At 42.5% G+C, this 72,089-nt stretch overlaps 3 protein-coding genes and 1 long non-coding RNA gene across 12 annotated transcripts in view; 2 read left to right on the forward strand and 2 right to left on the reverse strand.

The window, feature by feature from the left end:
• LOC133561108 (uncharacterized) overlaps positions 1-3,020 on the reverse strand; it is a 5,625-nt gene extending 2,605 nt beyond the window's left edge. Inside the window, exons 1-4 of one of the 2 annotated variants that reach the window (XM_061914339.1) lie at positions 2,865-3,020; positions 2,054-2,245; positions 1,410-1,704; positions 1-735 (exon numbers count right to left, since the gene is read on the reverse strand). The exon at positions 1-735 is cut by the window's left edge and continues 2,605 nt beyond it. In XM_061914339.1, coding sequence (XP_061770323.1) covers positions 1-735; positions 1,410-1,704; positions 2,054-2,164 — 1,141 coding nt within the window. In that variant the 5' untranslated portion in view covers positions 2,165-2,245; positions 2,865-3,020. Of the gene's footprint in view, positions 736-1,409; positions 1,705-2,053; positions 2,841-2,864 lie in introns of those variants that run through there. The other variant, XM_061914340.1, reaches the window with a different exon arrangement.
• A 2,866-nt stretch (positions 3,021-5,886) lies between these two features.
• On the forward strand, positions 5,887-33,632 carry rab3ip (RAB3A interacting protein (rabin3)). 6 transcript variants are annotated; one of them, XM_061914343.1, is made up of 13 exons: positions 5,887-6,155; positions 14,539-14,655; positions 14,719-14,885; positions 14,966-15,140; positions 15,362-15,457; positions 21,119-21,196; positions 21,321-21,530; positions 21,596-21,724; positions 25,219-25,331; positions 25,425-25,448; positions 25,735-25,834; positions 31,341-31,410; positions 31,495-33,632. In XM_061914343.1, the coding sequence occupies exons 2-13, from the start codon at positions 14,566-14,568 to the stop codon at positions 31,575-31,577; spliced, it is 1,335 nt and encodes a 444-aa protein (XP_061770327.1). In that variant the 5' UTR covers positions 5,887-6,155; positions 14,539-14,565; the 3' UTR covers positions 31,578-33,632. The 6 variants fall into 6 exon arrangements, with proteins under 6 accessions (XP_061770327.1, XP_061770331.1, XP_061770325.1 ...); XM_061914344.1 differs by lacking the exon at positions 5,887-6,155 and adding an exon at positions 8,697-9,055; XM_061914347.1 differs by lacking the exon at positions 15,362-15,457.
• tmem19 (transmembrane protein 19) lies at positions 33,403-55,149 on the reverse strand. 3 transcript variants are annotated; one of them, XM_061914348.1, is made up of 8 exons: positions 54,995-55,149; positions 44,436-44,583; positions 37,274-37,387; positions 37,072-37,209; positions 36,897-36,973; positions 36,652-36,829; positions 34,094-34,303; positions 33,403-34,026 (listed from the first exon to the last, which is right to left on the reverse strand). In XM_061914348.1, the coding sequence occupies exons 1-8, from the start codon at positions 54,998-55,000 to the stop codon at positions 33,866-33,868; spliced, it is 1,032 nt and encodes a 343-aa protein (XP_061770332.1). In that variant the 5' UTR covers positions 55,001-55,149; the 3' UTR covers positions 33,403-33,865. The 3 variants fall into 3 exon arrangements, with proteins under 3 accessions (XP_061770332.1, XP_061770333.1, XP_061770334.1); XM_061914349.1 differs by lacking the exon at positions 54,995-55,149 and adding an exon at positions 48,169-48,338; XM_061914350.1 differs by lacking the exons at positions 44,436-44,583; positions 54,995-55,149 and adding an exon at positions 48,169-48,358.
• Positions 53,385-55,520, forward strand: LOC133561114 (uncharacterized). Its single transcript, XR_009808580.1, has 3 exons — positions 53,385-53,528; positions 55,075-55,145; positions 55,371-55,520. It is a non-coding gene; the product is annotated as an uncharacterized LOC133561114 (long non-coding RNA).
• The last annotated feature ends 16,569 nt before the right edge of the window (positions 55,521-72,089 follow it).

The raw sequence follows: 72,089 nt of genomic DNA on the forward strand, positions 1-72,089 counted from the left end.
CGCTGGGTTGTGCAGAAGAGACACTGGTACTTGGTGGTGCTGTGGTCTTGAAATCTGTCATACGGGGGCTGCTTTCTTTCGGGACACCACTTGGTTGCACAGAATTGAAAATGCTACTGGTCTCTGCCTTCGCAATAGGATTCTGTGTGGTACTGCTGGGAGAATCTAGCACTGACATTTTACCTGACACAGCTCCATTCCTGTCCAGGCCCAGTTTAGACAGTGCTTCCAGCCTGGACTTATCTGGTGTGGGGTCCCTGAAAGAAATGCTGCGGGTGGGCAAGTTGTAAGCCATCTTCTCTAGATTGGTTTTAGAATCTTCCTGCGCCGGTGCTCCAGTCAGATTTGCCAAGACCTGCGCTCGCCTATCGTGAAAGTTGACATTGGCGATGGACTGATTCTGGAGGGTTTTGCCAAGGATCATACTGATGTTAGCAGGGTATCTGTTTGGCTTGGCGGAGGTAGGAGGACCCATCTTTGTGGGGGAGTCTGGTGGTCTTTCACCCTCCAGGCCTCGGTGAATGTGGAGTGAAGAGGAATGGTCTGTGTCTCCTGCCTGGTTCTCAGCTATCTTCTTGGCTATGATGACAGGGGTGGGGACACAACCTGCTGGGTGGTACAAAGGGTTGTCTGCTGGCTCATAGCTCCCAATCCGTGTGCCAGAGTAGTCCAGTGGATCATGTCTTGGTTTTATCTCGAAGTGGCTTACTGGGTTCACCACCATTGTCTGGAAATCTGTGAGAAACATTTAACAATGAAAATGTTATAAAGATGTTAAAAGGTCATATTATGATTATTTTTTTCTACACTTAAAACACTTCTTTGTGGTTTACATAACATGTAATGGTGGTTCTTTGGTCAAAATTGTCCATATTTTATGTTTTACAGACAGTTTTCACGCCACTTTGACCGTCTCCTCAGGATGCACGGTCCTGTTAACGTCGTTCCACTACGACGGCGTCTTCTCCCCTCCATTTTTGTTGTAGTTTTTCACGTTTCCATGGCGAGTCCACAGATTAAATTCAAACTACTACTTTGTAGTACAAATTACAACAGCGTAGTATGCATATGCATGTACGAGTCGGTCTGCCCCAGAACAGGAGGAAAGAAAAAAAGGAGAAGCTGATTGACCACAGCGCGGACTTGTGCAAACCATTTGGGGGAAAATCATACCATACACGGACAATCCGCTGCCATCACCGGTCTAAAAACGTCACAGGACTGAGCAAATTCTAAATGTCTCGTTTGGAGGAAGTATGAAAATAGGTAAGATTGGTTTGATTTCAAATCTTCGGGACTTGCACAGATTCCAAATACACAACAGCAGGTACCAATAGGTAAGGAAAGATTGATTTGCATAATGGGACCCCTTTAAGACTTTGATTGTACACAAATACTACATGTAATACCTGGACTGGTAGGGGTGAAGACTGGTACTTTGTTGTGCATCTGGTGCGGGTCTTGGCGGACCAGATCTATAATGTCCGGGTCGTTTGCACTGAGACGCCGTGTTCCCGCAGTGAAGAAGTCCGCTGGTAGTCCATCCATCTCATCCACAGGAAGGCCGCGTCTTGTTAGCGACCTGTTCAATCCTGGTCTAAGCTCTTCCTCCTCCAGACTGTTTTCCAACGAGTCTATGGTCTCCTCGAAGAACTGAAGGCACTCCTGCTCCTCCTGACTCAGGAACCGCAGCGTGTCCTCCTCCTGGCCAGGTGAACAAGAAAGGACTTGAGTTCGACAAACAAGCACCGCTTTGGATCCTGTCAGCAAGACGTGTGGCCGGAGCAAACGTGAGCACGGTTGAACCAGTTAAGCGGTGTTGTGTTGCTAATGGATGTCCTCCCTTAGGTGTGTTGCGGTCGGGTCGTCACGCAGGTGTGGTCGCTGCGAGTGTGTGCTGACTGCATGCATTTTGCATTTTGTGTTTGGATGTTCAACATGAAAACTCTTGACATCAGCACACACTTGTTTGACAATCAACAATATTGTTTTCTGCAGAAAGAGTAAAAAAAAACGACACCTTAAAGAGTGCCACAGTGTCATGGGTACTCACGCCAGGCCTGGTGCTCCGTTCCAGTGCACCGTTGAATTTGGAACGGCGCTGAGCGTCGGCCAGCTTGATGTCCATGATCAGAGCGGACGGCGTCAGCCGGGGTTTGGACATCTTCTGTGTGGCACTAAGACAGAACCCGGATCCAATGTGGTCTCACTCGGAAGAATCTGGCGCTCATCTCTTCTCCTCGATCTGGAAACGAGACGGATAAAGGTTGTCTAGCAGCAGTCACGTGGAACAACTATTAGGGTTTTTGCAGGTGGATCTTATCGTCATCGGTGCTCCTGGCTCAACTAGACAACAGTGATTTATGCAACAAGTATGACTCCGCACCTGGCGGACCAGTTAGTCTGGAACAAGGGGAGCTGCAGAACCGGCTCTTGAGCCTGAAACTACAGCATACATTCCTGTGCAGGGCAGCTGCAGCTGACTGAGCGCCAGGAGAACCAGCCTTGACTTGATGACATGATCGTTTTGTCTTTTGGGTCTTCTAGTCTTTAGACCTGCATGATTGCAAAACTGCCAGTGTGACCCAGTTCTCTTGTGCAAATATGATGATGGCTTAGCTCGGAATGGCTCACGCTTCTTATCTTCACAACAGCAGTAACAGAAGACCTTTTCCTCTCTCTCTAGTAAACACCATCCAGTCCAGGACACAACGTGTTATCATCCTGCCCTTGCCAAATAGTCAAGGGCATAGTGGGTCATGTTAATGTAAAATAAGTTCTTCAACTCTGAAATGATGAACTTGCAGCGTAAATAAAAGTAAAAGAAGAATAACTTCATTGGATAAAAATGAAATAAGACTTACTTTAAAGTTTGGAAGCTCCATCCTCAGAAAGGTCTTACCTTAGAGGAATACTACATGAATCTTTCTACTCAAGTACACTTTGTGTTCAAGTCTAGCGACTCCGCCTTACGTGGTGACATCAACAAGCCCCGCCCACCAACATGGAGCGCGGACTTGTGGTTTAGGAAGCATCCAGGCGTCCTCCTTCCAGTCTGGGGTCGGAACACAAACACTTTCCGCGGCTCACTTTCGTTGTATTACAGATGAAACAAACAGGACATGTTAGACCATTTACGTGCTGAGGAACAAGCTTATGAGTTTGCTACTTTGGCGTCTTGCGACACCGCGTGGATCACTTGAGTATTTCACTGACAAGGAACCTCAGAGTTGTTGCTGGAACATGTATCACTTTTTTGTGTTTTTTATTCAAAATCATTCTGTGTATGATCGTGTGCATGGATGCAAAGAGGCGTCTAAGACTTAGTGGTTTCCCAGCGGTCCTTGAATGCACCCTCCTGAGCTCCAGGAGTGGGCAATATTGCACATTTAGATATCGGTCCAATACTGCCCAATCTGACAATGATACCGGTCCAATACTGCCCACTCTGACAATGATACCGGTCCAATACTGCCCAATCTGACAATGATACCGTTCCAATACTGCCCAATCTGACAATGATACCGGTCCAATACTGCCCAATCTGACAATGATACCGAAGTTTTCGCCTCCAAAAACATTTTATTAGATTGTTTTTACTAAAACAAACACAAATACCGACATTTTTCATTTTAATTAAATGATTTTGCCTTTCAGTTTTGGATCATGATTAGAATAAAAAATAAAAAACACTATGGATAGTTAGTTTTAGGCAAAAAAAGACACATTTAAAAAAAAACTGTTTATTTAACAACATCTAAACATAATAAGCACAAGATAATTATTTTTGCTCACTAATAATAATGACTATCCAATTTGTGTATTTTTATCTATGTTGTTATGTTTTTTATGTGTTATGAATTTGCACTAAATTAGTTCTGCATACAATTTTGTTGTACAATGACAATAAAGATATATTATATTCTATTGTAATTGTTTAAGCAAAATGATTGCTCAAAAATGATAATGAATCAATGTTTTTATGAATTATTGACTTATTCAAGGCCCCAATTACTTCACATCAAATATTCCACTTTCAAATATTCGTTGTGGAAAATATTACATTTTGTGCGTGTTTACCATATAAAAAAACGGTTTTCTTTGGGAAAGCATTTTTTAACACTGAGTGTTTTAGATCCCCAATCATTTTATTGAGATATTTTTTTTTCAAACTGCCATTGCTCAACAGATAATTGTGATTTAAAATCAATGTTTTTGTGAATTATGTTAAAGGCTTCAATTACTTCACATTAGATATTTTAATGCATTGACATTTTTGGGGGGTGATATTGCATTTTTTCTTCTTTCATTAAAAGACAAGGTTTCTTTGACAAAAAAGGCAAAAGAAACCTCCAAAAATTTGTTTATATAGAATGTTTCTGAATTACATTTTCTTGTATACATATATACACATATATATGTGTATATATACATATAAATGTATATATGTATGTGTATATGTACATATGTGTGTACATATATATGTATATACACACACATATATGTATATATATATATATACATATGTATATGTATATGTTTGTTACGTCTCGCCTCGACTACTGTAACGTATTATTTTCGGGTCTCCCCATGTCTAGCATTAAAAGATTACAGTTGGTACAAAATGCGGCTGCTAGACTTTTGACAAGAACAAGAAAGTTTGATCACATTACGCCTGTACTGGCTCACCTGCACTGGCTTCCTGTGCACTTAAGATGTGACTTTAAGGTTTTACTACTTACGTATAAAATACTACACGGTCTAGCTCCATCTTATCTTGCCGATTGTATTGTACCATATGTCCCGGCAAGAAATCTGCGTTCAAAGGACTCCGGCTTATTAGTGATTCCCAAAGCCCAAAAAAAGTCTGCGGGCTATAGAGCATTTTCCGTTCGGGCTCCAGTACTCTGGAATGAACTGGAAACAGTTCGCGATGCCACCTCAGTAGAAGCATTTAAGTCTCACCTTAAAACTCATTTGTATACTCTAGCCTTTAAATAGACTCCCTTTTTAGACCAGTTGATCTGCCGTTTCTTTTCTTTTTCTTCTATGTCCCTCTGTGTATCGGCTGGGGACATCTCTGCGCTGCTGGTCCGCTACCCTTGGGATGGTTTCCTGCTGGCTCCGCTGTGAACGGGACTCTCGCTGCTGTGTTTGGACTGGACTCTCGCGACTGTGTTGTATCCATTGTGGATTGAACTTTCACAGTATCATGTTAGACCTGCTCGACATCCATTGCTTTCCTCCTCTTTAAGGTTCTCATAGTCATCATTGTCACCGACGTCCCACTGGGTCATTATTGTCACCAATGTCCCACTGGGTGTGAGTTTTCCTTGCCCTTATGTGGGCCTACCGAGGATGTCGTGGTGGTTTGTGCAGCCCTTTGAGACACTAGTGATTTAGGGCTATATAAGTAAACATTGATTGATGATTGATTGATATATACATATAAAAAAGAATGTTTATTTCATATATATATACATATATACGGGGTGGACTGTAGAGAATTTTGCCAATTAATTCTTATTAGTGACGGAGCAGGAAGAGGCTAGGAAGCCAAGGGGCAATGATGACATCGTCACATATAAAGCGCTTAACAACAATGTACAGAAAAAAAACATTTTAATTATATTTTTTCAAACTTCAGCAGCTTCCCTGCTCTTGATTTATTTTTTTATTTGTCCTTTTATTTTTTTTTCTTGCCGCATTTAATTTTCTGTGTCATTTGTTGGCTGTACAAATTATACTCATGTATTGTGTGTACATCATACATACATCTAACAATACAAACAACAACACAAACAGATATTTGTGGACATAAACACAGAAGGGGAGCTGGAAAAAAAAATCGAGTTTATATTGATACTACCCTTGGTATCGACAGTGTCGACGTGTGTACCGCTGCGACCCAGCTCCAGGCTGCGTCAATAACCACCTCCGCCGCTGCTGACTCCTCTTTGTCGGCTTCCTACCCGGGACTCTAGCCCGGTGTCTGTGCCCGCACCTGCCCGGGAGAGTGCAGCTCCTACTCGGCCAGGCTGCTAACTGAATGACAGCAGCATGGAGAAGTAGCCTCCATGCGCCCAGTATCGGACGTCGGAACCTCCTTTTTGTTTTTGCAGCTTGACAGCTTTTCCTGCAGGTTTTGCATCCAAGTAAGTCATTTGTTTCATTTTATTTTCACAGTACGACGCTTACTTTGTGTCATTGAATCGTCCTGTTTTGCTGCTATAATGTCAGCAGGACACCAGAAGCGATTAACGGATATAATGCTAAGTGACTGCTTGACATATGTTGGAGTTGTGTGGTTTTTATGTAGTTATAACACCAACTTGACACCAGGACAAGTCTTTAGAATTATCTTAGTTTGGCCTAAATGGCCGTCGACTGAATGCTAAATAAGTGTGTGTTGTAGTAGCAGCAGTTAGCATGTGTCGTTAGCCACCTAGCAAATATTAGCATGTGTGTTGTGTTAGCAGCAGTTAGCATGTGTCGTTAGCCACCTAGCAAACATTAGCATGTGTGTTGTGTTAGCAGCAGTTAGCATGTGTATTGTGGTAGCAGCAGTTAGCATGTGTGTTGTGTTAGCAGCAGTTAACATGTTTGTTTTGTTAGCAGCGGTTAGCATATGTCGTTAGCCACCTAGCAAACATTAGCATGTGTGTTGTATTAGCATGTGTGTTGTGTTAGCATGTGTGTTGTGTTAGCATGTGTATTGTGGTAGCAGCAGTTAGCATCTGTGTTGTGGTAGTAGCAGTTAGCATCTGTGTTGTGTTAGCAGCAGTTAACATGTGTGTTGTGTTAGCAGCAGTTAGCATGTGTGTTGTGTTAGCAGCGGTTAGCATGTGTATTGTGTTAGCAGCAGTTAACGTGTGTGTTGTGTTAGCAGCAGTTAGCATGTGTGTTGTGTTAGCAGCAGTTAGCATGTGTCGTTAGCCACCTAGCAAACATTGGCATGCTAGCCGACCCCGTTACCTTCTTTACGTTAACCCTTATTTAGCTTGTTAGCTCGGGGGCTAACTACAGGGCTCCAATTTTACCTTTTTTAAAGGCCTACTGAAATGAGATTCCATCCATCCATCTTCCTCCGCTTATCCGAGGTCGGGTCGCGGGGGCAGCAGCCTAAGCAGGAAAGCCCAGACTTCCCTCTCCCCAGCTACTTCATCCAGCTCTTCCCGGGGAATCCCGTGGTGTTCCCAGGCCAGCTGGGAGACATAGTCTTCCCAACGTGTCCTGGGTCTTCCCCGTGGCCTCCAGCCGGTCGGACGTGCCCGTAACACCTCCCTAGGGAGGCGTTCGGGTGGCATCCTGACCAGATGCCCGAACCACCTCATCTGGCTCCTCTCCATGTGAAGGAGCAGCGGCTTTACTTTGAGTTCCTCCCGGATGACAGAGCTTCTCACCCTATCTCTAAGGGAGAGACCCGCCACCCGGCGGAGGAAACTCATTTGGGCCGCTTGTACCCGTGATCTTATCCTTTCGGTCATGACCCAAAGCTCATGACCATAGGTGAGGATGGGAACGTAGATCGACCGGTAAATTGAGAGCTTTGCCTTCCGGCTCAGCTCCTTCTTCACCACAACGGATCAATACAGCGTCCGCATTACTGAAGACGCCGCACCGATCCGCCTGTTGATCTCACGATCCACTCTTCCCTCACCCGTGAACAAGACTCCGAGGTACTTGAACTCCTCCACTTGGGGCAGGGTCTCCTCCCCAACCCGGAGATGGCACTCCACCCTTTTCCGGGCAAGAACCATGGACTCGGACTTGGAGGTGCTGATTCTCATCCCGGTCGCTTCACACTTTGCTGCGAACCGATCCAGTGAGAGCTGAAGATCCTGGCCAGATGAAACCATCAGGACCACATCATCTGCAAAAAGCAGAGACCTAATCCTGCAGCCACCAAACCAGATCCCCTCAACGCCTTGACTGCGCCTAGAAATTCTGTCCATAAAAGTTATGAACAGAATGGGTGACAAAGGGCAGCCTTGGTGGAGTCCAACCCTCACTGGAAACGTGTCCGACTTCCTGCCGGCAATGCGGACCAAGCTCTGACACTGATCATACAGGGAGCGGACCGCCACAATCAGACAGTCCCATACCCCATACTCTCTGAGCACTCCCCTCAGGACTTCCCGAGGGACACGGTCCAATGCCTTCTCCAAGTCCACAAAGCACATGTAGACTGGTTGGGCAAACTCCCATGCACACTCAAGGACCCTGCCCAGAGTCTAGAGCTGGTCCACAGTTCCACCACCAGGACCAAAACCACACTGTTCCTCCTGAATCCGAGGTTGGACTATCCGGCGTAGCCTCCTCTCCAGTACACCTGGATAAACCTTACCGGGAAGACTGAAATGAGATGTTCTTATTTAAACGGGGATAGCAGCTCCATTCTATGTGTCATACTTCATCATTTTGCGATATTGCCATATTTTTGCTGAAAGGATTTAGTAGAGAACATCCACGATAAAGTTCACAACTTTTGGTGGCTAATAAAAAAGCCTTGCCTGTACCGGAAGTAGCAGACGATGTGCGCGTGACATCACGGGTTGTGGAGCTCCTCACATCTGAACATTGTTTACAATCATGGCCACCAGCAGCGAGAACGATTCGGACCGAGAAAGCGATGATTTCCCCATTAATTTGAGCGAGGATGAAAGATTTGTGGATGAGGAAAGTGAGAGTGTAGGTCTAAGGAAAAAAAAAAATGACAGAGCAGTGGGAGCGATTCAGATGTTATTAGACACATTTACTAGGATAATTCTGCTTATTGTGTTACTGGTGTTTTAGTGAGATTATATGGTCGTACCTGAAAGTTGGAGAGGTGTGGCCACGGGTGTGGTGACCGCCAGTGTCTCTGAGGGAAGCCATGTTTCTCGACGGGGTGAAGTGAAGGCAGTCGGTCGGACCGGGCTGAGATTTATTTTCCCCTCCTCCACTATGGAAGCATTCCACGTTCAGGGGCAGCCGGTCGGAGGAGGCAAGACAGTCCGCAGCTGCCTCTTTGACAGGTGCACGATGAAGGACGCAAGCTCCGCTCATGTCTACGGTAAGAGCCAACTTATTACCACAATTTTCTCACCGAAACCTGCCAATTGACATGTGGTCGGGAACCATGTTCGCTTGACCGCTCTGTTCCATAGTAAAGCTTCACCTTCGGGAATGTAAACAAGGAAACACCGGCTGTGTTTGTGTTGCTAAAGTCAGCTGCAATACACCGCTTCCCACCTACGTCTTTCTTCTTTGACGTCTCCATCATTAATTGAACACATTGCAAAAGATTCAGCAACACAGATGTCCAGAATACTGTGGAATTATGCGATTAAAGCAGACTACGTATAGCTGGGATCGGGCTGGAAAAAAATGTCTGCTACAATCCATGACGTCACGCGCACGTGTCATCATACGTGTCATCATACATGTCATCATACGTGTCATCATACGTGTCATCATACACGTCATCATACGTGTCATCATACATGTCATCATACGTGTCATCACACACGTCATCATACGTGTCATCATACATGTCATCATACGTGTCATCATACTTGTCATCATACGTGTCATCATACTTGTCATCATACATGTCATCATACACGTCATCATACGTGTCATCATACATGTCATCATACGTGTCATCATACGTGTCATCATACGTGTTATCATACACGTCATCATACGTGTCATCATACACGTCATACGTGTCATCATACACGTCATCATACGTGTCATCATACATGTCATCATACATGTCATCATACATCTCATCATACATGTCATCATACGTGTCATCATACATGTCATCATACATGTCATCATACGTGTCATCATACATGTCATCCTACGTGTCATCATACATGTCATCATACGTGTCATCATACGTGTCATCATACGTGTCATCATACGTGTCATCATACGTGTCATCATACGTGTCATCATACGTGTCATCATACATGTCATCATACATGTCATCATACGTGTCATCATACGTGTCATCATACGTGTCATCATACATGTCATCATACGTGTCATCATACGTGTCATCATACATGTCATCATACGTGTCATCATACGTGTCATCATACTTGTCATCATACACGTCATCATACACGTCATCATACGTGTCATCATACGTGTCATCATACACGTCATCATACACGTCATCATACACGTCATCATACGCGTCATACGCGTCATCATACGCGTCATCATACGCGTCATCATACGTGTCATCATACACGTCATCATACACGTCATCATACATGTCATCATACGTGTCATCATACGTGTCATCATACGTGTCATCATACACGTCGTCATACACGTCATCATACACGTCATCATACGTGTCATCATACGTGTCATCATACGTGTCATCATACGTGTCATCATACATGTCATCATACACGTCATCATACATGTCATCATACGTGTCATCATACATGTCATCATACGTGTCATCATACATGTCATCATACATGTCATCATACGTGTCATCATACACGTCATCATACACGTCATCATACATGTCATCATACATGTCATCATACGTGTCATCATACATGTCATCATACGCATCATCATACATGTCATACACATCATCATACGTGTCATCATACACGTCATCATACGTTTCGTCATACGTGTCATCATACATGTCATCATACGTGTCATCATACATGTCATCATACATGTCATCATACGTGTCATCATACACGTCATCATACCGCGACGTTTTAGCATGATACTTCCGCGCAAAATTTAAAATTGTAATTTAGTAAACTAAAGCGGCCATATTGGCATGTGTTGCGATGTTAATATTTCATCACTGATATATAAACTATCAGACTGCGTGGTGGCTAGTAGTGGCTTTCAGTAGGACTTTAATGTTCGTGCAGCCCGTGATTTTTATATGAATGGCGCTTGACAGCGTTGTCTTATTTGGGTCCAAAATGGCTCTTTCAACATTCTGGGTTGCCTACCCCTGCATTAGTGGAAAAGCAGCAAATGAGTGAAAGCGACAGAGACGTTGCCATGGAGACGAGGGTTTTCTTACATGCCTGGCTACAGTCACGCCGTGACACCTGTCCGTCAGTAATAACAGTCCCCGATGACCTGGACCAATTCAAACCCTTATTTGTTTTTTTATTGTTTAATTTGCATTGCCTCACATGATGAACACTACTTATATTTCTATACAACGCTCCGGGAGCCCTCACTTCTTTGTGCTCGCTATCCCGGTATTTTCCCAGCTATTATCGGCCGACCCCCAGCTGTTGGGAGGAAAAGCGAAACCACACACATTGCAGAAATAACAATGTTCTCCATGCTTCGGCTAAATATAAATATGTTCCACAACCCCAAACATGTCTTTTTCAAAGCCTGCAGTGAAGAGAAGGGTTAGTGATGAGCAAAGACAATTCCAGGAAAAGTGGGAGATGCAATATTTCTTCATTGAGCACAGGGCAGCCCGACGTGTCTTATTTGCACAGAGAAAGTTGCGCTGCACAAGGAATACAATTTGAAAAGTCATTATACAACTAAACATGCTGATGAGTATGCAAAAAATTTAAAGAAAACTTTTCTTGTGGCCCAGCCTCACCCAGACTCTGCATCCAGTGGCCCCCAGGTAAATTGCGTTTGAGACCCCTGCTCTAAAGGCTTTGTTGGCCACATGTGTGGACAGCACATTTTAGCTCTTATATCCAAAATTGTGTACACTACTGAATTGGGGTCTTATGGCCACTTATGTGGACACTTATACTGCCATCTGGTGGTGTCTGAAGAGTATTACATACAATGGAATTTGGGGGGGAAAAAGAAGTGTAAAAATAAGAATTAGCATGTCACTAAACATGAAGTGCACGTTTGTTACTTATGGACTAAAAAAGATGATTCTTAGTTTTTATTCTAATTCAGGTCCAATAAGCCCAAATAGCAAAGAGAGGGAAAAAAAAGTGTGTAAACAAACAGCTTGGGCCTTAAGAGTTTAGAGTTTGAGTAGAAATATGTTGTCTGGGAATTAACTATACACAATAAAACATTAACAAAATGATGTGTCAGATGGTTTTTAGACTAGTGTTGTGTTGCAGTGCAAATATTCTCCCGAAATCTAATTGTGATTGTTGTTTATTGTGGTCTCACTATATGGCACAGCTTTATGACAGTGTTGGCGTTGTTTATACCAGTGTTGTTCAAATGGGTTGTACTTGTATAGCACTTTTCTACCTTTTTTTGAAGGGACTCAAAGTGCTTTGAGACTATTTCCACACACACATTCACACACTGATGGCAGGAGCTGCCATGCACAGTGCTCACCAGGACCCATCAGGAGCAAGGGTGAAGTGTCTTTCTCAAGGACACAACAGACGTGAGTAGGATGGTAGAAGGTGGGGATCGAACCAGGAACCCTCAGGTTGCTGGCGCGGCCAGTCTCCCAACTTCGCCACGCCAAATTTCAATTGCGTCTGGTGTGCCGTGGGAGATGATCTCATTTCACCTATTTGGCTTCAAAGTATTTTTTGCAAACCAGTAATCCATCAATCCATCCATTGTCTACGGCTTATCCCTTTCGGGGTCGCAGGGGGTGCTGGAGCCTATTTCAGCTACAATCGGGTGTAAGGCAGCATAGACCCTGCACACAGATAGACAGACAACGGCGTAGACCCTGGACAAGTCACCACCTTATCGCAGGGCCAACACAGACAGACAACATTCACACTCACATTCACATACTAGGGACCATTTAGTGCTGCCAATCAGGTGCATGTCTTTGGAGATGGGAGGGGCCTATCCCCAGGTGCATGTCTTTGGAGGTGGGAGGGGCCTATCCCCAGGTGCATGTCTTTGGAGGTGGGAGGGGCCTATCCCCAGGTGCATCCCCAGGGATAGGTTGATTGGCAACACTAAATGGTCCCTAGTGTCTGAATGTTGTCTGTCTATCTGTGTTGGCCCTGTGATGAGGTGGCGACTTGTCCAGGGTGTACCCCGCCTTCCTCCGGATTGTAGCTGAGATAGGCACCAGCCGCCCCGCAACCCAAAAAGGGAGTAAGCGGTAGAAAATGGATGGATGATGGATGCTTAAACCAAAAATAAGTGAAGGCAATGCAGAACACAACTAAAAGGGAATTGGCTACAAAGTAAACAAAAACAGAATGCTGGACAACAGCAAAGACTTTCTGTGGAGCAAAGACAATTTACATCCAAACAGGATATGACAATCAACAATGTCTCCACAAAGAAGTATAAAAACTACTGAAATATTCTTGATTGCTCAAACAAAGTAGTTGCAACCCGCCTGCGTCCAAAATCCGGCCCGCGGGAATTCCCACGTTAAAGGAAAAACTAATAATTATACATGTATATATATTTGGACCCAAATGGAATATATATATATATATATATATATATTTTTTTTTTTAAATCATTATTATATTTTAAAATCTGTCCTTTCTAATCCAGTTTGTCACTACCTCCTAGCCGCTCAGGCATATCGTCTAAAAATGCATTTTTTGTGATACAGTTTTCAGCATATCCTCCAGCCCTCAATGCAAATACATCATACTTAAATTAAGTATGGAGACTTTATTTTGTCCGCCAAAGAGATGATGTTTTTGCCAGTGTTTGTTTGTCCTCAATCTGTTATGGGTGAATTTTGATGAAATGTTGAGGTAATGTCCATAAGAAAACAAGTACTGTTATCTACTACGAACACACTTCTCCCGGTCGCTTGCTTCCTTCTTTCTTCCCCTTTACGGCACTGCTTGCTTCCTTCTTTCCTCCCCTTTACAGCGTTGCACGCCACTACCTTGCAGGTAGAGGATTATGGGGGATGTAGTTTGTTTTCAGACGGGCCAATGCAAAAGCACCGGACCAAAACTACACTCACCAAGATTTTGTTTGACACGTCACACATTATTGTGAGGAATTTGAAATTTTCACCTACAATATTGTTACATCCCTATTAGTGACAGATCAGTGTGTTTTTTTTTTAAACAATGCAGACTATTTGTGGTCAGTGAGAGCTGTCACGTGTGTAGTTTGCAGCGTGATTAGATTATCAATCATTTCAGCTGCGTGGAGACTTGGACAACAGGCCTTTGTTTGCCTGCAGACAGCTGATTTAAACCCCTTCTGTGTTTTAGGACCTACAGTCATGTGATGTTGTTTTAAAGTGGTCTTCAAGTGTGTAACAGGATCTGTACTGCATCCTTCTCTGTGTCATGTTACCATGGCTGGTCTCCATGGCGACAGAGTTGTCAGGTCCGTGAGGCTACAATACGGTTGAAGGTGTCGTCCACACGGTAACATCATGAACGCTACATTGTGGCCTTGGAACGGCAGCACGCCTTGTTTGTTCTGAGTTAGGTACACTCCCACTTAGCACACACAAAGTCTTGAGCGCGTGCAACAGTTGTGAACATACCCGGAATCTGGACCTGTTGGTCAAGCTGTCTTCACAACGCTGCAAAGTAATACGTGGGCAGAGTCCCAGTGCACCACTTTACTCAACTCTCCTCTCGCCTGCAGACTGAAGGATGAACCACGGCAGCTGCCATGGCCTGCAGCGGTGGTCCTGCTAACCCCGAAACTCTGGAAGGCTTCCATGAGGTCAACCTGACCTCGCCAACCACACCTGACCTGCAGGTGGGTGAAAAGTCGATCCCCGACTCGCATCCAAGCCAAATTCTTTTTTTCTGTTTCCTGCAGAACCAAGCAGAGCAGCGGCCCCCCGCACTCCACAGCACCCCGCCGTCCTCTCTGTACCGCACTCACGCCTTAGGACCGCCCCCAGCTGGCCTCCGCTCTTCCCTGCGGGCCGACCAGCTCCCCACGCAGCCCGTCTACTCCACGCCGCGACACGGCCACAATGGAAGGTAAGGTGCTTGACGTCATGGAGGAGCATGTCAGCTATGATGTAGCGGAACACTCTCCTTTCCGTGGCGACGCTTCACAGCGTGCAAGGCCAGGAGGCGGCGGCGGCGGCGGAGGCCAACTTCCTGTCTGGGGAGGATGGCGAGGAGTGCAGCGTACTGAGCAACAGCCTTTCACGCCTCCGCAGCCCGTCAGTCATGGAGGTGCGCGAGAAAGGATACGAGCGTCTGAAGGAGGAACTCGCCAAGGCCCAGAGGGTAAGACTTACGGCTGTCAGTCAACCTGCGTGTGTTTGTGTGTAAATGTGGAAGTGTGTGTGTGTGTTTTCTTGTCATCGATTATGATTTTGCTCACTGATTCTTTCATTTTCCATGTCTTTGTTGTCGTGTTATGATTTGACCATTGTTGGCTGCCTGTGTGTGTGTGTGTGTGTGTGTGTGTGTGTGTGTGTGTGTGTGTGTGTGTGTGTGCGTGCAAGGAGCTGCAGTTAAAGGATGAGGAGTGTGAGAGGTTGTCAAAAGTGCGAGATCAGCTCGGCCAGGAGCTGGAGGAACTCACCGCCAGCCTCTTCCAGGTCGGTGCGCTTCCTGCCATCCCCTGTACTTCCTTTTTCCTGTTTGCTCAGAGGCATCATGTCACTCTTTGACTGACTGGGGAAAGTCATATGGGATGGGGGCCAAATTTGGTACTTTTATAGTGGCAGACTAAATTAGGTACCAATTCGTATATAATCAAAGGGTAACATATTTCAAAAGTGTAACTAATAATCGATACATCGATTTATATTCCTCAGATTCAACTATATCAGGCGTGTCAAACTTGTTGTCATTGTAGGCCACATCGCAGTTATGATTGGGCCACTTTTAACAGTGAATAATATAGAGTATGAATATAAATGTGTATATATAAAACATGTGACTTTTTAACGTATGCCGCACAAAACCAAATCTTTATAAATCAGAATCAAACTGGCAGCTCAGTCGCCACAATTTTACCGTACTATTTGCAGGGTTTTTGTTTTTTTTACAGCATATGAAATAAAAAAATACATGAAATTATATTAAATGGAATCGAAAAATGGTAATACTGTTTTTGTTACGTAAACATTCATGCATTTTATACTGTAAGATCTACAGTTGTGTTTTAAGTGTATTATTAGGTTAAAGTAGCAATGATTGCCACACACACACACACACACTCACACACACACACACACACACACACACACAAACACTAGGTGTGGCGAAATTATTCTCTGCACCCCCTGGGAGGTGAGGGGAGCAGAGAGCAGCAGCGGTGGCCGCGCCCGGGAATAATTTTTGGTGATTTAACTCCCAATTCCAACCCTTGATGCTGATTACTTATATTCAAACTGTATTTTACTGTGAAAAAATGTTTACTGTAAATTTTTTGTATGATTGGATGACTAGCTTTGAAATTTCAACTCAAAACAGATATTTCAGTATTTATCTTAACATTGTTTTAAAATGTATGATGATATATTTTGTTTTGTTATTATAGATGATTAAAGTGTACATATATGTAATTGTATGCAGTACGTTTATCTTTGTAATACATTTACTAAAAAAAAGATACGGTACTTTATTTACACATTATTTCTTCACTTTAAATGGATGTGGCAGACCAGATCTGGCCCCCGGGCCTTAAGTTTGACATTTGTGAACTATATCAATCTGTGCTTGTCAAGTTTGCCTTTCGGAAGATAAGTATCAATCCAACATCAACACAGAAAACATTGGATTTCAGATTTTTAGACTTTTTCTGAAGTTTACCACTTAACGATAAGGGCGTTAAAGGTTGTTCAGGTCCTGTCTGCCCGTCTGTGGCGTCATCGCCATCAGTCATCAGTTTGGTCACATTAATTCTTACACCCCTAATATTTTGACACCTTTGTTGTACGTGACGTCAAGTCCGGTTGGAGATTTAAACAGCGAACCGGCGTATTCCTATTGTTGAGTTTTCCATGCTAGCAAAACAAGCATGCATGTTTGAAAACACTACACTTTTAAAAATGCTTTCGCTCAATCAAATGTATGAATGCTACTGATTAGCACTAGCTGGTATATGTGGCCATTTCAATGCGTCCAAATTTGGTTATTGGCTAACTGGTAATTGTTACATTGAAAATGATTTTATCATTGAACAATTACTTATCACCACATAAACACACACCAAAGTACAGAATTGAGTGCCGTTGAGAACCGGTACCTGGGAATCGGTGCTGTATCTGTTCTAATGTGAACAGTACACATTCCTAGTTCTCATACAAGTGTTTTCCCACAAGACTGCAATCTACTTGTGGCAGTAATGTTGTGTAACAATCATGGAGAAAACACTGGAACATCTTTTTATTCCTACTGTCCTTACTGAGCTCAGCAGATTGTAAAGAAACCATGACCTAATTTTTACCAACAACTGATTGGTAAGTGGGCACGTTTTTCATAAGTTGTGATCTCTTATTGGTTAGTTGGCGGATTAATCTTGTATTCCGGAAAAAAGCCTGCATGTTAGCCCTCGCACAATTGTTGACCTGCTTCATACTGTAGATCTGTACTTAATTCTTATAAAGCCAGTCCTGCTAGTAGTACTGCATATCTGTACCTAATGCTCTAATATATAATATATATCATATATAATATATATGTATGTATATTATATCATAATATATATGTGTGTGTGTGTGTATATATGTATATACATTACAATATCTATATTTATTATAATATAATAGAGATGTCGGACTGCCGATATTATTGGGCAATAAATGCTTTAAAATGTAATATCGGAAAATATCGGTTTCAAAAAGTAAAATGTATGACTTTTTAAAACGCCGCTGTACGTAGTGGTACAAGGACGTAGGAAGAAGTACGGCACAGTTGCGTCTCCCAGTCATACTTTCCAACCCTCCCGTTTTCCCACGAGACTCCCGAATTTCAGTCCCCCTCTCGAAAATCTCCCAGGGCAACCATTCTCCCGATTTCCACCCAGACAACAATATTGGGGGCGTGCCTCAAAGGCACTGCAACTGCGTGCCGGCCCAGTCACATAATATCTAAGGCTTTTCACACACACAAGTGAATGCAATGCATACTTGGTCAACAGCCATACAGGTCACACTGAGGGTGGCCGTGTAAACAACTTTAACACTGTTACAAATACGCGCCACACTTGGAACCCACACCAAACAAGAATGACAAACACATTTCCGGAGAACATCCGCACCGTACCACAACATAAACACAACAGAACAAAAACCCAGAACTCCTTGCAGCACTAACTCTTCCGGGATGCTACAATATACACCCCGTCCCTGCCCACCTCACCTCCTCATGCTCTCCCAGAGAGAGCATGTCCCAAATTCCAAGTTGCTGTTTTGAAGCATGTTAAAAAAAATAATGCACTTTGTGACTTCAATAATAAATATGGCAGTGCCATGTTGGCATTTGTTTCCATAACCTGAGTTGATTTATTTTGGAAAACCTTGTTACATAGTTTAATGCATCCAGAGGGGCATCACAACAAAATTAAGCATAATAATGCGTTAATTCCACCACTGTATATATCACTATCGGTTGATATCGGAATCGGTAGTTAAGAGTTGGACAATATCGGAATGTCAGATATCGGCAAAAAGCTATTATCGGACATCTCTATAAAATATAATTCATAATAATACTGTCCATAATGCTTAAATGATCCTGGCTAAACAAATCCTGCTTTGTGTTGAGGTATATCTGTATTTAATTCTCAAAGTATCCTGGATGAACACAAATCCTGGTAGTACTGCATATTTGTACTCAGTGCTCAACATATGGCGAGGAAATATCCTGCTTTGTAGTCCTGCATTAGGGATGTAACGATATGAACATTTCATATCACGGTTATTGTGACCAAAATTGTTGACTGTGCTTAAAGTACTTAAACACTAAAATCTTTTAAGCAGGTTTTATTTAAAACTATTTTTAAACACACAATATACTTTCATTGGCAAAATGAATATTAAATATTGTTCTGGCTACTTAAGAGACTTATTTGTTTTTATGTTAGAGTGTTTGATTATGATCTTCTTCTGTTTTATTTTTAAAGGTATTTTAAGTGTTTTTCAATTGTTAAAAAAAAATAAGCTAGCATGTTTCTTCAGAAAAATGAGCAATATCACCGTACCTGGAGTTTATCAAAGTGTTATCAATCATAGTTTTACAATCATTTAAATTTAAAACGCTTATACTAACCGTCGAGAGTTATACCGCGGTTTATCAATATACCGTTTTATTGTTACATTCTTAATTTATACTTCATTCTCAAACTACCCCGCATAAGCACACGTCTTGCTAGTAGTACTGACCTCAAGTACGTTAATATGTGTTTATAAGGGCCAACAGGTAGAGCCTGTATTTGTGCCTTATGAACTTGATGCTCTTCCTCCTTTAATACAAACCCCGTTTCCATATGAGTTGGGTAATTGTGTTAGATGTAAATATAAACGGAATACAATCATTTGTAAATCCTTTTCATCCCATATTCAGTTGAATATGCTACAAAGACAACATATTTGATGTTCAAACTCATAAACTTTATTATTTTTTTGCAAATAATAATTAACTTAGAATTTCATGGCTGCAACACGTGCCAAAGTAGTTGGGAAAGGGCATGTTCACCACTGTGTTACATCACCTTTTCTTTTAACAACACTCAATAAAGGTTTGGGAACTGAGGAAACTAAGTGTTGAAGCTTTGAAAGTGGAATTCTTTCCCATTCTTGTTTTATGTAGAGCTTCAGTCCTTCAACAGTCCGGGGTCTCCGCTGTCGTATTTTACGCTTCATAATGCACCACACATTTTCCATGGGAGACAGGCCTGGACTGCAGGCGGGCCAGGAAAGTACCCGCACTCTTTTTTTTACGAAGCCACACTGTTGTAACACGTGCTGAATGTGGCTTGGCATTGTCTTGCTGAAATAAGTAGGGGCGTCCATGAAAAAGACGACGCTTAGATGGCAGCATTTGTTGTTCCAAAACCTGTATGTACCTTTCAGCATTAATGGTGCCTTCACAGATGTGTAAGTTACCCATGCCTTGGGCACTAATGCACCCCCATACCATCACACATGCTGGCTTTTACACTTTGTGTCGATAACAGTCTGGATGGTTCGCTTCCCGTTTGGTCCGGATGACACCGTGTCGAGTATTTCCAAAAACAATTTGAAATGTGGACTTGTCAGACCACAGAACACTTTTCCACTTTGCATCAGTCCATCTTAGATGATCTCGGGCCCAGAGAAGCCGGCAGCGTTTCTGGATGTTGTTGATAAATGGCTTTCGCTTTGCATAGCAGAGCTTTAACTTGCACTTACAGATGAAGCGATGAACTGTATTTAGTGACAGTGGTTTTCTGAAGTGTTCCTGAGCCCATGTGGTGATATCCTTTAGAGATTGATGTCTGTTTTTGATACAGTGCTGTCTGAGGGATGGAAGGTCACGGTCATTCAATGTTGGTTTCCGGCCATGCCGCTTACGTGGAGTGATTTCTCCAGATTCTCTGAACCTTTTGATGATATTATGGAGCGTAGATGTTGAAATCTCTAAATTTCTTGCAATTGCACTTTGAGAAAGGTTGTTCTTAAACTGTTGTGGACAAAGGGGTGTACCTCACCCCATCCTTTCTTGTGAAAGACTGAGCATTTTTTGGGAAGCTGCTTTTATACCCAATCATGGCACCCACCTGTTCCCAATTAGCCTGCACACCTGTGGGATGTTCCAAATAAGTGTTTGATGAGGATTCCTCAACTTTATCAGTATTTATTGCCACCTTTCCCAACTTCTTTGTCCCTTGTTGCTGGCATCAAATTCTAAAGTTAATGATTATTTGCACAAAAAATAAAGTTTATGTGTTTGAACATCAAATATGTTGTCTTTGTAGCATATTCAACTGAATATGGCTTGAAAAGGATTTGCAAATCATTGTATTCTGTTTATATTTACATCTAACACAATTTCCCAACTCATATGGAAACAGGGTTTTTAGTTGTGTTCTAGTTTTATTGTTTTATGTGGAACATTTTTCACTGTTTGCTAATCAACTCTGTGTGTGTGTGTGTGTGTGTGTGTGTGTGTGTGTGTGTGTGTGTGTGTGTGTGTGTGTGTGTGTGTGTGTGTGTGTGTGTGTGTGTGTGTGTGTGTTTGTGTGTGTGTGTGTGTGTGTGTGTGTGTTTTAGGAGGCCCACAAGATGGTGAGAGAGGCCAACATCAAACAGGCCCATGCTGAGAAGCAGCTGAAAGAAGCTTTGGACAAGGTGAGCACATCCAATAAATATCAACTAATGAATGATTTTTTTGAAGATGAGAGCAAATCATGAAGTTTATTGGTGATTATTTGGTGCTATTAAATAAATGAGCGCTTCGTCTCCTTTTTCTCAGATCGATGTCCTCCAAGCAGAGGTGCAGGCCCTAAAGACTCTCGTTCTTTCCTCCCCGACGTCGCCTGTCGGCGAACTTCCTCTTGTGGGCGCAGGGGGGAAGACTCCATTCAGAAAGGGCCACAGCAGGAACAAGAGCACCTCTTCTGCCATCTTGGGAACGCAACCCGACCCTTCGGCCACGCAGCCCATTGTACGCGAGTGTCGAGAGGTCAGCGAGTGGATCCTGAGGTCTGGAAGTTACTGGAGGTCACATGACTGTCTCTGCACGTGCAGGCGGACCCTCAGCTCTTCACAGAGTTCAAGGCCTGGAAGGAGGAGCCCACGCTGGACCGCTGCTGCTGCTTCCTGGAGCGCGTTTACCGTGAGGACATCTACCCGTGCCTCACCTTCAGCAAGAGCGAGGTACTGATACACAAACTTCCTTCAGGGTAGAGCTGGGCGATATGGCCTTTTTTTAATATCTCCATATTTTTAGGCCATATCACGATACACCATATGTATCTTCATATTTTGCCATAGCCTTGAATGAACACTTGATGCATATAATCACAGCAGTAGGATGATTCTATGTATTTAAACATTCTTCTTCATACTGCATTAATATACAGTTGTGATCAATATTATTCATCCACACACAATTTTGGTGTTTTAGCAAATTGGACATTTATTCCGTATTTTGTTTATAATCATATCAAATAAAGATGTGTCAAATAGACAAATGCAGCTTGAATTACAGCATATTTTGTAACATACCAAACAGTGTCATTTCTCTTAATATCTCATTGACAAAATTATTCAACCCCTTGAAGATCATAACTCCTAAGAACATAATTTGAATAAGGTCTTTTCAATCAGGTGTTGAAAACACCTGTAGATGTGATTAGAACCATAACGAGCAACAATTAAACTGATTGAAAAAGACTGTGACGCTCAGCTTCTTGTAGATGGTCAGTGGTGTATTTGCAACATGGTGAAGTCCAGGGAGTGGTCAAAGAAGTCAAGAGAGGAGGTAATTTCTCTTCATAAGAAAGGATATGGATATAAGAAAATAGCAAAGACATTACACATTCCAAGAGACACAGTTGGGAGCATAATTTGCAAGTTTAAAGCTAAAGGCACAGTGGAAACACTACCTGGGCGTGGTAGAAAGAGGATGCTGTGTGCAACTGCTGTCCAGTATTTGAAGCGTACAGTGGTGAAAAACCCCCGGGTAACAGCTGAGGAACTACAACAGTACATTGCAGAGGGGGGAACGCAGGTTTCGTCCCAGACAATAAGGCGCGCACTACGAGATGAAGGCCTCCATGCCGGAACTCCAAGGCGCACCCCACTTCTGACTACCAGGCACAAGAAAATAGACTCCAGTATGCCAAAAATCATCTGGACAAACCCCAAAGGTTTTGGGAAACTGTTCTATGGAGTGATGAGACAAAAGTGGAACTCTTTGGGCCTATGAATCAACGTTATGTCTGGAGGAGAAAAAATTAAGCATACAAAGAGAAGAACACCTTGCCTACTGTTAAGCATGGTGGGGGTCAATCATGCTCTGGGGCTGTTTCTCTGCCTCAGGTACCGGGAATCTCCAGCACGTTCAAGGCATTATGAATTCTATTTCCTAGCAGGATATATTAGCTGCAAATGTCATGAAGTCAGTGAGGAAGCTGAGGCTTGGGAGACATTGGACCTTCCAACAGGACAAGGATCCCAAGCATACCTCCAAATCAACATCAGAGTGGTTGCAGAAGAAGGGCTGGAAGACTCTGGAGTGGCCAGACCTAAATCCTCTAGAAAAGCTGTGATGGGACTTGAAGAAGGCAGTTGCAGCACACAAGCCCAAGAATATGAATGAACTGGAGGCCTTTGCCCAAGAGGAATGGGCTAAAATACTGTAGATGCTTGCAAGAAGCTTATGTATCACCTTTGAAGGATGTCATTACTGTTCTACTAAGTACTAAAGATGCATGGAACTAGGGGGTTGAATCATTTTGTCAATGAGATATTAAGAAAAATGTCCTTTTTTGGTATTTTGTAAAATACAGTGTTACAATTTAAGTTGCATTTGTCTATTTGACACATCTTTATTTGACATGACTATAAACATAATACAAAATAAATGTCCAACTTGCTAAGACACCAAAATTGTGTGGGGGTTGAATAATTTTGATCGCAACTGTATGCTACTTTTAAACTTTCATGCAGAGAGGGAAATCACAACTAAGTCAATTGACCCAAACTGTATTTATTAAACATTTATTAAGCAGTGGCACAAACATTCATGTCATTTCCAAAACAGAAAGTGCAAGATTGTCAGAGACATTTTAAAACAAGCTATGAGTGCACTTTTGTGCATGATGTCACTAAGATGACATATCAAAACAACACTAAATTAAAGTGCACTTTTTGTACAGAACGCCACTACAATAGTTTAAAACAAATATAGTGCACTTTTGTGCATGATGTCACACAAGATATTTCAATAAGTGTCAAATAAAAATGAGCTGCATGATAGGATATCAAATCACTTTGTGGTAGTTTCCTGCTGACGTTATCTCCTTAAGTTGTTGACTATTTCTCTCATACGGTGTTGATGTGGAAATGGTTGCCTCGGCATTTTGTTGGTGTGGCACCGAATGGAGATGTTGACATGTGGAGTAAACACTCTTCATTCTCTAGCACAGTGGTTCTCAAATGGGGGTACGCCTACCCTTTGGGGTACTTGAAGGTATGCCAAGGGGTATGTGAGATTTTTTTTAAATATTCTAAAAATAGCAACAATTCAATAATCCTTTATAAATATATTTATTGAGTAATACTTCAACAAAATATGAATGTAAGTTCATAAAGTGTGAAAAGAAATGCAACAATGCAATATTCAGTGTTGACAGCTGGATTTTTTGTGGGCATGTTCCGTAAATATTGATGTTAAAAAGAAATGTGTAGGATTAAGTTGATGAATCCAGATGGATCTCTATTACAATCCTCAAAGAGGGCACTTTAAGTTGATGATTACTTCTATGTGGAGAAATCTACATTTATAATTAAATCACTTGTTTATTGTTCAACAAGTTTTTACTTATTTTCATATCTTTTTTTCCAAATAGTTGAAGAAAGACCACTACAAATGAGCAATATTTGTCACTGTTATACAATTTAATAAATCAGAAACTGATGACATAGTGCTGTATTTTACTTATTCTCTTTTTTTTCAAGAAAAAATGCTTTGCCCTGATTAGGGGGTACTTGAATTAAAAAAGCATTTTTTCAACCAAAAATGCTTTGCTCTGATTAGGGGCTACTTGAATTAAAAACATGTTCAGAGGGGGTACATCACTGAAAAAGGTTGAGAACCACTGCTCTAGCAGGTGAATTTTCAAATAATGCTACATATTAGCAGTAATGCTACTTTTTGTAGCAACACTTTTGTCCCACGCTTGACAAATTACGGTTGTCTGCTCGACATCTTCCCACTTGAAGCCAAACCACCGCCAGACGATGGACCTCTGCTGTTTTTCTTGGGAATTAATTCTTCCTTCATTTCTTACCAGATTGGCACCTTCTTTCTCTCGTATTACCACTCGCAACACAGCTAATGTTACACATGCTGCTACCTCTCTGCTCCGCGAGGTTGTATACGTATGTGACGAATGTAAGAAGGTGCGCTTGCTGTCTGTGGAAAGGAGAGACACCAAAGAGTGGGAGGAGCCTGTAGTGTAATGCCAGCAGCTAAAAGCAACTGCGCGAGAACGTATACTCCAATATCACCATAGTCATTTTCTATATCGCACAGAGACAAACCCGCGATATATGGAGTATATCGACATATCGCCCAGCCCTACTTGAGGGCAAGGTCACAGGAAGTCCTTCACTCACTCCTGACTGTCCCTCCCTCCGCTCAGCTGGGGTCATCCATCCTGGAAGCTGTGGAGCAGAACACGCTCAGTGTGGAGCCGGTCGGATTCCAGCCGCTGCCCGTAGTCAAAGCCTCGGCCGTGGAGTGTGGTGGACCAAAGTGAGAGAACACACACAAACACACACACACTCAGACCCTCACTTCCTCGCCAATTAACCTTTCATGCCCATCTCGCCTCGCTTTTCTTCCCAGCGGGCAAATGCCTGAGCTCGTCACGTAAGTTTAACTGTCTGTAGCTCTTCCCCCCCACCTATCTTTTGCTCCGCCCTCTTTGTCCTAAGTCAAGAATTAGCACAGATCTGAGAAGATGAACCTTCATCCATTTTTATTTTCCTTCCTGCCTTCCAGACTGTAGAACTGTAGGAATGTGTTGTTGCTGCTGCTGTTTGTACCACAATAGAGTGTAAACAAGCACGTGTGTGTGTGTGTGTGTGTGTGTGTGTGTGTGTGTGTGTGTGTGTGTGTGTGTGTGTGTGTGTGTGTGTGTGTGTGTGTGTGACAGGAAGTGTGCCCTAAGCGGTCAGACCAAAACCTGCAAGCACAGAATCAAGTTTGGAGACTCGTCCAACTATTACTACGTGTCGCCGTACTGCAGATACAGAGTGAGTACTAATACTTGCTGGACAAAAGTGGCACCGCACACAAGCTGAGCCCTACAGATGTGAAATGTCCTTTTTCAAGCAAAGAAAATCTAAGAGCAGCACCATCGGCTAGTGCATGTTAGCAATAGTGGTTTAGAGCAGTGTTTTTCAACCACTGTGCCGTGGCGTGAGATACAGTCTGGTGTGACGCGGGAGAGTATGCAGTTACACCTACTTGGGTTAAAAATATTTTTTGCAAAGCAGTAATTATAGTCTGCAAATGATGTGTTTTTTGTTGAGTGTCTGTGCTGTCTAGAGCTCGGCAGAGTAACCATCTAATACCATACCATATCAGTAGGTGGCAGCTAGTCACCTACATCCCGGCATCTACAAATGCTTTGTAGATGTCGGGAACATGTTTTTTCATGATCACAATATTCAGACGACAGTGGGAGGCAGCGTGCAGGTAAAAAGGTGTCTAATGCTTAAACCAAAAATAAACAAAAGTTGAGTGCCCCTAAAAAAATCATTGCGGCTTAGGGAAGACTATGGAGAACAAAACTAAAATTGAACTGGCTACAAAAACAGGATGCTGGACGACAGCAAAGACTTACTGTGGAACAGAGACGGCGTCCACAAAGTACATCCCTACATGACATGACAATCAACAATGTCCACACAAAAAGAAATAGCAACAACTTAATTATTCTTTATTGCTAAAACAAAACAGGTGCAGGGTAATAGCGCTCAAAGGAAGACATGAAACTGCAACAGGAAAATGCCAACAAAACAGGAAAAGTCACCAAAAAAGGAGCGTGAGACAAGAAAACACCAAAAAAACCTCCAAATAAGTCAGGGCGTGATGTGACAGTGGTGACACTACACCTACTTTGAGACAAGAGCTATAGTGATGTATCGTTGTTTATTGGTTAAATTCATATCCAACAATTGCAACATGACTTTGTATTGTCTTTAAGTTTCATTTTTTAATAAATTATTATTATTATTGTTAAGGTTTATTTGAAATAGGGACAGATACAAAAAACATAGACATCTGAAACAGTTATCCAATGAATGCATCTTAGTGTTTGTAGCCAAAGCTCACTTACAACAACACAGATCTAACATCATTAAAACAGAAAAATAAAAATAATGCAAAATGAGTCGATAATAATGATAATAGAAATAATACAGACTAAGTGCAAACTATATAAAAGCCAATAATAATAATAATAACACAGACAAAGTGCAAACTAGATAAGAACCAATTAGTAAAAATTAGTAAAAACTAAACATGAGAACACGATTGTTGCTCAACTAGCCACCATTTTGTTTGTTTTTTGATAGTGACAAAAGCAGGTATACATTTCAAAGTGTCAGGAAAAGAGTTCCATAGTTGTGGTCCTTTTATTAAAATAGTCAGTCTGGGCAAAAGATGTTCTACGGAATGGAATGCAACAGTTGCCTTTTGACGTTGCTCGGGTGGTAGATCTGCTACCACTTTGCAGTCCGGTAAGTGCCTTGCAGAGCAGAGTTATTGAAGCATTTAAAAACCACTTTGACTGTATGTAACAAAATAAAATTGGTAAAACTTAAAATATTGTATTTGGTTAAAATTTGGCAATGATGATATTGTATACTTTTCTTGTCTAGGACTTTCAAGGCGCGGTTGCAAAGACACTCAATGGTCTTGCCTGATGACAGGTGTGCCTGGGACCATGTAGTTAAGCCATAAAATGTGTGTGAAAGAATCATTGAATTCCTAAAAATAAAAGCACAGCTGAGAGTTAAGCAGTTTCTTATAATCTTAAAACGGCTTAGGTTGGCCTTCAGGGTTTTACACATTTTCTTAATGTGACTATTCAAATTCAGCTGATAGTCTATGATTATGCCCAAATATTTGATTCTGCTGGTGGTGTGCCTCCCGATTTTTCAATGAAAAAAATGCAAAAATTTGGCTCAAAAAAGGTTGAAAAACCCTGGTTTAGCGTACCAGTAGAATTGAAAAAACAAGTTGACTTCATATGCTTAATTGTGTTTTATGTTTCATCTTAGTTTGTCTTATCCATTAAACCTTATCCAATTGTATTTACAATCTGCAAAGTACCAAACCCAAAAGCAGTGAAGTTGGCACCTTGTGTAAATAAATGGTAAATAAAAAGAGAATACAATGATTTGCAAATCCTTTTCAACATATTGAACATATCAACAATTGAATAGACTTCAAAGACAAGATCCTTAATGTTTGAACTAGAACACTTGATTTTGTTTACAATTACCTGGGATTTGATGCCTGCAACATGTTCCAAAAAAGTGGGCACACGTGGCAAAAAAGACTGAGAAATTTGAGGAATGCTCATCCAACACTTATTGGGAACACAGGTGAACAGGCTAATTGGGAACAGGTGGATGCCATGATTGGCTATAAAAGAAGCTTCCATAAAATGCTCAGTCATTCACAAACGAGGATGAGGTGAGGGTCACCACTTTGTCAACAAAAGCCTGAGCACATTATCCAACAGTTGTTCATATTGTTGTTACTCGTCGAGCGTTTGTTGGTCTGATGGATCCGTCGCATTTTGTGGCTTTTAATGCCTCACAATCAAACACTTTTATGTGAAAATCTGTTTAGTATTTTAACATAAAAGTGTTTGATTTTGAGGCATTAAAACACTGGCTGAGTGACAACAATATAAACGTTGCATGGAAAATTTCTCTACCAGTTTCTGCATCCCACAAGGATTCTTCTTTTGTGTCTCTGCCCCGGCAGTTTCCACACAAGGTTGCAACATTGTTTCTCAACACTGTCTGCTCTCATTTTCTCGCACATTTGACCCTCTGCTGTTCTGTGCGTGCGGTACACAGAACATCAATTTCCACACTTCTATTAGACCCAAACATCTTATATGTAATATAAATGTGTAGGGGGGTGTGGTTATTGAATATGTATTCTGATATACTCTATTTTTCGGATTATAAATCGCTCTGGAGTTTACGTCACTTCAGCTGAAAATGCATAATAAAGAAGGAAAAAAATATATATAAGTCGCACTGGAGTATAAGTCACGTTTTTTGGGGAAATTTATTTGACAAAAGCCAACAGCAAGAATAGACATTTGAAAGGCAATTTAAAATAAATACAGAATAGTGAAGAACAGGCTGAATAAGTGTAGGTTATATGAGGCATAAATAAGCAACTGCTATGTTAACCTAACATATTATGGTAAGAGTCATTCAAATAACTATAACATATAGAACAGGCTATACCTTTACCAAACTATCTCTCACTCCTAATCCATAAATCTTCTTCCTGGATGTTGCTTCTAAACAACTCTGCCAACTCCAAAGGTATCCACCGCTTCCTCTTGTCCTTTTCTGCTGCATATTTCACTACATCCAGCTCGTAATCTGCACTACATGATTTCCTTTTCAATGCCATTTTTCTTCAGCCCTTCTCACTTTTTATAGATTACCGCCAATGTTGAAATGATCCATTTTAATAACTACGGCAGTAACATATAGCATATAGCAGTTAGCATTCCATGACCCACAATGCACTTCTGCCATGACCCTCCCCCGCCAAATACTTATTGGTTGACGTGTGTGTGACGACTGCTGACATTTTCTTCGTCTCTTCCGCGAATGAGATAAATAATATTATTTGATATTTTACGTTAACATGTTAATAATGTCACACATAAGTTGCTCCTGAGTATATGTCGCACCCCCGGCCAAACCATGAAAAAAAATTAGACTTATAGTCCGAAAAATATGGTATGTTCTTCACAGAAAATGAGCCAAAGTCAGTGAGTCTCAGTTTGGAAAATTAAATAATTGGTAAATGGGTTGTACTGGTATGGCGCTTTTCTACCTTCAAATTACTCAAAGCACTCATTCACACACTGATGGAGGGAGCTGCCATGCAAGGCCCTAACCACGACCCATCAGGAGCAAGGGTGAAGTGTCTTGCTCAAGGACACAACGGACGTGACGAGGTTGGTAGAAGGTGGGGATTGAACCAGGAAACCTCAGGTTGCTGGCCACTCTTCCAACATCACCACGCCGTCCTTAATTAATTAAAGTCCTACTGAAAGCCACTACTAGCGACCACGCAGTCTGATAGTTTATATATCAATGATGAAATATTAACATTGCAACACATGCCAATACGGCCGCTTTAGCTTACTAAATTGCAATTTTAAATTTCCCGCAAAGTATCCTGTTGAAAACATTGCGGTATGATGACGCGTGTGATGTCGCGGTATGATGACACGTATGATGTCGCGGTATGATGACGCGTGTGATGACACGTGCGCGTGACGTCACAGATTGTAGCAGACAATTTATTCCTGCCCGAGCAAAGCTATGTTGTCGTCTGCTTTAATCGCACAATCACACAGTATTCTGGACATCTGTGTTGCTGAATCTTTTGCAATTTGTTCAATTAATGATGGAGACGTCAAAGAAGAAAGATGTATGTGGGAAGCGGTGTATTGCAGCTGCCTTTAGCAACACAAACACAGCCGGTATTTCCTTGTTTACATTCCCGAAGGTGAAGCTTTACTATGGAACAGAGAGGTCAAGCAAACACGGTTCCCGACCACATGTCAACCGGCAGTTTTCGGTGAGAAAATGGTGGTAATAAGTCAGCTCTTACTGTAGACATAAGCGTAGCTTGCGTCCTCTTGCAACTGCGGACTATTACCTCCTCCTACCGGAGACACTGGTGGTAACCACACCCGTGGCCACACCCCTCCGACTTTCAGGTACCATATAATCTCACTAAAACTCTAGTAACACAATAGGCAGACAAGAGATTTTCCAAAATTATCCCAGTAAATGTGTCTGATAACATCTGAATCGCTCACACTGTTCTCACCTTTTTTTTTCTTCTAGTCCTTCACTTTCACTTTCCTCATCCACGAATCTTTCATCCTCGCTCAAATTAATGGGGAAATCGTTGCTTTCTCGGACCGAATCGCTCTGGCTGCTGGTGGCCATGATTGTAAACAATGTTGAGATGTGAGGAGCTCCACAACCCGTGACGTCACGCGCACATCGTCTGCTACTTCCGGTACAGGCAAGGCTGTTTTATTAGCCACCAAAAGTCATGGATGTTCTCTACTAAATCCTTTCAGCAAAAATATGGCAATATGGGGAAATGATGAAGTATGACACATAGAATGGAGCTGCTATCCCCGTTTAAATAAGAACATCTCATTTCAGTAGGCCTTATAAATGTATCATTTTTCTTTTAATAAAAAACGAAAAGGGGTCCCACAGACCACATAAGGGTTAAGAACAACATTTCTCAACAAGCTATTGCAAGGAATTCAGGGATTTTACGAAATACAACACCACTCTTTTTCAATATTTTCAGGTGAATACAGTGTTGTTGTGTATCTGTATTCTTGGGACAGGGCTTCCATGCTTGCAGCAGGAAGAGGGAGGGATTGTAGAATGAGAGCAGCCACTGAGCAAGCAGCCCATCTTTTAAAAGTGGAGTATTGTGATTGTGCGTCCTCAGATCACGGCAGTGTGTAATTTCTTCACCTACATCCGTTACATCCACCAGGGACTGGTCAAGCAGCAGGACGGTAAATATATGTGGAACATCTAAACATGTTTAAGATGGACATATTGGAGCCGTCAGTGAGATGACAGTGCAGATGTTTGTTCAGCCGAGCAGATGTTCTGGGAGGTGATGCAGCTCCGCAGGGAGATGTCCTTGGCCAAGCTGGGCTTCTACAAAGACCAACTGTGACTCACGTCAGGAAGCCACGCCTCCTCCGCTGCGGAGCGCAACAGGATGGGCTTGTAGCCTTTGACCTTTGTTCAAACACTCCAGAATGAAAGCTCAGCGACCTTAGGCTGGGGACACTTTTATCTCCTGCAAACCTAACAAAAACCAACCCAAACTCGGTGGTACCTCACTTTTTCTTAGTAAATAGTTCCGTTAAAACCGAAATCGTAAGAAAACCAAAGCAATTTTTCCTTAATTAATCATGCATGTGTTCCACACAGCCAAAAACCGAATCACGCTGAAACTGAATGACACTAAAACCGAATCACGCTGAAACCGTATGATAATAAAACCGATTCATGCTAAAACTGATTCATACTGAAACCGAATGACACTAAATCCAAATCAAGCTGAAACCGAATAACATTAAAACCGAATGATACTAAAACCGATTCATGTTGAAACCGAATGACACTAGAACCGAATCACGCTGAAACTGAATGACACTAAAACTGAATCACGCTGAAACCGAATCAGGTTGAAACCAAATGATACTAAAACTGATTCATGCTGAAACCGAATGACGCTAATACGAATTCATGCTGAAAACAAGTCATACTGATATCAAATCCTACTAAAACCGGATCTCGCTGAAACCGTATGACACTAAAACCGATTCATGCTAAAACTGATTCATACTGAAACCGAATGACACTAAATCCAAATCAAGCTAAAACCGAATAACACTAAAACCAAATGATACTAAAACCGAATGATAGTAAAACCGATTCATGTTGAAACCGAATGACACTAGAACCGAATCACGCTGAAACTGAATGACACTAAAACTGAATCACGCTGAAACTGAATGACACTAAAACTGAATCACGCTGAAACCGAATGACACTAAAACTGATTCATGCTGAAACCGAATGACGCTAATACGAATTCATGCTGAAAACAAGTCATACTGATATCAAATCCTACTAAAACCGGATCTCGCTGAAACCGTATGACATTAAAAACGATTCATGTTAAAACTGATTCATACTGAAACCGAATGACACTAAATCCAAATCAAGCTGAAACCGAATAACACTAAAACCGAATGATACTAAAACCGAATGATAGTAAAACCGATTCATGTTGAAACCGAATGACACTAGAACCGAATCACGCTGAAACCGAATGACACTAAAACTGAATCACGTTGAAACCGAATGATACTAAAACTGATTCACGCTGAAACCAAAAGACTCTAAAATTGATTCATGCTGATACCGAATGACGCTAAAACGAATTCATGCTGAAAACAAGTCATACTGATATCAAATCGTACTAAAACCGGATCTCGCTGAAACGTAATCATGTGAAAACCAAATCATGCTCAAACTGAATCACACTAAAACCTGATCGGGTCAGACTGAAACCGAATCACACTGAAATGGAGTGATTCGAAAACCAAATTATGCTGAAACCGAATCACTCTCAAATGTAAACAAACTAAAACCGAATCATGCTGAAATGTAGTCATTTGAAAACCAAATCATGCTGAAACTGAATGACACTAAAACAGATTCATGCTGAAACTGAATGACACTCAAACAGATTCATGCTGAAACGGGTGTGCATGACAAGCGAGGTACCACCAAGCAACATATTCAAGCTTCCAAATAAGAAGATATATTTCCTGGTTTGGAAGTCTCCCTCCAACAGTGGCAATGTTTGTTTACAAACTATTATTTTCCTAGCAAATGTAAGTAGGACTTTGCAGCTGTGCACAATGAAAGTATGTTTAATAAGCTTTAGTTTCACTTTGTCATTTTTGCAAAGATAATCACATTGATGGCTTTGCTGTTCATTTATTTATTAAGAAGGAAAACATAGTAAATCTCTCACAAAACAATCAGCGCCCAAGAATATTTGCAGGTTGTTCATCCTCTTTTAGTTGATTGTGTGTGTGTGTGTACTTTCTATGAAGGCAATGTCACTCTCCCACTTTGTTTTAGTGCCTTTTTCTCTCACGAAGAATTAAATAAATAAGAAAAAAAAACAGCATTACATTGGCAAAGTCAACTTGCTCATTGGAGTCTTTTTTTCTAGTCAGTATAATCCAATTACTGTTATTATGGATATGAATAACAATAAAGTAATTGTTATATGTGATACATCTTTTTTTGTATTATTCTATAGAAAAAATGTCCACAACTTTTGCAACGAAGAGAAGCTTCTCCAGCGCCATCTAAGGATGACTTGGAGTAAGAACACGCTGTATTTTCACATAAGTCTGCTTCTCCAAACAAAAGCTGCTAGCGTGGCCACAGCCCCATGGCCAAGCCTGGCAAGATGAGTGCGATGATGACTGAGGAGAACAGGTTGACGGCGTTGTTGTCCAGGATGGGTTTTCCACTTATCCACTGCGTGCTGGTGGACTGGTAACTCACCACCTTCCCGATGTTGGAGTCGTAACCTGAGCAAAGACAGCAAGTGAGCGTGAGAGCATGATTGCTTGTTTGAAGCACCAAGGTGTGTCGTACCGGAGTACTGCATCTTGGCCCCCAGGAAAGAGTCCAGGACGGAGCCCAGAAAACCCGCCATGCCGCCGTAAACCACCAGCGGCCACTGTGGGTCGGCCAGGTGAAGGTCGCTGACGAACAGCAGCTGGGCTGCAAAGTAAGCCACGCCCACAGCCGTCCCACCCAGGAAGCTCGCTACCAATCCGACGTGAGTGACCCCTCCGTTGGTTCCTGGGGAGCAGAAGCGGATGTGAGGAACCCAGGTGGGTTCAATGCATTTCTGTACTCAATGCTCAGGACTATTCTTCATCAACACAAATCCTGCCGTGCATATACTTCATGTTGAAACTATCCTGGATAAAGTTAAAGTACCAATGATTGTCACACACACACACACTAGGTGTGGTGAAATTTGTCTGGTAAGGGGAGCAGTGAGCAGCAGCGGGGGCGGGGTTGCACCCGGGAATCATATATGGTGATTTAACCCCCAATTCCAAGCCTTGATGCTGAGTTCCAAGCAGGGAGGTAATGGCTCCCATTTTTGTAGTCTTTGGTATGACTCGGCCGGGGTTTGAACTCACAACCTACCCATCTCAGGGCGGACACTCTAACCACTAGGCCACTGAGAGAAAACACTCATTCTTTGTAGTACTGCATACCTGTACTTTACACACAAATGATCCTGGATCCAAAAATGTTGCTTTGTAGAGCCCTCTATCTGTGCTTTATGTTCAAACTATCCTGCATAAACAAATCTTGCTTCATAATACAGCATTTCTGTACTTAATGCTCAAAACTATTCTTGATCAACACAAATCCTGCTAGTAATACTGCATGCATGTACTTCATGTTCAAACAACCCTGGATCAACAAGTCATGGTTTGTAGTACCGCATATCTACACTTAATGCACAAATGATCCGGGGTAAAAAAATGTTTCCTTTGTAAAGCCTTACATCTGAACTTCATTCTCAAACTGTCCTTGATAAACAAATCTTGCCTTTGAGTAATTCATTTCTGTACTTTATGCTCAAATGATCCTGGATAAAGCATTTCTGCAAAGTAGAGACTTATGTCTGTACTTCATTCTCAAACTGTCCTCGATTAAAAAATCTTGCTTATTAGTATTTCATTTCTGTACTTGATGTTCAAACTATCCTGGATAAACACACATCCTGCTAGTAGTACTGCATATGTGTACTTGATGTTCAAACTATCCTGCATAAACAAATCCTGCTTCATACTACTGCATTTTTTTAAAATTTTTTTTCCCCAAGATGGCGCTGCTGTAGTGGCTGCTGTAGGCAGGAGCTCTGTGCTCTTGCATCATCCTTTTGTGTTTCCCTCTTGTTTTCATGTCTTATTATATTTTTTTGCCTTTTGGTCCGGGACCCTTTGGGACTGTGTGACAAGGGGTGCCACTTTCGTGACCTCTGTGGTGCTTTTTTTGTGGACTTCTGGATCTGCCTCCCGGGAGCCTTTTGGCCATGGAGACCAGCTGCTGGGTCTCTGCTACACCAGAGTCTGTTTGGATGTACTGGAGGAGATGCGGATGAGGGGACAGGACTGCGGAGCTAGCACTGAGCGCTGCGACGGAGAGGCTTCGTGGTGTCTTGACTGGGTGAGCAGGTGTCGGACACCTCAGTCACCTTGGACATATCCTCGCTCATCCATGCGGACTGGACACTGGCCGAGAGTGGAGTCGGCTGTCTTGGTTGCCTTGTTGGGTCTGCTCCTGTCTCTGGCCATGCTCCCTCCACCCCAGCAGACAATGGCGTGGAACACCGCAGAGGCCACCACAGTGGATATGTTTCTTTTACTTTTTATTCATAGCTGTATGTAGAGAAGTGTCTGCTTGTATCTGCTGCTTTAATGTCTTTACTGTCCTCTGTGGTCTTTGATGTTTGATGTTTCCCTCTTACACACATGGAAGAGGGATGTGTACTATGGCTATGAGTTGTTGTGTTTTTTTGTTTTTTTCCCTTGGCCTCAGTCTGCACCCCCACTCCAGGGCCTAGGCTAAGACCGATTTTTATTTTTATTTTATTTTAATCTTCTATTTTTTTTGTACCCCCCCCCCCCCCCCCGTTTACCTGTATCTCATCTTTTTTGTAAGGGGCGCTGGAAGCCGGCAGACCCGTCAGCGATCCTGTTCTGTCTCCCTGTAATGTTTGTCTGATCTTGAATGGGATTGTGCTGAAAATTGTAATTTTCCCGAAGGAACTCTCCTGACGAAATAAATAAAGTACTATCTAATCTAATCTAATTCTGTACTTAATGTTCAAGACTATTTTTCATCAACACAAATCCTGCTGCATGTACTTCATGTTCAAACTATCCTGCATAAACAAGTCATGCTTTGTAGTACTGCATATTTACACTTAATGCACAAATGATCCTGGATAAAAAGAATGCTGCTTTGTAGAGACTTACATCTGAACTTCATTCTCAAACTGTCCTTGATAAACAAATCTTGCTTTTTAGTACTTAATTTCTGTACTTGAGGCTCAAATTATCCTGCATAAACAAATCCTGCCTTTTCCTGGAGAGCAGAAGCGGACAGGTGGGTTCAAGTCTCACCTGCTGGGACCTCCTGCCAGGTGGTGATGAGTCTGGGCTGCGATTGGCTGAGGACGGGCCCCAGCTCCGAGGCCCAGGTGTCCCCCGCGCTGCAGGCCAGGGCCCCCAGCAGAGACAAGCACATCCAGGAGGCCGTGTACTGCCGGCCGAAGTCGATGGGGATCTCACCTGGACCCACCTGCAAGGAAGCAGCCACATGACCACACCGCGGAAGGGCGCACAAAGAACTTTTCCACGCCACTCACCTCGATCATGTAGAGCAGCGCCAGTTCCGTGGGGACGCCGCCGTTGCAGAAGACCTGGACCCAGTTCCTCTGCCCCCCTGAGGTGACACACCATGTAAGACTTGCACGCACACACACACACACACACACACACACACACACACACACACACACACACACACGTGAGCGCCGGCACCTTCTTTGTACTCTGCGTCTATTTTCTTCTTCTGTGCTCCCCTCCAGCGCGTCAGTTTGGAGGAGGTGACGAAGAAAACCAGCAGCGAGGAGAAGAAGCTGAAGTTGGCCATGGTCAACACAAAGCCCACCAACATGGCTGCCGACACACAGAAGACGTCAGGTGACCACAGGAGACGCTGCGGGACTTTTTAAACACGCACCTCCCAGAGCCCCCGAGCGGTCCAGGCTGCGTCTATTCAGGGCTCGGATGGTCAGCACCAGGGGGACCAGGATGGAGGTCAACCATCGCCATGGCGACACCGGCTGCAGCGTCCCTGCACAGAGACACACGCACACACACAGTTACCATTAGGGGTGCCCCCAAAAAAAATTGACCCAATTTCAAATCGATTGTTAGTGTTAAAACATTGATTTAAAATAATATATACTGTATATATTTTTTAGACTATGTCTCCCGGCTGGCCTAGACCAAGTGGCTGGAGAGAGGGAAGCCTGCTTAGGCTGCTGCCCCCGCAACCCGACCTCAGATAAGCGGAAGAAGATGGATGGATGGATGGGTATTCATTATGAGAATCTATTTTTATTCAGATGTTTTTCGGCTATCTCCATGCAACCTGAAGGATCCTTTCTAACCTGTTCTGAAAAAAGTACATTTTACACTTTTTTTTTTTGATTCGGCAGAAATACAACTTGCAGTAACTTGGTAGGTGAAAGAAGATAACTGTTAGCATGTTAACATTAGCATGCTACCATTAAAGTGCAAGCTTTACCTTGTTATGTGACACTTGTTAAAGTAGCAATGATTGTCACACACACACTAGGTGTGGGGAAATTATTCTCTGCATTTGACCCTTTACTCTTGATCAGGTGAGAGGAGCAGTGAGCAGCAGCGGGGCCGCCCCCAGGAATCATTTATGGTGATTTAACCCCCAATTCCAAGCCTTGATGCTGAGTGCCAAGCAGGGAGGCAATGGCTCCCATTTTTATAGTCTTTGGTATGACTCGGCCGGGGTTTGAACTCACAACCTACCCATCTGAGGGCGGACACTCTAACCACTAGACAACTGAGTAGGTTTTAGCATGCTAACAATACATTTAAAAAATATTTACACATTTTACTCTATTTCCCCAGCCATACACCTTAGAGCAGTGTTTTTATCAACCACTGTGCCGTGGCACACTAGTGTGCTGTGAAATACAGTCTGGTGTGCCGTGGGAGATGATGTGATTTCACCCATTTGTGTTAAAAATATTTTTTTCAAAGCAGTAATTATAGTCTGCAAATAATGTGCCGTTGTTGAGTGTTGGTGCTGTCTAGAGCTCTGCAGAGTAACCGTGTAATACTCTTCCATATCAGGTGGTGGCAGCCGAGAGCTAATTGCTTTGTAGATGTCGGGAACACGTCGTGTGAGACGATGATGGTTTGTCGTGACCCCAATATGCAGACCACAGCAGGGGGCAGCATGCAGGTAAAAAGGTATCTAAAGTTGAAACCCAAAATAAACAAAAGGTGATTTCCTCCAAGAAAAGGCATTGAAGCTTGGGGAAGGCTATGCAGAATAAATCTAAAACCGAACTGGCAACTAAGTAAACAAAAACAGAATGCTGGACAACAGCAAAGACTTACTGTACAGCAAATACAATGTACATCCGAACATGACATGACAATAAACAATGTCCCCACAAAGAAGTATAAAAACAACTTAAATACAGGTCTTGATTGCTAAAACAAAGCCGATACGGGGAATAGCATTTAAGGAAGACATGACACTGCAACAGGAAAATACCAACAAAATAAAAGCACAGAACAAGAAGTAAAACACTACACACAGAAAAACAGCAAAAAAGTCCAAATAAGTCCGGGTGTGATGTGACAGGTGGTGACAGTACACCTGCTTTGAGACAAGAGCTATAGTCATGCATGCTTGTTTATGCTTTAAAGTCATATCCAACAATTGCGAGAACGACTTTTTACTGTCAACTGAGTTTATTTGTTGAATGATTTCTGCCTCTGGTGTGCCGCTGCATTTTTGTAATGCACAAAATGTGCCTCGGCTAAAAACAGGTTGAAAAAACGCTCCCTTGGAGTCATTTATATAACTTGCTATGTGACACAAGTTAACTTTTTGAGCCAGTTTTGCAGGCGTTTACATTTCATATAATTTGTTAACAGTTAGCATGCTGGCAAGCTAACTTAAGCATTATACTTGGACAAACTTTGTTGATCCACAAGGGAAGTTGTTCCTAATATAAGAAAAACGCTCCCTCATCTTTGTGTCTTTGTACCGGCGCTTTTTCCGTGGTTTCCACGGGAATGTCCGGCCGCGCTCCCCATAGGGCTGAGTGCAAGGAGAGCTCAAACAGCTCCTCGCGTGCGTCAACAAAGCATGTTAAGTTTTTCATCTAATTTTACACTTTTTTTCCCACTATTTTCGCAGCCATACACCTTTTGAGTTGTGTAACTCGGTATGTGAAACATGCTAACGTTTGCACACATGCTAAATGTTAGCATTATCATGGAGCTGTGTAGCTCTATTTCTAGCTACTCAGTGGTTAGAGCAAACTTGGGCAAATGAAGGCCCGGGGGCCACATGCGCACCGTTAAGTGTTTTAACCTGGCCCGCCGGACATTACCAAATAATTTTTTTAGATCTTTAAGACATACTTGCCAACCTTCCCGGATTTTCCGGGAGACTCCCGATATTCAGCGCCTCTCCCTAAAACCTCCCGGGACAAATTTTCTCCCGAAAATCTCCCAAAATTCAGGTGGAGCTGGAGGCCACGCCCCCTCCAGCTCCATGCGGACCTGAGCTAAGTGTTGACAGCCTGTTTTCACGTATGCTTTCCCACAATATAAACAGCAAGCCTGCCCAATGACGCTATAACTGTAGAATGATCGAGGGCCAGTTCTTGGTTTCTTATGTGGGTTTATTGTTAGGCAGTTTCATCAGCGTCCTCCCAGCACAGTAACAACACACAACAACAGCAGTCACGTTTTCCTCTACCGTAAAGCAGTTCGTCTGCCGTAAACAGCAATGTTGTGACACTCTTAAACAGGACAATACTGCCATCTACTGTACATGCATATGTGACAATAACATCTACGGCAGGGGTCACCAACATTTTTGAAACCAAGAGCTACTTCTTGGGTACTGATTAATGCGAAGGGCTACCAGTTTGATACACACTTAAATAAATTGCCAGAAATAGCCAATTTGCTCAATTTACCTTTAACTCTGTTATTATTATTAATTAATGATATTTGTCTTTGTAGAAACACTGATCATCTTAATGATTTCTCACAATAAATATATATGTTTGATGTCAAGTTTTAAATAGGTTAAAATCCAATCTGAACTTTTCTAGCTGTAAATATACTCCTCCCCTCTTAACCACGCCCCCACACCCCACCTCTCACCTCCTGAAACGGGAGGTCTCAAGGTTGGCAGGTATGCTTTAAGATGAAAACTGTAGCTGCTATTATGATGTGCAATGATGTTTTCAAATGACCGCAAGTCTTAAACTAATATAAATCTGCATGATATGCTAGTTACTATGGTCATTTAATTAGTTACTATGGTCATCTAATTAGTTACTATGGCCATCTAATTAGTTACTATGCTCATCTAATTAGTTACTATGCTCATCTAATTAGTTACTATGCTCATCTAATTAGTTACTTTGGTCATCTAATTAGTTACTATGGTCATCTAATTAGTTACTATGGTCATCCAATTAGTTACCATGGTCATCTAATTAGTTACTATGGTCATCTAATTAGTTACTATGGCCATCTAATTAGTTACTATGGTCATCTAATTAGTTACTATGCTCATCTAATTAGTTACTATGCTCATCTAATTAGTTACTTTGGTCATCTAATTAGTTACTATGGTCATCTAATTAGTTACTATGGTCATCCAATTAGTTACCATGGTCATCTAATTAGTTACTATGGTCATCTAATTAGTTACTATGGCCATCTAATTAGTTACTATGGTCATCTAATTAGTTACTATGCTCATCTAATTAGTTACTATGCTCATCTAATTAGTTACTATGCTCATCTAATTAGTTACTTTGGTCATCTAATTAGTTACTATGGTCATCTAATTAGTTACTATGGTCATCCAATTAGTTACCATGGTCATCTAATTAGTTACTATGGTCATCTAATTAGTTAATATGGTCATCTAATTAGTTACTATGCTCATCCAATTAGTTACTATGCTCATCTAATTAGTTACTATGGTCATCTAATTAGTTACTATGCTCATCTAATTAGTTACTATGGTCATCTAATTAGTTACTATGGTCATCTAATTAGTTACTATGGTCATCCAATTAGTTACCATGGTCGTCTAATTAGTTACTATGGTCATCTAATTAGTTACTATGGCCATCTAATTAGTTACTATGGTCATCTAATTAGTTACTATGCTCATCTAATTAGTTACTATGGTCATCTAATTAGTTACTATGGTCATCTAATTAGTTACTATGATCATGTAATTAGTTACTATGGTCATCTAATTAGTTACTATGCTCATCTAATTAGTTACTATGCTCATCTAATTAGTTACTATGCTCATCTAATTAGTTACTATGGTCATCTAATTAGTTACTATGGTCATCTAATTAGTTACTATGCTCATCCAATTAGTTACTATGCTCATCTAATTAGTTACTATGGTCATCTAATTAGTTACTATGCTCATCTAATTAGTTACTATGGTCATCTAATTAGTTACTATGGTCATCTAATTAGTTACTATGGTCATCCAATTAGTTACCATGGTCGTCTAATTAGTTACTATGGTCATCTAATTAGTTACTATGGCCATCTAATTAGTTACTATGGTCATCTAATTAGTTACTATGCTCATCTAATTAGTTACTATGGTCATCTAATTAGTTACTATGGTAATCTAATTAGTTACTATGATCATGTAATTAGTTACTATGGTCATCTAATTAGTTACTATGCTCATCTAATTAGTTACTATGCTCATCTAATTAGTTACTATGGTCATCTAATTAGTTACTATGGTCATCTAGTTACTATGGTCATCCAATTAGTTACCATGGTCATCTAATTAGTTACTATGGTCATCTAATTAGTTACTATGCTCATCTAATTGGTTACTCTGGTAATCTAACTGGTTATTATGGTCATCTAATTAGTTACTATGGTCATCTAATTAGTTACTATGGTCATCCAATTAGTTACCATGGTCATCTAATTAGTTACTATGGTCATCTAATTAGTTACTATGGTCATCTAATTAGTTACTGTGGTCATCTAATTAGTTACTATGGTCATCTAATTAGTTACTATGGTCATCTAATTAATTACTATGGTCATCTAATTAGTTACTATGGTCATCTAATTAGTTACTGTGGTCATCTAATTAGTTACTATGGTCATCTAATTAGTTACTATGGTCATCTAATTAATTACTATGGTCATCTAATTAGTTACTATGCTCACCTAATTAGTTACTATGGTCATCTAATTAGTTACTATGGTCATCTAGTTACTATGGTCATCCAATTAGTTACCATGGTCATCTAATTAGTTACTATGCTCATCTAATTGGTTACTCTGGTAATCTAACTGGTTATTATGGTCATCTAATTAGTTACTATGGTCATCTAATTAGTTACTATGGTCATCCAATTAGTTACCATGGTCATCTAATTAGTTACTATGGTCATCTAATTAGTTACTATGGTCATCCAATTAGTTACTATGGTCATCTAATTAGTTACTATGGTCATCTAATTAGTTACTGTGGTCATCTAATTAGTTACTATGGTCATCTAATTAGTTACTATGGTCATCTAATTAATTACTATGGTCATCTAATTAGTTACTATGGTCATCTAATTAGTTACTGTGGTCATCTAATTAGTTACTATGGTCATCTAATTAGTTACTATGGTCATCTAATTAATTACTATGGTCATCTAATTAGTTACTATGGTCATCTAATTAGTTACTATGGTAATGTAGGCCCCAGCAGCTCAGACGAGGCACCAAGCAGTGTGGGTGGGTAGTGTTTCCACAGAGTGTTTCCAGAGTGTCAGCCTGACATGTGGGTGTCAGGGACAGACGCAGAAGGAGATTTTTACAACAAAGTTCTAAAGCTTAGTGATATATCAAATGTATCAGATTGTTGGTGTTGTTGTTTTTTACCCTTCGTGTTCATATTTTGCTGTGTTTGTTGCATTTTTGTTGTGTTTCGCTCCATTGTAAAATATGTCGGACATTCATATGTTGTCAATATTCAGTGTTTTATCGTTCGTAGTTATTACTGTAAATCCCACATGCTTTATTTTCATGTACATTCTGGCTGTCTCATTCAGTAAAAAAAACCCGTCAAATTTCATTCTGTTATTTAAGGCGGTCTGTCATAACCATTTTAGCATTCAGACATTATTATGAGGTCTTGTATTAGTGTTCCTAAAAATACCATATACCAGCCCCCGGCCACATTTGTTTGTCTAAATGTGGCCCCCCTAGTCAAAATAATTGCCCAGGCCTGGGTTAGAGTGTCCGTGTTGTGAGTTCAAACCCCGGCTGAGTCATACCAAAGACTATAAAAATGGGAGCCATGACCTCCCTGCTTGGCACTCAGCATCAAGGCTTGGAATTGGGGGTTAAATCACCGCTGCTGCTCACTGCTCCCCTCACTCACCTCCCAGGGGGTGATCAAGGGGGATGGGTCAAATGCAAAGAATAATTTCACCACACCTAGTGTGTGTGTGTGTGTGACAATCATTACCACTTTAACTTTGAACAGTCACACCTAAAACTCCTGGATTCAGACACTCGGCACCATCTTAAAAGTACGGTGGCTTCCAGCGATTGAAGGCCCATCAAAATTTCCCCTGGAATGTTCTCCTTTCTAATTATTAGAGCAAATAACACACATTGACAGTGTGTTTAATTCTGAGTGTAATGGTGCCTCGACAGCTGGATGATCGGGTTACAACAACACTGGCGCCCATGTCACCGTATTAGTCACGCGCCAATAGCGTCGCGAATGGTCGTGCTCGAGGTTTCTGATAAACCCGACCAGCGTGGACAGACAAGTTCTCCGCCTGAACTGAGGCTGGTGTGTTCCACTTCCCACTCTTTACATGTGAGCAGACAGCCATGAAAGGCTCCTTGTGCTCCGGCTGCACGGAACATAAATGAAGAGCATTCAGCAGCAAGCGCCTGACATTTAAGGAGGGTCTGCTTTTTAAAACCTGAGGGACATCAGGGAATGTTCCGGGCGGAGCCACGGCCGAGCACGAGAACCCGATCTCCATCCTTGCCTGACAGATTAGACACCGCGGCGGAGAGAGCTTCACCTGAGTAGGTGCTGATGGTGAGGGACAGCATCCAGAAGAAGAGGGACAGGGCCAAGGTGGCACAGAGCAGGATCATGTCTGCCATCATCTTCAGGTTGTTCTGCATCTCACTCTTGGCCTCAATTGCAAACTCTGCTCTGGAAAGGCGCTGCAGACACAACATGTTTCACTTCAATCAATCTTTACTTACACTAAATCACCAGTGTCTCAAAGGGCTGCACAAGCCACTTGAATTCTCCTTGCACACATTTCTTCATAATGTTGATCTTAACTCCTTCTATTGTTGACAATACTCATGCAGGCTTTTTGTTGTTGTTGTTGTTGTCCTGTCCAGCTTCTCAGGCAAATTATATAGTAGATGTAGATGTAGGTGTAGGTGTAGATGTAGGGGGAGATGTAGGTGTAGATGTAGATGTAGGTGCCCATATCGGCTCTTCACATTTACTTTACAAAAGAGAAGTGTAGGATACTTCTCTTGTTGCCTTATTTGTATTTGACTTTATTCAAAGTATTTATATTATCACTTGGTGCAGCCGGAACGGAGCAGGAGGGGATAGAAAGAGAAAAAAAGGAAGACAGAGGGGGAATTGTGGGGATAAGAGGGGGATTAGACAGAGAGACAAAAACAACAATAGAGCACATAGGATAAGTCCAAGTATGATGCTAAAACAACAATAGAGCACATAGGATAAGTCCAAGTATGATGCCAAAAGTGGTAGCAAAGAAGCAGTTAGTGAGATAAATAATAATATAGAAATGACAATGAGCATTATTACACTACAGAAATACAAATACCAATTGAAATAGCGCTATTGATAATTCAATTCCAATAATGTACTTCTATTGTCAACAATGCGGCCGTTCAAATGCAACAATACATGTACATAATGATAACTAGAGATACAAAACAATGCAGGAAATGGAGGGGAAGAAAGAGAAGCAACCTATATTAACCTTGTAGATTGTTATAGTAACAGTAGAATAAGCCTACTGTTACTATAACACGTCTTACACAGTTTACCCTAGGGCAGTGGTTCTCAGCCTTTTTTCAGTGATGTACCCCCTGTCAACATGTTTTTAATTCAAGTACCCCCTAATCACAGCAAAGCATTTTTGCTTGAAAAAAAGAGATAAAGTAGTAAAATACAGCACTATGTCATCACTTTCTGATTTATTAAATTGTATAACAGTGCAAAATATTGCTCATTTGTAGTGGTCTTTCTTCAACTATTTGAATGAAAACATATACAAATAACTTAAAACTTGTTAAAATAAACAAGTGATTGAATGATAAATGCAGATTTCTCCACATAGAAGTAATCATCAACTTTGGGGATTGTAACAGAGATCCATCTGGATTCATCAACTTACTTCTAAACATTTCTTCACAAAAAAATAAATCTTTAACATCAATATGTACGGAACATGTCCACAAAAATCCAGCTGTCAACACTGAATATTACATTGTTGCATTTTTTTTCACACTTTATGAACTTACATTCATATTTTGTTGAAGTATTATTCAATAAATATATTTATAAAGGATTTTTGAATTGTTGCTATTTTTAGAATATTTAAAAAAAATCTCATGTACCCCTTGGCATACCTTCAAGTACCCCCAGGGGTACGTGTGCCCCCATTTGAGAACCACTGGTCTAGGGCAACAACGTTAATTCAAGTTTGATGAAACGTGATTATGTGCATGAGTGTATGTATGTATATGTACAGTATGTGTTTATGTATGTTTGTAGAGTGAATGTATATGTACAGTATGTGTATGTTTGTAGAGTGAATGTATATGTACAGTATGTGTATGTTTGTAGAGTGAATGTATATGTACAGTATGTGTATATGTATATTTGTACAGTGAATGTACAAACAGCTCGGTTGGTAGAGTGGCCGTGTCAGCAACTTGAGGGTTGCAGGTTCGATACCCGCTTCCGCCATCCTAGTCACTGCCGTTGTGTCCTTGGGCAAGACACTTTACCCACCTGCTCCCAGTGCCACCCACACTGCTTTAAATGTAACTTAGATATTGGGTTTCACTATGTAAAGCGCTTTGAGTCACTAGAGAAAAGCGCTATATAAATATAATTCACTTTATATGTACAGTATGTGTATGTTTGTAGAGTGAATGTAAATGTACAGTATGTGTATATTTATGCAAGTACAGTGAATGTATATCTACAGTATGTGTACATGTATGCATGTAGAGTGAATGTATATGTACAGTATGTGTATATGTATTTTTTTAGAGTGAATGTATATGTACAGTATGTGTATGTTTGTAGAGTGAATGTATATGTACAGTATGTGTATGTTTGTACAGTGAATGTAAATGTACAGAATGTGTACATGTATGCATGTAGAGTGAATGTATATGTACAGTATGTGTATGTTTGTACAGTGAATGTAAATGTACAGTATGTGTACATGTATGCATGTAGAGTGAATGTATATGTACAGTATGTGTATGTTTGTAGAGTAAATGTATATGTACAGTATGTGTACATGTATGCATGTAGAGTGAATGTATATGTACAGTACGTGTATGTAGAGTGAATGTATATGTACAGTATGTGTACATGTATGCATGTAGAGTGAATGTATATGTACAGTATGTGTATGTTTGTAGGGTGAATGTATTTGTACAGTATGTGTATGTTTGTACAGTGAATGTAAATGTACAGTATGTGTACATGTATGCATGTAGAGTGAATGTATATGTACAGTATGTGTATGTTTGTAGAGTGAATGTAAATGTACAGTATGTGTACATGTATGCATGTAGAGTGAATGTATATGTACAGTATGTGTATGTTTGTAGAGTAAATGTATATGTACAGTATGTGTATGTTTGTAGAGTAAATGTATATGTACAGTATGTGTATGTTTGTAGAGTGAATGTATATGTACAGTATGTGTACATGTATGCATGTAGAGTGAATGTATATGTACAGTATGTGTATATGTATGTTTGTAGAGTGAATGTATATGTACAGTATGTGTATATGTATGCATGTACAGTGAATGTATATGTACAGTATGTGTATGTTTGTAGAGTGAATGTATATGTACAGTATGTGTATGTTTGTAGAGTGAATGTATATGTACAGTATGTGTATATGTATGCATGTAGAGTGAATGTATATGTACAGTATGTGTATGTTTGTAGAGTGAATGTACATGTACAGTACGTGTATGTTTGTAAAGTGAATGTATATGTACAGTATGTGTATATGTATGTTTGTAGAGTGAATGTATATGTACAGTATGTGTATATGTATGCATGTAGAGTGAATGTATATGTACAGTATGTGTATGTTTGTAGAGTGAATGTACATGTACAGTACGTGTATGTTTGTAAAGTGAATGTATATGTACAGTATGTGTATATGTATGTTTGTAGAGTGAATGTATATGTACAGTATGTGCATATGTATGCATGTAGAGTGAATGTATATGTACAGTATGTGTATATGTATGCATGTAGAGTGAATGTATATGTACAGTATGTGTATGTTTGTAGAGACATGCAGACTTGCACTGGAATATTAAAAAATGAGTCTGCGATGAGGTGGCGACTTGTCCAGGGTGTACCCCGCCTTCCGCCCGATTGTAGCTGAGATAGGCGCCAGCGCCCCCGCGACCCCGAAAGGGAATAAGCGGTAGGAAATGGATGGATGGAGTCAAGACTAGTTTGACAAAAAACAAAAACGGCGCGTAAACTCACCAATGTCGTCAGCGCTCATCGTCACGTGATCTCCCACACTTTTTAGCGACTGCGGTAGTTTTAAAGTCGCACATAAGTCAGGTAAATAGTTGCAGTTGATAGTTTTAGAGAGTTGAGAAGCTGAAAGGCAACATCACTGGAAGACAACCACCAGCGGCAGTGCGCACACAACCGGAAGTGGTGTGACGTGTTTCCGGTAACACATTTAAAGGGACCGCTCCTGTTTTCATCCATCCACCCATTTACTACCGCTTGTCCCTTTTGGGGTCGCAGGGCCAACACAAATAGACAACATTCACGCTCATTTTCATGTATTAACATTATGTGTTAAAATAATGCATTTAGATATGGAAGCCCGTTTACGCCACAAAAAAACAACAAAAAAAACAATGGTAAACATAATACAAATAAAAAGTAATTATTATGAAATAAAAAGTAGTTTTTTTATCACATAATTATGACTTTTTACCTCATAGTTTCGACTTTCTTGTGCCATAATTTAGACTTTTTGAAATAATGACTTTTTATCTCATAATTTCAATTTTTTAATCTCTTAATTATATTGTTAATCTCATAATTTCGATTTAATTTTTATTTCGTGATTGTGATTTTTTAATCTCCTAATTTCAATTTTGTGTTTCATAATCATGACTTTCTTTATGAAAGTATTTTTTATCACCTAATTATTACTTCTTACCTCATAGTTTTGACTTTCTTGTCTCATCATTTTGACTTTTCGAAATAATGACTTTTTATCTCATGATTTCGATATTTTGGTCTCATTAATTATGACTTTTTATCTCATGATTTCGATTTTTTTTAATCTCGTAATTATATTTTTCATATCATAATTTAAATTTAATTTAAACTCCTCTCTGAGCTGCTACCTTACCGTGGTAGAGGAGTTTGCGTGTCCCAATGATCCTAGGAGCTATGTTGTCTGGGGGTTTTCATGCCCCCTGGTAGGGTCTCCCAAGACAAACAGGTCCTAGGTGAGTGATCAGACAAAGAGCAGCTCAAAGACTTCTATGGAATTACAACGAAATGAACCCAGATTTCCCTCGCCCGGACGTGGGTCACCGGGGCCCCGCTCTGGAGCCAGGCCCGGAGTTGGGGCACGATGGCGAGCGCCTGGTGGTCGGGCCTGTTCCCATGGGGCCCGGCCGGGCACAGCCCGAAGAGGCAACGTGGGTCATCCCTCCAATGGGCTCACCACTCATAGGAGGGGCCATAGAGGTCGGGTGCATTGTGAGCTGGGCGGCAGCCGAAGGCAGGGCACTTGGCGGTCCGATCCTCGGCTACAGAAGCTAGCTCTTGGGACGTGGAACGTCACCTCACTGGGGGGGAAGGAGCCTGAGCTAGTGCGCGAAGTAGAGAAGTTCCGGCTGGATATAGTCGGACTCACCTCGACGCACAGCAAGGGCTCTGGAACCAGTTCTCTCGAGAGGGACTGGACCCTCTTCCACTCTGGCGTTGCCGGCAGTGAGAGGCGACGGGCTGGGGTGGCAATTCTGGTTGCCCCCCGGCTCAAAGCCTGTACGTTTGAGTTCAACCCAGTGGACGAGAGGGTAGCTTCCCTTCGCCTTCGGGTGGGGGGACGGGTCCTGACTGTTGTTTGTGCTTACGCACCAAACAGCAGTTCAGAATACCCACCCTTTTTGGGTACACTCGAGGGAGTACTGGAAAGTGCTCCTCCGGGTGATTCCCTTGTCCTACTGGGGGACTTCAACGCTCATGTTGGCAACGACAGTGAAACCTGGAGAGGCGTGATTGGGAAGAATGGTCGCCCGGATCTAAACCCGAGTGGTGTTTTGTTATTGGACTTTTGTGCTCGTCACAGTTTGTCGATAACAAACACCATGTTCAAACATAAGGGTGTCCATATGTGCACTTGGCACCAGGACACCCTAGGCCGCAGTTCCATGATCGACTTTGTAGTTGTGTCATCGGATTTGCGGCCTTATGTTTTGGACACTCGGGTGAAGAGAGGGGCGGAGCTTTTTACCGATCACCACCTTGTGGTGAGTTGGCTGCGATGGTGGGGGAGGATGCCGGACAGACCTGGCAGGCCCAAGCGCATTGTGAGGGTCTGCTGGGAACGTCTGGCAGAGTCTCCTGTCAGAGAGAGTTTCAATTCACACCTCCGGGAGAACTTTGAACATGTCACGAGGGAGGTGCGGGACATTGAGTCCGAGTGGACCATGTTCCGAACCTCTATTGTCGAGGCGGCTGATTGGAGCTGTGGCCGCAAGGTTGTTGGTGCCTGTCGTGGCGGTAATCCCAGAACCCGTTGGTGGACACCAGCAGTGAGGGATGCCGTCAAGCTGAAGAAGGAGTCCTATCGGGTTCTTTTGGCTCATAGGACTCCGGAGGCAGTGGACGGGTACCGACGGGCCAAGCGGTGTGCAGCTTTAGCGGTCGCGGAGGCAAAAACTCGGACATGGGAAGAGTTCGGGGAAGCCATGGAAAACGACTTCCGGACGGCTTCGAAGCGATTCTGGACCACCATACGGCGCCTCAGGAAGGGGAAGCAGTGCACTATCAACACCGTGTATGGTGCGGATGGTGTTCTGCTGACTTCGACTGCGGATGTTGTGGATCGGTGGAGGGAATACTTCGAAGACCTCCTCAATCCCACCAACACGTCTTTCTTTGAGGAAGCGGTGCCTGGGGAATCTGTAGTGGACTCTCCTATTTCTGGGGCTGAGGTCGCTGAGGTAGTTAAAAAGCTCCTCGGCGGCAAGGCCCCGGGGGTGGATGAGATCCGCCCGGAGTTCCTTAAGGCTCTGGATGCTGTGGGGCTGTCTTGGTTGACAAGACTCTGCAGCATCGCGTGGACATCGGGGGCGGTACCTCTGGATTGGCAGACCGGGGTGGTGGTCCCTCTCTTTAAGAAGGGGGACCAGAGGGTGTGTTCCAACTATCGTGGGATCACACTCCTCAGCCTTCCCGGTAAGGTTTATTCAGGTGTACTGGAGAGGAGGCTTCGCCGGATAGTCGAACCTCGGATTCAGGAGGAACAGTGTGGTTTTCGTCCTGGTCGTGGAACTGTGGACCAGCTCTATACTCTCGGCAGGGTTCTTGAGGGTGCATGGGAGTTTGCCCAACCAGTCTACATGTGCTTTGTGGACTTGGAGAAGGCATTCGACCGTGTCCCTCGGGAAGTCCTGTGGGGAGTGCTCAGAGAGTATGGGGTATCGGAATGTCTTATTGTGGCAGTCCGCTCCCTGTATGATCAGTGTCAGAGCTTGGTCCGCATTGCTGGCAGTAAGTCGGACACGTTTCCAGTGAAGGTTGGACTCCGCCAAGGCTGTCCTTTGTCACCGATTTTGTTCATAACTTTTATGGACAGAATTTCTAGGCGCAGTCAAGGCGTTGAGGGGTTCCGGTTTGGTGGCCACGGGATTAGGTCTCTGCTTTTTGCAGATGATGTGGTCCTGATGGCTTCATCTGGCCGGGATCTTCAGCTCTCACTGGATCGGTTCGCAGCCGAGTGTGAAGCGACCGGAATGAGAATCAGCACCTCCAAGTCCGAGTCCATGGTTCTCGCCCGGAAAAGGGTGGAGTGCCATCTCCGGGTTGGGGAGGAGACCCTGCCCCAAGTGGAGGAGTTCAAGTACCTAGGAGTCTTGTTCACGAGTGGGGGAAGAGTGGATTGTGAGATCGACAGGCGGATCGGTGCGGCGTCTTCAGTAATGCGGACGTTGTATCGATCCGTTGTGGTGAAGAAGGAGCTGAGCCGGAAGGCAAAGCTCTCAATTTACCGGTCGATCTACGTTCCCATCCTCACCTATGGTCATGAGCTTTGGGTCATGACCGAAAGGATAAGATCACGGGTACCAGCGGCCGAAATGAGTTTCCTCCGCCGGGTGGCGGGTCTCTCCCTTAGAGATAGGGTGAGAAGCTCTGCCATCCGGGAGGAGCTCAACGTAAAGCCGCTGCTCCTCCACATCGAGAGGAGCCAGATGAGGTGGTTCGGGCATCTGGTCAGGATGCCACCCGAACGCCTCCCTAGGGATGTGTTTAGGGCACGTCCAGCTGGTAGGAGGCCACGGGGAAGACCCAGGACACGTTGGAAAGACTATGTCTCCCGGCTGGCCTGGGAACGCCTCGGGATCCCCCGGGAAGAGCTAGACGAAGTGGCTGGAGATAGGGAAGTCTGGGCTTCCCTGCTTAGGCTGCTGCCCCCGCGACCCGACCTCGGATAAGCGGAAGATGATGGATGGATGGATGGATATAATCACACATACAGTATATATATATGTAACACATACAGTATATATATATGTAACACATACAGTATATATAGCCTATGCATATATATGTACATACTTTATCAATATATGTATATGTATAAGTATGTACACAGCTGTTTTACACCTAATCTGCGATCGCAATGCTTTAAGTCTGCATATTAATTTCATACCAAATTGAAGAGGGAAGTTTGCCAAACATGTAAGAATAGAGTACAACAATTTTTGAGGGTAATCGCCATTACGCTGTTAAATGATTGCTCACACACACACACATAAATACACACATTAAGACGCTTTTTTCGCCACACAGCAGAGCGGTTTTAAAAAAAATAATATCCACAAATTGTGTTATATTGTTGTATGTGTGACCATGTCTGTTGACATTTTGTGTCGGTTGGATTATTTGATTATTTGCATACTTGTTGACTTTTAAAATGAACTTCAACCTCCCTGCGGCCCCATTCCTTCCCAAAGATGGCCACCTGCGGGTTTGTGTGAGACAGTTTCAGAGGAAGTCATTTTGTGTATAATTTGTCCTGCAAACATTCAGTGAGGAGGAGTAAAAACTATCGCGCTTCAACACATCAAACCTAATCAGCCACCTGAAAGCCTTTAAAAACACGCCTGCTTCTCAAGAAGCTGCCCTAAAGAAAGGTGACTACAGTTAACTTTACATTAAAATCAAAAGTTATAAATGAGGTCATTGCTTGAGAAGCCAGAATTTACCTGCACTGGTAACAGCATGAACATTTTTTTTTACTGTGCATCCCTGGTTTTTAGGTTCAACATTTCAAGTTTTTCCCATGTCTTTACACCTATTTTTGTCAGGCTTGCCACTGACAATTTGTTTGTGTTTTAGTTTTTCCTCTGTGTGTGTTTAGTATTTCCTGTTTTTACTTCCTGTCAGCAATCTTATTTTGTCTGTTTCCTGTTTTTTCCCCAGTGCGCTGTTTTCCCATCAGCTGCAGCTAATTGGCACCTGACCACACCTGTTGTCAATCAGCCCAATCCTATTTTACCTGCTTTGTTCCTCCAGTCAGCGCTGGATTATTGGCGATGTCACTTCTTGTCCCTCTTGTCGTGTCGTATCTTTGCAGCGTAGCGGTAAGCTTTATTTTGTTAGATGTTTGTAGCTTACTGTTTTTTGTTCCCTGCTTCCAAGTTTGTTTTCATATTCCATGTACAACTTCTGTTTCCAGCTTGATACCTGCTAGCTTCCACGCTAAGCCTTTTTGTTTGTTATCCGCCCACGTGCACTCTTTGTTTGTACCCTTTGTTTGTTTTTGTTTTAGTATTTAAATCAAATCATGTTTTCTCACTCCATCTCTGCATCTTGGGGTTCGTCACCAACTAACTCTGACAATTATTGCTTTTGTTCCCCATTTTATGTTTATTTTTACATGTAAAACCCCTGCTGCATGCTGTAAATGACCCCTGAGCCACACCTCAGTCATCCTTGATCTATTCCGGGGGTCTGCAACATGCGGCTCTTTAGCACCATCCTTGTGGCTCCCTGGAGCTTTATCAAACATGCATGAAAATAGAAAAAGATGGGGGAAAAAACATTTGTGTTTTCTTTAGGTTTATGTTGGAGGACAACATGACACAAACCTCCCTGATTATTAGAAATCCCACTGTTTAAATCAAACATGATTCTCTGGTGAGCACTATTTTGTCCTACTAATTTTGACGGTCCTTGAACTCACCGTAGTTTTTTAACATGTATAACTTTATTCAATGATGGCAGAGAAAGACATATTTTATGCCACCCATTCTTTGTCTCATTTCGTCCACCAAATCTTTTATACTGTGTGGGAATGCTCAAAGGTGAGCTTTGTTGGTGTTATTGAATTGTGTGGAGTGCGTATCAAGCATATTTGGTCATTGCTTGACTGCAAGATAATCAATGCTAACATGCTATTTAGGCTAGCAGTATGTACATATCACATCATTATGCCTCATTTGTAGCTATATTTGAGATCATTTGATATCCTTTACTTTGATCTTCTTTGTATACAGTTTAGTTTTGCAGGTCTCATGTCACATTATTTGTATGTAATATTGGTTGCATTCCAGTTAATTGTTTGTGTGCCATGTTGTTCCAGACCACAGCAAACATTACCTAGCTTGCCAAAGATTGTAATAACTCTATTAAAAGAAGACAGCCGGCCGATTCCTTGAACTTGGACACGCACACCTATACCTTTGGCCATTCTGAGCCACTCATGTCCAGGAGTTATCTCACCTTCTGAGTAGCCTTGGATTTACTAATGGTTTCTAATGTTGTAAAAATGTGTAAAATAAATATTTACCATTTCAAGATTTCCGTCAACAAAGACTTGCTTCAGCCTGCGACACAGAGTCATTTTGATAGTAGGCTATTATAACTAATTTAGACACTTACGTCATGTGTTGCCTTCACTATAAAACTTACAGTATCATTTTTTGCGGCTCCAGACAGGTTAGTTTTTTGTATTTTAGCTCCTATGTGGCTCTTTCAGCGTTTTGGGTTGCCGACCCCTCATCTATTCTAATCCAAACATCAACATAGTAATGCATATTTCTCCCACCTTCATCTTGGTAGTTGTAGGAAATCTGGTATTTGCTGTTCTCGAGGAAAGAGAAAGAAAACTTCCGTTTGTCTTTCCAGGTTCAGGTCTGCAGAATAAATAAAGACGCCCTCAATGGCTGCACAGAATGTCTTTGCTGCTCCAGTTTGAGGTTAGTGTGGTTTTCATGCCCTTTTTGTGTCTGTATGTGTTATGATTGATGATAATTAAGGGGCGGGTCTAGGCAAATTCCCCCAGGAGCGCCAAGGAGGTGCCCGAGTTTAGCACTTCAGGAATAGAAACTTATTTCACTATCAATCCTTGCAACATGAAATGATTAAAACATTGCATTTCCATTTACTGGCATTAGTTGCTTTTGTCCTGTTTCTTTAAGCAGGTGTTGGAACAAAGCAGGGTCTGCTGCTTTTGGTCCGGGACAAAAATGTGGAGTCCTTGGTGAAAACTTCACCCATGGAAGAAGATTCAGGGTTTTTACATCCTCCCAAGTCCATTTCAAAAAAACATCCCACTTTTTTTTTTTTCTTAATCAAGCTTGAATTTAATTTAAAGTATCTTTGGCACTAAAACGAATTATTGTGAAGTAAATGATTCCATTATTGTTTTTTAGTGCAAAATTAAAACAAAAATTTACAAATTCTCCTGAAACCCGTGCGGCCCAGTATTTAAAATATTGGTAAAAATTGTTTATATGTAAGATTATTTAGTTTTTAACAAATAAATATAATGTTGTGTATATTAGCACGTGTGTTTCCTTTAGTAAAGTTAACCACGTTAAAATCGGTTAAGAAATAAGCGATTTATTACCAATATTGACTTGGTATTGCAGGGCCTCAATGGGAAAGTGGCCCCTGCTAAGATGGCCGTCACGTTGGCATGTGGCATAAGATAAGATGGCCGTCACGTTGGCATGTGGCATAAGATAAGATGGCCGTCACGTTGGCATGTGGCATAAGATAAGATGGCCGTCACGTTGACATGTGGCATAAGATAAGATGGCCGTCACGTTGGCATGTGGCATAAGATAAGATGGCCGTCACGTTGGCATGTGGCATAAGATAAGATGGCCGTCACGTTGGCATGTGGCATAAGATAAGATGGCCGTCACGTTGGCATGTGGCATGAGATAAGATGGCCGTCACGTTGGCATGTGGCATGAGATAAGATGGCCGTCACGTTGGCATGTGGCATAAGATAAGATGGCCGTCCCGTTGGCATGTGGCATGAGATAAGATGGCCGTCACGTTGGCATGTGGCATAAGATAAGATGGCCGTCACGTTGGCATGTGGCATGAGATAAGATGGCCGTCACGTTGGCATGTGGCATAAGATAAGATGGCCGTCACGTTGGCATGTGGCATGAGATAAGATGGCCGTCACGTTGGCATGTGGCATAAGATAAGATGGCCGTCACGTTGGCATGTGGCATGAGATAAGATGGCCGTCACGTTGGCATGTGGCATAAGACAAGATGGCCGTCACGTTGGCATGTGACATAAGATAAGATGGCCGTCACGTTGGCATGTGGCATGAGATAAGATGGCCGTCACGTTGGCATGTGGCATGGGATAAGATGGCTGTCACGTTGGCATGTGGCATAAGATAAGATGGCCGTCACGTTGGCATGTGGCATAAGACAAGATGGCCGTCACGTTGGCATGTGGCATGAGATAAGATGGCCGTCACGTTGGCATGTGGCATAAGATAAGATGGCCGTCACGTTGGCATGTGGCATGAGATAAGATGGCCGTCACGTTGGCATGTGGCATCAGATAAGATGGCCGTCACGTTGGCATGTGGCATAAGATAAGATGGCCGTCACGTTGGCATGTGGCATAAGATAAGATGGCCGTCACGTTGGCATGTGGCATGAGATAAGATGGCCGTCACGTTGGCATGTGGCATAAGACAAGATGGCCGTCACGTTGGCATGTGACATAAGATAAGATGGCCGTCACGTTGGCATGTGGCATGAGATAAGATGGCCGTCACGTTGGCATGTGGCATGGGATAAGATGGCTGTCACGTTGGCATGTGGCATAAGATAAGATGGCCGTCACGTTGGCATGTGGCATAAGACAAGATGGCCGTCACGTTGGCATGTGGCATGAGATAAGATGGCCGTCACGTTGGCATGTGGCATAAGATAAGATGGCCGTCACGTTGGCATGTGGCATGAGATAAGATGGCCGTCACGTTGGCATGTGGCATCAGATAAGATGGCCGTCACGTTGGCATGTGGCATAAGATAAGATGGCCGTCACGTTGGCATGTGGCATAAGATAAGATGGCCGTCACGTTGGCATGTGGCATGAGATAAGATGGCCGTCACGTTGGCATGTGGCATAAGATAAGATGGCCGTCACGTTGGCATGTGGCATGAGATAAGATGGCCGTCACGTTGGCATGTGGCATAAGATAAGATGGCCGTCACGTTGGCATGTGGCATAAGACAAGATGGCCGTCACGTTGGCATGTGGCATAAGATAAGATGGCCGTCACGTTGGCATGTGGCATAAGATAAGATGGCCGTCACGTTGGCATGTGGCATGAGATAAGTTGGCGTCACGTTGGCATGTGGCATAAGATAAGATGGCCGTCACGTTAGCATGTGGCATGAGATAAGATGGCCGTCACGTTGGCATGTGGCATAAGATAAGATGGCCGTCACGTTGGCATGTGGCATAAGATAAGATGGCCGTCACGTTGGCATGTGGCATAAGACAAGATGGCCGTCACGTTGGCATGTGACATAAGATAAGATGGCCGTCACGTTGGCATGTGGCATGGGATAAGATGGCTGTCACGTTGGCATGTGGCATGAGATAAGATGGCCGTCACGTTGGCATGTGGCATGAGATAAGATGGCCGTCACGTTGGCATGTGGCATAAGATAAGATGGCCGTCACGTTGGCATGTGGCATAAGATAAGATGGCCGTCACGTTGGCATGTTGCATGAGATAAGATGGCCGTCACGTTGGCATGTGGCATAAGATAAGATGGCCGTCACGTTGGCATGTGGCATACGATAAGATGGCCGTCACGTTGGCATGTGGCATGAGATAAGATGGCCGTCACGTTGGCATGTGGCATAAGATAAGATGGCCGTCACGTTGGCATGTGGCATAAGATAAGATGGCCGTCACGTTGGCATGTGGCATGAGATAAGATGGCCGTCACGTTGGCATGTGGCATGGGATAAGATGGCCGTCACGTTGGCATGTGGCATGAGATAAGATGGCCGTCACGTTGGCATGTGGCATGAGATAAGATGGCCGTCACGTTGGCATGTGGCATGAGATAAGATGGCCGTCACGTTGGCATGTGGCATGAGATAAGATGGCCGTCACGTTGGCATGTGGCATGAGATAAGATGGCCGTCACGTTGGCATGTGGCATAAGATAAGATGGCCGTCACGTTGGCATGTGGCATAAGACAAGATGGCCCTCACGTTGGCATGTGGCATGAGATAAGATGGCCGTCACGTTGGCATGTGGCATGAGATAAGATGGCCGTCACGTTGGCATGTGGCATGAGACAAGATGGCCGTCACGTTGGCATGTGGCATAAGATAAGATGGCCGTCACGTTGGCATGTGGCATGAGATAAGATGGCCGTCACGTTGGCATGTGGCATGAGATAAGATGGCCGTCACGTTGGCATGTGGCATGAGATAAGATGACCGTCACGTTGGCATGTGGCATAAGATAAGATGGCCGTCACGTTGGCATGTGGCATGAGATAAGATGGCCGTCACGTTGGCATGTGGCATGAGACAAGATGGCCGTCACGTTGGCATGTGGCATAAGATAAGATGGCCGTCACGTTGGCATGTGGCATGAGATAAGATGGCCGTCACGTTGGCATGTGGCATGAGATAAGATGGCCGTCACGTTGGCATGTGGCATGAGATAAGATGACCGTCACGTTGGCATGTGGCATAAGATAAGATGGCCGTCACGTTGGCATGTGGCATAAGACAAGATGGCCCTCACGTTGGCATGTGGCATGAGATAAGATGGCCGTCACGTTGGCATGTGGCATGAGATAAGATGGCCGTCACGTTGGCATGTGGCATGAGATAAGATGGCCGTCACGTTGGCATGTGGCATAAGACAAGATGGCCGTCACGTTGGCATGTGGCATAAGATAAGATGGCCGTCACGTTGGCATGTGGCATAAGATAAGATGGCCGTCACGTTGGCATGTGGCATAAGATAAGATGGCCGTCACGTTGGCATGTGGCATAAGATAAGATGGCCGTCACGTTGGCATGTGGCATAAGACAAGATGGCCGTCACGTTGGCATGTGGCATAAGATAAGATGGCCGTCCCGTTGGCATGTGGCATAAGATAAGATGGCCGTCACGTTGGCATGTGGCATAAGATAAGATGGCCGTCACGTTGGCATGTGGCATAAGATAAGATGGCCGTCACGTTGGCATGTGGCATAAGATAAGATGGCCGTCACGTTGGCATGTGGCATAAGATAAGATGGCCGTTACGTTGGCATGTGGCATCAGATAAGATGGCCGTCCCGTTGGCATGTGGCATAAGATAAGATGGCCGTCACGTTGGCATGTGGCATAAGATAAGATGACCGTCACGTTGGCATGTGGCATAAGATAAGATGGCCGTCACGTTGGCATGTGGCATGAGATAAGATGGCCCTCACGTTGGCATGTGGCATAAGATAAGATGGCCGTCACGTTGGCATGTGGCATAAGATAAGATGGCTGTCACGTTGGCATGTGGCATGAGATAAGATGGCCGTCACGTTGGCATGTGGTATAAGATAAGATGGCCGTCACGTTGGCATGTGGCATGAGATAAGATGGCCGTCACGTTGGCATGTGGCATGAGATAAGATGGCCGTCACGTTGGCATGTGGCATGAGATAAGATGGCCGTCACGTTGGCATGTGGCATGAGATAAGATGGCCGTCACGTTGGCATGTGGCATAAGATAAGATGGCCGTCACGTTGGCATGTGGCATAAGATAAGATGGCCGTCACGTTGGCATGTGGCATAAGATAAGATGGCCGTCACGTTGGCATGTGGCATAAGATAAGATGGCCGTTACGTTGGCATGTGGCATCAGATAAGATGGCCGTCACGTTGGCATGTGGCATGAGATAAGATGGCCGTCACGTTGGCATGTGGCATAAGATAAGATGACCGTCACGTTGGCATGTGGCATAAGATAAGATGGCCGTCACGTTGGCATGTGGCATGAGATAAGATGGCCCTCACGTTGGCATGTGGCATAAGATAAGATGGCCGTCACGTTGGCATGTGGCATAAGATAAGATGGCTGTCACGTTGGCATGTGGCATGAGATAAGATGGCTGTCACGTTGGCATGTGGTATAAGATAAGATGGCCGTCACGTTGGCATGTGGCATGAGATAAGATGGCCGTCACGTTGGCATGTGGCATGAGATAAGATGGCCGTCACGTTGGCATGTGGCATGAGATAAGATGGCCGTCACGTTGGCATGTGGCATGAGATAAGATGGCCGTCACGTTGGCATGTGGCATACATTGAAGTGACAGACTGTACTGGCTACCCTTAGGCTGGTTCCCCATTGGGGTTTGGCAAAGAGGAGTTAACCAGCAATGGCCCCACATTCATCATAGTCTTCATTCCATCAATCCATTTATTTTCTTCCGCTTTACCTGAGGTCAGGTTGCGGGGGCAGCAGCCTAAGCAGAGCAGCCCAGACTTCCCTCTCCCCAGTTTGAGGACCAGTCATAGACATTTTAGAGTGGCACTCTGACCCCGTATCTCAGCGACTGTGTCACAAACCTGGGGGTAAAGTTCCACTCAGATTCTAAATTCGAAAAACAAATCAGCAGCGTCGTTCAAAAAAGCGTTCATCAATTACGCCAAATAGCGAAAGTGAAACCGCTTCTGTCAGGACATGATCTGGAGAAATTCACTCCCGCCTTTATCTGGAATGGTTTAGACTACTGCAATGCCCTGCATGTAGGCATTAGCCAGGCGTGCAGCTGGTGCAGAACTCTGCTGCTCTTCTGCTAACACAGACGTGAGCACATCACCCCTATATTAGCGTCCCTTCACCGGATCCCTGTGTGTTATCCAATCAATTTTAAACTCCTTCTATTTGCTTTTAAATGTCTAAACAACCTCGGGCCAACATATCTCTGCGACCTCCTTCAGCCTTACTGCCCCACCCGATCCCTAAGATCATGTGATCAGCTGCTACTGAGGGTCCCTGACACAAGACTGAAGCTTAGAGGTGACAGAGCTTTTGCCGCTGCTGCTCCCAAGCTCTGGAACCACCTACCTCTGAGTGTTAGACAAGCCTCCTCTCTTCCTCTTTTTAAAGCTGCTGCTCCCAAGCTCTGGAACCACCTACCTCTGAGTGTTAGACAAGCCTCCTCTCTTCCTCTTTTTAAATCTCTCTTAAAAATATACTTTTATTCCTTGGCTTAGAACACTGAGTGATATCCATCCTGCAATGGTGCCCCATTATACACCTGCTGTCAACCTGTTTTTATCTTTTATTTATTTATTTTGTATCGTGTTCTGTTTGTGTTGTGTTGTTTGCTGGGTTCTCCCTTTTAACCTGCCCATTGTACAGCACTTTGGTTACCACTGTGGTACAAGTTAAATGTGCAATATAAATAAAGTTGATTTGATTTGATTTGAAAAGCAAATTTTATTTTCACTCGCATACAAAACCTTCTAACTTGGATTGTTTCCAGTGCGGTGAAGACACAACAAACTCCCTTCTCGTGAACACACACCTGGTGTTGTTGACTTTGGACTGACAACACCAACAGACTTAGGCTTACACACACACACACACATGCATTCACAAAAATATAGGCCACACCCACATCCAACAACCTTGACGTGAATCCCTTAGGGTTGATGGACGGCTGGGCAGCGCCTGAAGAGCTGCAGCCGGCCACCATGACCCCCACTCCCTCCCCTCTGTTGCTAGATATATCTCCAGATGTATGTTGTGATATGTAAATGTGCTTTGCTATGGAGTTTTTTTCCCACTTAGAGCCCAGTCTAGATTGTACTTTTTTTTACTCATCCTTCCACAGCGTTTATCTTTTTCCCCCGTCTTTTACGGCGACCCATCAGCGTTCTTGTTGTGTAACCCTGTACACTGTTTGTTTGTCTCATCTTGAACGGGTTTGTGCCGAAAACAAAGTTGCATTGTACTTGTGCAATGACAATAAAGACCTACCTACCTAGTCAAACACACCATCATCAGCTTTTACATATTTGGATCGACTAATGTCCACCATTTCAATGATTTCAACTTTTACGGCTGGTGCTTTATCAGTGGTAGACTCAAACTGCAGTCGTCTTTATATTCTTTATTCTCTAGTTAAAAGCTAATGCTAGTGAGTAAGACCAGGGCTGTATTTATTTATCAAGCTTCTTAGAATTATTCCTAAGAAGTCTGCTAAGAGTTGACTTATGAGTAAAGAAATTCTTCGCTGAAAGCTGCACTTAAAGGTTAGTTATCAAGTGTCTTACTCACAGTTTCAGCAAAGAGTAGGACTGAATCGTAAGTGTCACACTCAGAGCTGAATTACAACATTACTATGTGCTGTAAACAGAATTTTAGGTGACGTCATTTCCGTTTCCATAGAAATGACCAATCACGGAAGGGAATCCCTTGTCTAAGAATAAAGAATTATCTTTGAAATTTTAAGTGGACAATGTGTGTGTATATTTTGACAATAAACTACAAAATAATACAAAAAAAAACAAGCAATACTGGCAATGAATCCAAAATAAATCTTTCCTTTTCTTTCCAATTGATTAATTAGGCAAGTGATTAGAAACTGCTGTGAGTGCAGTTTGCTTCTGCTGAATGATCCGGGTGTTTTTGGAAAGTCAATGAAAGGCATGAGGAGGTGAGGAACCCTAAGGGCTAATATTGTTTCCATAACAATTCTGCTTAGCGATGATTGTGATGACTTCAAATTATCAGCGTTACACTCTCGCATTTTCCCAGTGGCGAGATATGGAAGTGTCTTGATGACCTTCAGTTGTGCTGTGAAAGCTCTGCTGCCTGATCTTGCTGATGAGATGACGCCCCTTTTTAAGTCTGTGACAAAAATGATACCCGCTCCGTCTAAACTATTCTGTTTGATCAGCTGCTCGTCTTCAAAAAAGCCAGGACATCCTTCTGCTCCCTGAATCTTGGCGCAGGTCTCTCTGGCCTCAGTGCCATCCTTCGCTGGCAACTCCTGCCCACTTAGGACAGGGGTGTCAAACTCAAATACAGAGTGGGCCAACATTTTAAACGGAACAAAGCCGCGGGCCAAGGTTGAACAAATGAACCTTTTAATAGGGACCCAAACAAGTTTTGCATTCAATATTGAACAAGCAGGGCTTATATAACTGTAGTGACATGCAAAATCCAGTTTCAAATAATAATAATAGTAATTAAAACAATATCAATGGCATATCAAATAAAATTTAAGTAAAAATGTTATGCCTTTTTTTCTATTTGGAATCTTTTGAGGTAAATATCAAATTTTTTTCCACAGGCTAATAATACATTTGAAAATAAAATAACAATAATGAATGAACCAAACATTCAAGCCTTGAAGTAACAAGAGAAAATGCATGAATAAAACATTAATTATTGGTCAGTTTTCTGGAAGTTTCCCGGAAGAGTTAGTGCTGCAAGGGGTTCTGGGTATTTGTTCTGTTGTGTTACAGTGCGGATGTTCACCCGAAATGTGTTTGTCATTCTTGTTTGGTGTGGGTTCACAGTGTGGCGCATATTTGTAACAGTGCTAAAATTGTTTATACGGCCACCCTCAGTGTGACCTGTATGGCTGTTGACCAAGTATGCCGTGTGTGTGTGTGTGTGTGCGTGTGTGTGTGTGTGTGTGTGTGTGTAAAAGCCACAAATATTATGTGACACGCTGTTAGTATGGAGGAAAAGCGGACGTGATGACAGGTTGTAGAGAATGCCAAAGGCAGTACCTAAATGCACGCCCCCAATATAGTTGTCCGGGTGGAAATCGGTAGAAATTCGGGAGAATGGTTGCCCCGGGAGATTTTCGGGAGGGGCACTGAACTTTGGGAATCTACCAGGAAAATTAGGAGGGTTGGCAAGTATGAGTATTAGCGGTGAATGCGGTGTTACAGCGGCACCGACGCTGTATAACACCGGCGGGCCAGCTCTAATGCTAAATTGATATTGTCTCAAGGGCCACATTAAATTACATGGCGGGCCAGAGTTTGACACCCATGACTTAGGACCCCTCTGAAGGTCTCTTAAATATCCTGGAGAGTAGGACTGATTCTTAGACTTAAGAAAGTTGATAAATAGCTTTTATTCTTCAGTTTGCGAGTAAGACTACATTTCGCAAATTATCAGGACTTAAGTGTAAAACGGCCCTCTAAGAAACTTGATAAACACGACCTCAGATGTCGAGGGCGGATTTTCTTTCAAATGTGACATTCGCTGTGCCAACAAATGGCGCCGTTGTGCTTGCAACTTAAAGCCTAAAAAAAATGAGCTGAAAGACATTTCTTATCTCAAAACACTCTCAAGTGGAGGTACAAGTGTGTCCCTCATCTGGACTCCTGTCCCGTTGCTTCACTCTCCGTCCCTTCCAAAGAGTGCATTGCAACTTGAAGAGGAGTCCACCTGTACTGCATTGCAACTTGAAGAAGAGTCCACCTGTACTGCATTGCAACTTGAAGAGGAGTCCACCTGTACTGCATTGCAACTTGAAGAAGAGTCCACCTGTACTGCATTGCAACTTGAAGAGGAGTCCACCTGTACTGCATTGCAACTTGAAGAGGAGTCCACCTGTACTGCATTGCAACTTGAAGAAGAGTCCACCTGTACTGCATTGCAACTTGAAGAAGAGTCCACCTGTACTGCATTGCAACTTGAAGAGGAGTCCACCTGTACTGCATTGCAACTTGAAGAAGAGTCCACCTGTACTGCATTGCAACTTGAAGAAGAGTCCACCTGTACTGCATTGCAACTTGAAGAGGAGTCCACCTGTACTGCATTGCAACTTGAAGAAGAGTCCACCTGTACTGCATTGCAACTTGAAGAGGAGTCCACCTGTACTGCATTGCAACTTGAAGAGGAGTCCACCTGTACTGCATTGCAACTTGAAGAGGAGTCCACCTGTACTGCATTGCAACTTGAACAGGAGTCCACCTGTACTGCACTGCAACTTGAAGAAGAGTCCACCTGTACTGCATTGCAACTTGAAGAGGAGTCCACCTGTACTGCATTGCAACTTGAAGAGGAGTCCACCTGTACTGCATTGCAACTTGAAGAGGAGTCCACCTGTACTGCATTGCAACTTGAACAGGAGTCCACCTGTACTGCATTGCAACTTGAAGAGGAGTCCACCTGTACTGCATTGCAACTTGAAGAGGAGTCCACCTGTACTGCATTGCAACTTGAAGAGGAGTCCACCTGTACTGCATGACGGTGCAAAGCACATGTTGTTGGTTTCCAGCACCCTGACAGGTGTGGTCTAGTCACTAATTCCTGTGTGCATTGACCTTTGTGAGATGTCCCGCTGCTCCATGCCAGAAACACACAAACCTCGCTCTATTTTGGCAAAAAGCGTCCACTAACCGCCCAGAACCTTGAGACGAGCAACCTGGACCCTGAGGGCTGAAATGTGGTTTGATGTCAAATGTGCAACAAGTGAGTGTTTGCGAGGCGTGTGATGCAGCGTGTCGAACTTCTAACTTGATATCTTCCCCTTCCTAATGTGATGCATGTCTCCATGGTTACGTGCACTTATGGCAATGACTCAGCACACCACATTTGAATCTCCGTCCATCCATTTTCTACCACTTATTCCCAGATTTGAATGCATGCGACATATTATATGGAGCTTGTCAGGAATCGGCTGAGGTTTCAAGCAGACATTTTTAAAGATGGTAAAAAGATGAACTAGTGTGGCGTGCAGCATGGATTTAAGTAGCAGATTGGTTACACTTTTTCGCCAAAGCAACAACAAGGTTTTTTTTGTGTTGTTTTTTGTTGTTGTCCTACCCAGCTAGTCAGGCAAACATATAGTTGACGTAGCTGCTGTGCATATTAACTTCACCAGAGAAGCCTGGGATACTTCTCTTGTTGCCCTTTTTGACAGAGCGGGAAATTGTGGGGACAAAACAACAACAATAACAATAACAACAACAACAACAACAGCAACAACAGCACAGCATCAGCAAATACAATACAGACAAGTACGATAATGAAAGTGATAACAAAGAAGCAGTTGGTGAAGTTCATGTTAATAACGCAGAAATGCCAATCAGCATTATTACACTAATAATAACTATAGAAATAGCAATCAATGTTTATTTATATAGCCCTCAATCACAAGTGTCTCAAAGGGCTGCACAAACCACAACCACATCCTCGGTTCAGATCCCAAATAAGGGATGGACGTCCAGCATAATATTATGAAAGTCCAGTCCATAGTGGATCTAACATAATAGTGTGAGAGTCCAGTCCATAGTGGATCTAACATAATAGTGAGAGTCCAGTCCATAGTGGATCTAACATAATAGTGAGAGTCCAGTCCATAGTGGATCTAACATAATAGTGTAAGAGTCCAGTCCATAGTGGATTTAACATAATAGTGAGAGTCCAGTCCATAGTGGATCTAACATAATAGTGAGAGTCCAGTCCATAGTGGATCTAACATAATAGTGAGAGTCCAGTCCATAGTGGATCTAACATAATAGTGAGAGTCCAGTCCATAGTGGATCTAACATAATAGTGAGAGTCCAGTCCATAGTGGATCTAACATAATAGTAAGAGTCCGGTCCATAGTGGATCTAACATAATAGTGAGAGTCCAGTCTATAGTGGATTTAACATAATAGTGAGAGTCCAGTTCATAGTGGATCCAACATAATAGTGAGAGTCCAGTCCATAGTGGATTTAACATAATAGTGAGAGTCCAGTCCATAGTGGATCTAACATAATAGTGAGAGTCCAGTCCATAGTGGATCTAACATAATAGTGAGAGTCCAGTCCATAGTGGATCTAACATAATAGTGAGAGTCCAGTCCATAGTGGATCTAACATAATAGTGTGAGTCCAGTCCATAGTGGATCTAACATAATAGTGAGAGTCCAGTCCATAGTGGATCTAACATAATAGTGTGAGAGTCCAGTCCATAGTGGATCTAACATAATAGTGAGAGTCCAGTCCATAGTGGATTTAACATAATAGTGAGAGTCCAGTCCATAGTGGATCCAACATAATAGTGAGAGTCCAGTCCATAGTGGATCTAACATAATAGTGTGAGAGTCCAGTCCATAGTGGATCTAACATGATAGTGAGAGTCCAGTCCATAGTGGATTTAACATAATAGTGAGAGTCCAGTCCATAGTGGATTTAACATAATAGTGAGAGTCCAGTCCATAGTGGATCTAACATGAAAGTGAGAGTCCAGTCCATAGTGGATTTAACATAATAGTGAGAGTCCAGTCCATAGTGGATCTAACATAATAGTGAGAGTCCAGTCCATAGTGGATCTAACATAATAGTGAGAGTCCAGTCCATAGTGGGGCCAACAGGAGACCATCCCAAGCGAAGACAGGTCAGCAGCCCAGAGATGTCCCCAACCGATGCACAGGCGAGTGGTCCACCCCGGGTCCCGACTCTGGACAGCCAGCACTTCATCCATGGCCACCGGACATGTCCCCCTTCCTCAGCAAGGGAGAGGGGGGCAGAGTAGAGTAGAAAAGAAAAGAAACGGCAGATCAACTGGTCTAAAAAGAGGGTCTATTTAAAGGCTAGAGCAGTGGTTCTTAACCTTGTTGGAGGTATCAAACCCCACCAGTTTCACATGTGCGTTCACCAAACCCTTCTTTAGTGAAAAATAAAATGTTTTGTTTTTTTTCAAATTCAAGAAAAACTCCTATGTTTTCTTACTGGTGCACAAGATGAAACATGCATGAACATATCCTTGTTCAAAGAACAAAAGCAAAACAGTGCATAAAATCACAACAAATGACACACCTTACACACATTACCATGAATTCATTAATGCGGAACCCAACTTAAACAAGTTGAAAAACTTATTGGGGTGTTAGCATTTTATTGACACGATAAGTCGGATGTGTCTTTACATCCGTGGCGGAAGCTTCGCCGAACCCCTGAGGCCGACTCACCGAACCCCGAGGCTTAGATCCAACCCAGGTTAAGAATCACGGGGCTAGAGTATACAAATGAGTTTTAAGATGGGACTTAAATGCTTCTACTGAGGTAGCATCTCCAACTGTTACTGCTAGAACATTCCGGATTACAAATCGCATTTTTTTTCATAGTTTGGCCGGGGGTGCGACATCTACTCTGGAGCGACTTATGTGTGAAATTATTAACACGTTACCGTAAAATATTGAATAATATTATTTATCTAATTTGCGGAAGAGACGAAGAAAATGTGAGCAGTCGTCACACACACATCAACCAATAAGAATTCGGTGGGGGAGGGTCCTGGCAGAAGTGCATTGTGGGTCATGGGATGCTAACTGCTATATGTTACTGCCGTCGCTATTAAAATGGATCATTTCAACATTGGCGGTAAATTATAAAAAGTGAGAAGGGCTGAAGAAAAATGGCGTTGAAAAGGAAATCATGTAGTGCAGATTACGAGCTGGATGTAGTGAAATATTTGGCAGAAAAGGACAAGAGGAAGCGGTGCATACCTTTGGAGTTGGCAGAGTTGTTTAGAAACCACATCAAGGAAGAGGATTTCATGGAATTTATGGATTAGGAGTGAGAGATAGTTTGGTAAAGGTATAGCATGTTCTATATGTTCTAGTTATTTGAATGACTCTTACCATAATATGTTAGGTTAACATAGCAGTTGCTTATTTATGCCTCATATAACCTACACTTATTCAGCCTGTTCTTCACTATTCTGTATTTATTTTAAATTGCCTTTCAAATGTCTATTCTTGCTGTTGGATTTCGTCAAATAAATTTCCCCCAAAAATGCGACTTATACTCCAGTGCGACTTATATATGTTGTTTTCCTTCTTTATTATGCATTTTCAGCCGTTGCGATTTATACTCCGGAGCGATTTATAATCCCAAAAATACTGTCATTCCTCTTTTTAGCTTTAGTTGTAGAATTGATTCCTTTAAAAGGAATGTACTGCCAAGACTGCTGTAGCTGTTCCAAAGTCTGCCAATAGAGATGAACCAAAAACAATTTAATGAATGAGTACAAATGCTATCAAGGTTTACTTGGCAAAGTAAAAGGCCAGGAGTTTGTCTCCAAACTTTACAGTTGGTCAAACAAAAAGGAGGATGGGGTTTACCTTGCCTCCAATATTCATATTTTGCAGCCCAGATGAGAGCAGTGACATGCTGGTGCAACACCTCATGTGTTGCTCAATGGAAAATGATTGAAGAAGAAATGCCCTCCATTCCCATACAAGCAATCCTGGCCAATAACAATTTACACGCCCACATAAATAAGATTGATAACCCATGGGTGAAATGGACCCTTAGAGTGTGGACAATGAACATAAAGGAATACAAACTCCAGAGTGATATTGCAGTTCTTAATGATACAGAGTCGACACCTAATAAATTAGACTGGGCTGGATATCTAAGAGTACAACAGCTTTATGTAGTGTGATGAAAGATAAAAAAAAATGCTTAGTTTTGAAAGTATTAAAAGGACATATATATTAGAAAAACAAGATTTCTATCAATATTTGCAGGTGCGGCATTTTGTTAAAGTGAAAAGCCTCCCAAAGTCCAGGATATTATTGAATTGTTTACAAAAGCCTACAATTCAGAAATGATTGATAAAACTGTTTCATGCTTGTTTAAGTGTTTGTTGAATATGAAATCATACTCAACTTCATATATTCAAATAAAATGGGAGAAGGAAGGAGGTATAACTATATCTGAGGAAGAATGGACAATAATCTGGAAATATCAATGGACTTGTGTCAGCTCACCCGAGTGGAGAGAGTTTGGCTGGAAAAGTTTGATCAGATTTTTAATTCCACCTTCTCAGAAGTCTCACTATGATAACTCCCCTGCCTGCTGGACAAATTGTGGGAATTCAAATGCAAACCACTAGCATGTTTCTGGGACTACTCCACCATAAAGGACTATTGGAGAGAGAAGCACCAAGCTCTACGGGATATTTTCAAACGAGAAATGCCCCTTGAAAGTAGAACTTTGTTGTTGGGACTTGCGCCTCAGGACTGGCTGAAGAAAGATAAATACTTCATGAATATCCTACTGGTGGCTTGTAAAAAGACTATCACTGGGAAATGGACATCCCAGGAGAGCCCAACTCTGAAGCAATGGATGGAAACCACAATGGAGATCTAAAACACAGACAAGATAACTGCCTTTATTCATTACAAATTGGAGAAATTGACATCATACTGGGAAAACTGGGTCAATTATGTCACGCCTCATAAGCCTGACTTAAATTTTTCGAATCAGTGCACTGCTTAAAAAAAAAAAAAAAGTTTACTCCCAATATATGTGTATATATTAGTGTATGTGTGTGTGTGTATATATATATGTATATATATATACATATATATATATATATTTGGCCCTGCGATGAGGGGCGACTTTTCCAGGGTGTACCCCGCCTTCCGCCCGATTGTAGCTGAGATAGGCGCCAGCGCCCCCCGCGACCCCAAAAGGGAATAAATGGTAGAAAATGGATGGATGGATGGATGGATATGTATATATATATATATATAGGCTTTTTGCCTTATTATTAGATGTCATCAGTGTTTGAAGCTGACAATGAACTACTATGTTGATTCAAGAGTGATGTATTTTTTCCAAGACATCGGTCTCAAAGTGTTTTATTTTAAATGTGATGAATGTGGTGTTTCAATTTTACGGACTCTAAAATTAGTTTATTAGTCATAAAAGTGTCTGCTTGGAGAGAGTTAACCTTTTAGCACAGAGACATTAAATCTATCAGAATCTGTAATCATATTTTGTAGAATAGGTAATTATATCAGTGAGAAAATAAGTATTTGTGTATTGTACACAGAATGTAAAATACAAGAATTTTTCATCAATTACATTTTTTCTACACTTTTTCATTTATTTCAGGCAATTACATAAAAAAGTACAAAGATGAAAACAAATAATAATCCATCCATCCTTTGTCTACCGCTCATTCCCTTTGGGCTCACGGGGGGCGCTGGCGCCTATCTCAGCTACAATCAGGCGGAAGGAGGGGTACACCCTGGACAAGTTGCCACCTCATCGCAGGGCCAACACAGATAGACAGACAACATTCACACACTAGGGACCATTTAGTGTTGCCAATCAGGTGCATGTCTTTGGAGGTGGGAGGGGCCTATCCCCAGGTGCATATCTTTTGTGGTGGGAGGGGCCTATCCCCAGGTGTATGTCTTTGGAAGTGGGAGGAAGCCGGAGTACTCGGAGTAGAACCCACGCATTCACGGGGAGAACATGCAAACTCCACACAGAAAGATCCCGAGCCCGGGATTGAACCCCAGACTACTCGGGACCTTGGTATTGTGAGGCAGACGCACTAACCCCTGTTACACCGTGCTGCCCTACACATAATAACATCAATTAATATAGTTCAAAATGTAATGTAATGCATAATAATGCATAATATGAAATACATTCAAAGTAAATGTTGTGTATCTGTATGATGTAAGTCCATAAATTGGTATATGTGTTTTTTTGCTTTAAATTCGCCTTCACCAGCGAGCATTTGTGGAGCCCCATGGTCGAGGTCAAGCGGAAGCAGGAAGTTGTGTCTCGAAGACGGAGCTAACAAGTGAGAGTGTACAAATCTGTTTTGGCGCTTGTGCAGAAGCTGTTTTGTGACTGGATGGAGATGGAAGGGGATAGTGACGGGATGCATGAGGAAAGTATGGACATGGATAGGACTAGAGGGCAGAGAGGAAAGAAGGGGAGAGGAGGGAGTGAAGGAAAGTCGAGTGCTAAAAGAGTGCATGAAGACGATGAAGAGGTTGATAAGAGGAAAAGGGTTATGGTAGATGATTATAAGATCATTTATACATTTAAATCAAACCAAGATATGAATGACATTA

Source organism: Nerophis ophidion, linkage group LG10 (genome assembly GCF_033978795.1).
Source record: "Nerophis ophidion isolate RoL-2023_Sa linkage group LG10, RoL_Noph_v1.0, whole genome shotgun sequence".
In the NCBI taxonomy this organism is placed as follows: domain Eukaryota; kingdom Metazoa; phylum Chordata; class Actinopteri; order Syngnathiformes; family Syngnathidae; genus Nerophis; species Nerophis ophidion.

Bases quoted from the DNA above. Each gene is read 5' to 3' on its own strand.
- tmem19 (XM_061914348.1), bottom strand. The intron at 37,388-44,435 runs GTGAAGCTCTCT...GTCTCTGTGCAG, and splicing joins CACCATCAGCACCTACTCAG to GGACGCTGCAGCCGGTGTCG. The intron at 34,027-34,093 runs GTACGACACACC...GTCTTTGCTCAG, and splicing joins GGCCAAGATGCAGTACTCCG to GTTACGACTCCAACATCGGG.
- rab3ip (XM_061914341.1), top strand. From the start codon at position 14,566: ATGGCCTGCAGCGGTGGTCCTGCTAACCCCGAAACTCTGGAAGGCTTC. The intron at 14,886-14,965 runs GTAAGGTGCTTG...GACGCTTCACAG, and splicing joins CGACACGGCCACAATGGAAG to CGTGCAAGGCCAGGAGGCGG. The intron at 21,725-25,218 runs GTACTGATACAC...CCCTCCGCTCAG, and splicing joins TCACCTTCAGCAAGAGCGAG to CTGGGGTCATCCATCCTGGA.